Genomic DNA, 72,089 nt, shown 5'->3' on the forward strand with positions numbered 1-72,089 from the left:
ACTTGCCAAGGTAAAGATCTTTACTACTCTAGATGCAAAGGATGGTTACTGGCAAGTGAAGCTGGATGAAAGCAGCAGCTTCTAAGTACATTCTAGATGCCATTCAGGAGATGAGGATGCTTGTGCATGCCGTTTGACATTTCCACAGCTCCAGAACAGCATCAATGCAGACAGCATGAGATTGTCAGTGAGCTTCGCCATAGTGAAAGCCATAGTGGATGAATTACTAGTCCACAGATGTTGAGGCACAATGGAAGAAGCCATAGCTGATTGTGATCAGAATTTAATATGATGGCTAGGGAGAGCTTGCCAGATGAAGCTGAACCTGAAAAAGAGTTGAAGTTGCTTGGAGTCAAGTGCATAGTTTATGTACTGACACCAAAAGGCCTTCGCCCAGATCCTGACAAGGTGAAAGCTGTAGCAGTGATGCAGCAACCAACAGATGTGAGAGCAGTGCAATGATTTGCTGGATTTGTGAACTACACAGCAGAGTGTTTGCCTAATTTGTCTTTAGAGTGTGAACCATTATGCCAGTTCACTGCCAAGGAGGTGCAGTGGTATTAGGGCACAGAACAAGAAGCAGCGTTCACGAAAATCAAACAACTAGTGACAACAACGCCAGGGCTGAAGTACTATGAATTCAATGATGAAGTCACCTTGCAGTGTGACACCAGCGAGTTAGGTCTTGGAGCAACCATAATGCAGCAATGGCAACCAGTCACATTTGCATCTGGGGCATTAACGCAAACTGAATGACACTGCGCTCAGATCAAGAAAGTGTGCCTGGCTCTTGTTTTTGCTTGTGAGCAGTTTCATCCATACCTGCTTGGGAGAGTCAAGTAACTGTGGAGTCTGACCACAAACCATTTCAAAGCATTTTTCTTTAACCACTACTATCTGCTCCAAAGCATCTGCAAAGAATGTTACTTCATTTACAAAGATATCATCTGGATGTGGTATACAAACAAAGGAAACAGACGTACATTGCTGACATGCTGCTGAGAACATGTTGAAGTTGAAGAAAGTTGAGGATGCTACACCAGAATATGAAATCTTCCAGATTTAACCTGAAGCAGCAGCTCAACACGGCCTGGAAGCTATCGACGCAACAGAGACATTGAATCTGACAGGCAAGCGCCTTGCTCAAATCAAGCAAACTCCCCAGCAAGATGCAACTCTCCAAGAAGCGCTACAAGATGTAGTGATGAACAGATAGCCTGAAAGCATCAAGGGCACACCTGTGGTCACAAAAGCATGTTGGGCATACCAAGATGAATTGACGACCCAAGATGGCATCTCGTACAAAGTAAACAGAGGCATCAGACCTGAGGAGATGGGAGGAGCTGAAGCACATCCATGTGACAAATCAAGGAATTTAATCAAGCCTGTGAAAGACAAGAGAAGTGCTCTACTGGCCAAACATGAGCAATAAAATTAAAGACCACATCAGCCAGTGCAGTGCTTGTAATGAGTAACAAGCTAAACAAGCTAGAGAGCCATTGATGACACATAACATCCCAGACAGACCATGGATGAAGCTGGGAGTACACCTCCTCACTTTGGCAGGAAGTGATTATCTTGTCACTGTAGACTACTGTTCCGGTGACTGGGGGATAGACCAGCTGACTTCAACGATGACAGGAAAAATAGTAGAATACTTGAAAGCACACTTCAGTCATTACGGCATTCCAGACATTGTGATGAGTGACAATGGCCCTCAGTTTACGAGTGAAGAATTCATCTACTTCACAAAGGATTGGGAAATTCAACACGATTCATCATCTCCACACTATCCCCGGTCAAATGGAAAAGCTGAGGTGACTGTAAAAACTGGCAAAGGAATTATCAAGAAATTGAGCAAATCTAGCACAGATGTACACAAGGCAATCCTCGAGTGGAGAAACACACCAACTAAAGGCATGGAAAGTAGCCCAGTTCAAAATCTAATATCACGTCACAGCCAAACTACTCTTCCAAAAGCAAAAAAGCTACTCAAGCCAGAAGAAGTAACAAGCGTCAATGAAAAAATCAAGGTAAAATGGCAGAAAGCCAAATTTCATTTTGACAGGACTGCCAAACCATTGCAAGACTTGAGCATTGGAGAGGCAGGCAGGGTACAAACCTTCAATGCTCTTAACAGGAGTCAGCATCACAGAATCACAGAATCTCACAGTGCAGAAGAGGCCCTTCGGCCCATCGAGTCTGCACCGACACGTGAGAAACACCTGACCTACCTACCTAATCCCATTTACCAGCACTTGGCCCATAGCCTTGAATGTTATAATGTGCCAAGTGCTCATCCAGGTACTTTTTAAAGGATGTGAGGCAACCCGCCTCCGCCACCCTCCCAGGCAGCGCATTCCAGACTGTCACCACCCTCCAGGTAAAAAAGTTTTCTTCATGTCCCCCCTAAACCCCCTCGTGACTGACCCTTCAACTAAGGGGAACAGCTGCTCCCTATCCATCCTGTCCATGCCCCTCATAATCTTGTACACCTCGATCAGGTCGCCCCTCAATCTTCTCTGCTCCAATGAAAACAACCCAAGTCTATCCAACCTCTCTTCATAACTTAAATGTTTCATCCCAGGCAACATCCTGGTGAATCTCCTCTGCACCCCCTCCAGTGCAATCACATCCTTTCTATAATGTGGTGAACAGAACTGCACACAGTACTCCAGCTGTGGCCTCACCAAGGATCTATACAACTCCAACATGACCTGCCTACTTTTGTAATCTATGCCATGATTGATAAAGGCATGTGTCCCATATGCCTTTTTCACCACCCCACTAGCATGCCCCTCTGCCTTCAGAGATCTATGGACACACACACCAAGGTCCCTTTGTTCCTCAGAACTTCCTAGTGTCATGCCGCTCATTGAATACTACCTTGACAAATTACTCCTTCCAAAGTGTATCACCTTTTCAGGGTTAAATTCTATCTGCCACTTATCTGCCCATTTGACCATCCCATCTATATCTTCCTGTAGCCCAAGACACTCAACCTCACTGTTAACCACCCGGCCAATCTTTGTGTCATCCGCAAACTTACTAATCCTACCCTCTACATAGTCATCTATGTTGTTTATATAAATGATGAATAATAGAGGACCCAGCACAGATCCCTGTGTGGTATGTCACCGGACACTGGCTTCCAGTCACTAAAGCATCCTTCTCTTATCACCCTCTGTCTCCTACAACTAAGCCAATTTTGAATCCACCTTTTCAAATTACCTTGTATCCCATGTGCATTTGCCTTCTTTATAAGTCTCCCATGTGGGACATTGTCAAAGGCATTGCTGAAATCCATATAAACTACACCAACTACACTACCCTCATCTACACACCTGGTCACCTCCCCAAAAAATTCGATCAAATTTGCTCAGCATGACCTCCCCCTGACAAAGCCATGCTGACTATCCCTGATCAAACCTTGCCTCTCCAAGTGGACATAGATACTCTCCTTCAGAATTTTCTCCAATAGTTTCCCTACAACTGATGTGAGCCTCACAGGACTGTAGTTCCCTGGCTAATCTCTACTAACCCTTCTTAAATAGCGCAACCACGTTAGCTGTTCTCCAGTCCTCTGGCACCTCCCCCGTGCCCAGAGAGGAATTAAAAATTTGAGTCAGAGCCCCTGCGATCTCCTCCCTTGCCTCCCTCAGCAGTCTGGGACACAAATCATCCGGACCTGGAGATTTGTCCACTTTTAAGCCTGCCAACACCTCCAATACCTTGTCACTCCCTATATCAATTTGCTCAAGAACCCAGCAGTATCTCTCCCTGAGTTCCATACCTTCATCCTTATTCTCTTGGGTGAAGATGGATGTGAAGTATTCGTTCAACACTCAACTGATGTCCTCTGGCTCCACCCATAGTTTGCCCCCTTGGTCCCTAATGGGCCCTACTCTTTCTCTGGTTGTCCTCTTCCCATTGTTATAATTTTCCCTACTTTTCCCAGCCAGAGCTTTCTCATATCCCCTCTTTGCTCTTTGAATTGCTTTCTTAAGCTCCACCCTGCACTTTCTGTACTCCACTAATGCCTCCGCTAATTTGCTTTCCTTGTACCTGCTAAAAGCCTCTCTTTTCTTTCTCATTGTATCCTGAATATCTTTGGTCATCCATGGTTCTCTGGGCTTGTTACTCCTTCCTATCACCCGAGAGGGAACATGTTGACCCTGTACCCTCCCCATTTCCTTTTTGAACACCCCCCACTGCTCCTCTGTAGATTTCCCCACAGCTAGCTGTTCCCAGTCTACCCTGGCCAGATCCTGCCTTATTTTACTAAAAGACGCTTTCCCTCAATCCAAAACATTTTTTTGCAACTTGTCTATTTCTTTATCCATGCCAAGATTAAATTGTACCATGTTGTGGTCGCTATCACTAAAATGCTCCCCCACCATCACCTCAGCCACCTGTCCGGCTTCATTCCCCAGAATTAGATCCAGCACTGCGCCGTCCCTTGTTGGACCCTTTACATATTGACCTGAAAAGTTCTCCTGTATACATTTTAAGAAATCCACTCCATCCAAGCCCTTAGCACTGTGTCTACCCCAATTAATGTTGGGAAAGTTGAAATCACCTAATATAATTACCCTATTGTTATTGTTTTTACACACCTCCACAAATTGTGCTCATATTTGCTCCTCAATTTCCCGCTGACTGTTTGGGGATCTATAATAAACACCTAACAATGTGGCTATCTTTTTTTTATTCCTAAGCTCTACCCACAAAGCTTCATTCGATGCCCCCTCCAAGATATCATCTCTCCTTACTGCAGTAACTGACTCCTTAACTAATAATGCAACACCTCCTCCTCTTTTACCCCCTTCCCTGTCTCGTCTGAAGATTCTATATCCCAGAATGTTGAACAGCCTATCCTGCCCCTCCCTCCACCACATCTCTGTGATGGCTACTATATCACAATTCCACATGTAAATCCTCACCCTTAACTCATCCGTTTTACTTGTAATATTTCTGGCATTAATGTAGAGGCCATCCAGCCTTGCCTTACTCCCTTGAAACTTAATGCAGCTGTATCCCCTCTGACGTGACTGTTTTACTGTATTATGATGTGTCCCTATTCTGCTAACATTCTGTATCCCCTCCCCCTGCCGAATTAGTTTAAACTCCTCCCAACAGCACCAGCAAACCCGCCCGCAAGGATGTTAGATAAAAACAAAAAGCTAAAAGCTACTGCGGATGCTGGAAATCCAAAACAAAATAAAAACAGAATTACCTGGAAAAACTCAGCAAGTCTGGCAGCATCGGTGGAGAAGAAATCAGTCAACGTTTCGAGCCCTCATGGCCCTTCAGCAGAACTGAAGCATAGTTTCAACAAGGGAGAAATATAAATTGGTTTAAGGTGGGTGGGGGGCGGGGAAGAGACACATTGAGGGTGTGGTGTGAGCAGATAATCAAAAGATGTCAGAGACAAAAGGGTCAAAGAGGTGTTGAAGGTGGTGGTCTTTGTCTGAGAAAAGTGCTAATTAAGAATGCAAGACAGGATATTCAAAGTACAGCTCTAGTGGGGGTGGGGTGGAAAGACTAAAGGTTTTAGTTTTAGATTTAAAAATAATGGAAATAGGTGGGGAAAGAAGAATCTATATAAATTATTGAAAAAAAAGGCGGGTGGGGGGGGGGAAAGAAACGGGGTGGGGATGGGGGGAGGGGGAGTTTAAGATCTAAAGTTGTTGAATTCAATATTCAGCCCAGAAGGCTGTAAAGTGCCTAGTCGGAAGATGAGGTGCTGTTCCTCCAGTTTGCGTTGGGCTTCACTGGAACAATGCAGCAAGCCAAGGACAGACATGTGGGCAAGAGAGCAGGGTGGTGTGTTAAAATGGCAAGCGACAGGGCAAAGTACAGCTCTAGTGGGGGTGGGGTGGAAAGACTAAAGGTTTTAGTTTTAGATTTAAAAATAATGGAAATAGGTGGGGAAAGAAGAATCTATATAAATTATTGAAAAAAAAGGCGGGTGGGGGGGGGGAAAGAAACGGGGTGGGGATGGGGGGAGGGGGAGTTTAAGATCTAAAGTTGTTGAATTCAATATTCAGCCCAGAAGGCTGTAAAGTGCCTAGTCGGAAGATGAGGTGCTGTTCCTCCAGTTTGCGTTGGGCTTCACTGGAACAATGCAGCAAGCCAAGGACAGACATGTGGGCAAGAGAGCAGGGTGGTGTGTTAAAATGGCAAGCGACAGGGCAAAGTACAGCTCTAGTGGGGGTGGGGTGGAAAGACTAAAGGTTTTAGTTTTAGATTTAAAAATAATGGAAATAGGTGGGGAAAGAAGAATCTATATAAATTATTGAAAAAAAAGGCGGGTGGGGGGGGGGAAAGAAACGGGGTGGGGATGGGGGGAGGGGGAGTTTAAGATCTAAAGTTGTTGAATTCAATATTCAGCCCAGAAGGCTGTAAAGTGCCTAGTCGGAAGATGAGGTGCTGTTCCTCCAGTTTGCGTTGGGCTTCACTGGAACAATGCAGCAAGCCAAGGACAGACATGTGGGCAAGAGAGCAGGGTGGTGTGTTAAAATGGCAAGCGACAGGGCAAAGTACAGCTCTAGTGGGGGTGGGGTGGAAAGACTAAAGGTTTTAGTTTTAGATTTAAAAATAATGGAAATAGGTGGGGAAAGAAGAATCTATATAAATTATTGAAAAAAAAGGCGGGTGGCGGGGGGGAAAGAAACGGGGTGGGGATGGGGGGAGGGGGAGTTTAAGATCTAAAGTTGTTGAATTCAATATTCAGCCCAGAAGGCTGTAAAGTGCCTAGTCGGAAGATGAGGTGCTGTTCCTCCAGTTTGCGTTGGGCTTCACTGGAACAATGCAGCAAGCCAAGGACAGACATGTGGGCAAGAGAGCAGGGTGGTGTGTTAAAATGGCAAGCGACAGGGCAAAGTACAGCTCTAGTGGGGGTGGGGTGGAAAGACTAAAGGTTTTAGTTTTAGATTTAAAAATAATGGAAATAGGTGGGGAAAGAAGAATCTATATAAATTATTGAAAAAAAAGGCGGGTGGGGGGGGGGAAAGAAACGGGGTGGGGATGGGGGGAGGGGGAGTTTAAGATCTAAAGTTGTTGAATTCAATATTCAGCCCAGAAGGCTGTAAAGTGCCTAGTCGGAAGATGAGGTGCTGTTCCTCCAGTTTGCGTTGGGCTTCACTGGAACAATGCAGCAAGCCAAGGACAGACATGTGGGCAAGAGAGCAGGGTGGTGTGTTAAAATGGCAAGCGACAGGGCAAAGTACAGCTCTAGTGGGGGTGGGGTGGAAAGACTAAAGGTTTTAGTTTTAGATTTAAAAATAATGGAAATAGGTGGGGAAAGAAGAATCTATATAAATTATTGAAAAAAAAGGCGGGTGGGGGGGGGGAAAGAAACGGGGTGGGGATGGGGGGAGGGGGAGTTTAAGATCTAAAGTTGTTGAATTCAATATTCAGCCCAGAAGGCTGTAAAGTGCCTAGTCGGAAGATGAGGTGCTGTTCCTCCAGTTTGCGTTGGGCTTCACTGGAACAATGCAGCAAGCCAAGGACAGACATGTGGGCAAGAGAGCAGGGTGGTGTGTTAAAATGGCAAGCGACAGGGCAAAGTACAGCTCTAGTGGGGGTGGGGTGGAAAGACTAAAGGTTTTAGTTTTAGATTTAAAAATAATGGAAATAGGTGGGGAAAGAAGAATCTATATAAATTATTGAAAAAAAAGGCGGGTGGGGGGGGGGAAAGAAACGGGGTGGGGATGGGGGGAGGGGGAGTTTAAGATCTAAAGTTGTTGAATTCAATATTCAGCCCAGAAGGCTGTAAAGTGCCTAGTCGGAAGATGAGGTGCTGTTCCTCCAGTTTGCGTTGGGCTTCACTGGAACAATGCAGCAAGCCAAGGACAGACATGTGGGCAAGAGAGCAGGGTGGTGTGTTAAAATGGCAAGCGACAGGGCAAAGTACAGCTCTAGTGGGGGTGGGGTGGAAAGACTAAAGGTTTTAGTTTTAGATTTAAAAATAATGGAAATAGGTGGGGAAAGAAGAATCTATATAAATTATTGAAAAAAAAGGCGGGTGGGGGGGGGGAAAGAAACGGGGTGGGGATGGGGGGAGGGGGAGTTTAAGATCTAAAGTTGTTGAATTCAATATTCAGCCCAGAAGGCTGTAAAGTGCCTAGTCGGAAGATGAGGTGCTGTTCCTCCAGTTTGCGTTGGGCTTCACTGGAACAATGCAGCAAGCCAAGGACAGACATGTGGGCAAGAGAGCAGGGTGGTGTGTTAAAATGGCAAGCGACAGGGCAAAGTACAGCTCTAGTGGGGGTGGGGTGGAAAGACTAAAGGTTTTAGTTTTAGATTTAAAAATAATGGAAATAGGTGGGGAAAGAAGAATCTATATAAATTATTGAAAAAAAAGGCGGGTGGGGGGGGGGAAAGAAACGGGGTGGGGATGGGGGGAGGGGGAGTTTAAGATCTAAAGTTGTTGAATTCAATATTCAGCCCAGAAGGCTGTAAAGTGCCTAGTCGGAAGATGAGGTGCTGTTCCTCCAGTTTGCGTTGGGCTTCACTGGAACAATGCAGCAAGCCAAGGACAGACATGTGGGCAAGAGAGCAGGGTGGTGTGTTAAAATGGCAAGCGACAGGGCAAAGTACAGCTCTAGTGGGGGTGGGGTGGAAAGACTAAAGGTTTTAGTTTTAGATTTAAAAATAATGGAAATAGGTGGGGAAAGAAGAATCTATATAAATTATTGAAAAAAAAGGCGGGTGGGGGGGGGGAAAGAAACGGGGTGGGGATGGGGGGAGGGGGAGTTTAAGATCTAAAGTTGTTGAATTCAATATTCAGCCCAGAAGGCTGTAAAGTGCCTAGTCGGAAGATGAGGTGCTGTTCCTCCAGTTTGCGTTGGGCTTCACTGGAACAATGCAGCAAGCCAAGGACAGACATGTGGGCAAGAGAGCAGGGTGGTGTGTTAAAATGGCAAGCGACAGGGCAAAGTACAGCTCTAGTGGGGGTGGGGTGGAAAGACTAAAGGTTTTAGTTTTAGATTTAAAAATAATGGAAATAGGTGGGGAAAGAAGAATCTATATAAATTATTGAAAAAAAAGGCGGGTGGGGGGGGGGAAAGAAACGGGGTGGGGATGGGGGGAGGGGGAGTTTAAGATCTAAAGTTGTTGAATTCAATATTCAGCCCAGAAGGCTGTAAAGTGCCTAGTCGGAAGATGAGGTGCTGTTCCTCCAGTTTGCGTTGGGCTTCACTGGAACAATGCAGCAAGCCAAGGACAGACATGTGGGCAAGAGAGCAGGGTGGTGTGTTAAAATGGCAAGCGACAGGGCAAAGTTCAACACAGCTCTAGCCCAACGCAAACTGGAGGAACAGCACCTCATCTTCCGACTAGGCACTTTACAGCCTTCTGGGCTGAATATTGAATTCAACAACTTTAGATCTTAAACTCCCCCTCCCCCCATCCCCACCCCGTTTCTTTCCCCCCCCCCACCCGCCTTTTTTTTCAATAATTTATATAGATTCTTCTTTCCCCACCTATTTCCATTATTTTTAAATCTAAAACTAAAACCTTTAGTCTTTCCACCCCACCCCCACTAGAGCTGTACTTTGAATATCCTGTCTTGCATTCTTAATTAGCACTTTTCTCAGACAAAGACCACCACCTTCAACACCTCTTTGACCCTTTTGTCTCTGACATCTTTTGATTATCTGCTCACACCACACCCTCAATGTGTCTCTTCCCCGCCCCCCACCCACCTTAAACCAATTTATATTTCTCCCTTGTTGAAACTATGCTTCAGTTCTGCTGAAGGGCCATGAGGGCTCGAAACGTTGACTGATTTCTTCTCCACCGATGCTGCCAGACTTGCTGAGTTTTTCCAGGTAATTCTGTTTTTATTTCGCAAGGATGTTAGTCCCGCTCTGGTTCAGATGTAGGCCGTCCCGCTTGTACAGGTCCCACCTCCCCCAGAAATGATCCCAGTGATCCAGGAATCTTAAACCCTTCCCCCTGCACCAACTCTTAAGCCACATATTCATCTGCACTATTCTCCTATTTCTGAGCTCGTTAGCATGTGGCATTGGGAGTAATCCAGAGATTACAACCCAAGAGGTCCTGCTTTTTAGTCTACTGCCTAACTCCCTGAATTCTTGATGCAAGACTTCATTCCTCTTTCTACATATGTCATTGGTACCAACATGTACCATGACCTCTGCCTTATCACCCTCCCCCTTCAGGATGCCCTGTAGCCATTCAGTGACATCCCGGACCCTAGCACCAGGGAGGAAACACAGCATCCTGGAGTCACGTTGACAGCCACAGTAGCGCCTATCTATTCCCCTGACTATAGGATCCCCTATTACTATTGCTCTTCCTCTCTTCCTCCCCTCCTGTACAGACAGGCTGCTTGTGGTGCCAGAAGCTTGGCTCTGTCTGCACTTCCTGGAGGAACCAGCGCCCTTATCAGCCTCTGAAATGGAATACCGATTAGCGAGCGGGACCCCAGGGGACTCCTGAACTACCTGCCTGTTTCTCTTGGACTGCCTGGTGGTCACCCATTCCCTTCCTTCCTCAGGTCCCTTCATCTGCAGTGTGACCACCTCTCTAAACATGCTATCCACAATGCTCTCAGAATCGCGGATGCTCCACAATGTCCCCAGCCGCCGTTCCAGCTCTGAAACCTGAGCTTCCAGGAGCTGCAACTGGACAGACTTCCTGCACACACGCTGGTCCTGGGCACTGGAAATGTTCCCTGCTGCCCACATGGAGCACGAGGAGCACACCATGGTTTTGAGCTCTCCTGCCATGACTTAGCCCTTTAAATTAAACCTTTTAAATCAATTACTCTAGGGCCCTTCTTTCCTGATCCTCATTACTATAGAATATACAAACTATAAACCACAAAAATACCTTAAACTATAAGCTATAAAAGTAGTAAATACTTACCCTACCCTACCCATTACTTACCAATCATTCCTCTCCCTTGTAGCCTCTACTGCTGCAACAGGGTAAGACCACGCTCTAAAGATTTAAGAAGTTGGATAGCAAAGACAAAATGCAAAGAGCACCTCTTCCCCTCTTCACCGAATTCCCACTGTGCACCAAATTGCCAATACCCACACTCACTCTGGCTGTGTCTCACTCAGGGTGAGATCTCTCCCCTGCTCGTGTGCAAGCACACTGATGGTGTGCTTCTAATAGTCCCTTTCTTAAATAGAGCATGTGGCCACATGTGTCAGCCCATGTGGCAACTTGATACATGCACAGAGCTGTTGTCACCTCGATTGTATGTAGTGGAAGCGAATGACCAAATATACTGGTACAACCACAGGCATATACAAACAACTAAAGAAGTTGTTACTTCACTTCAGGTGGCCAAACAGGAAGATGGGATCTCACCAGCTGCACAGAGTACAGAACAACCATCACTCCCAGAGGTCCACCGGTCCCCAACGATGGAAATGGAACAACGACAACAGTTACCACTTCAACAACAAGTGCAACGGGAACGACACTCCCTGGAGAAGGAACATCATCCAGATGAACAGCCAATGATAAAGTGCACTCGTACCATCAAAAGACCTCCACGATTTAACAACTATGTATGTAATGCATTTTCAGAGACTAACAAGAATAACAAAGTTTGTTAATGCATGAGAACAGTTGTGGTATAGTGGGTAACTTGGGTAACTCACAGCTATACATGATATTGCATGCATAGTTGCCTGTTGTTCGTTATGGAAAAGGGGATGTTTGGATTTTGACATGCAATCATTACTACATGTCCTACCTGGCTTGCCATAGTCATGTGACCACTGCCTTGAGGGAATGTCTGGGGCAGCCATCTTATACTCAGTTCAATAAAGACAATACATTAGACATACTGTAGTCCGTGAACTTGTGGCAATTTTATTGAAACACAATATTTTGAGTGGGCTTGACAGGGTAGGTGCTGAGAGGATGTTTCTCCTCATGGGGGATTCTGGAACAAGAGGAAGTGTTTCAAAATAAGGAGTCCTCCATTTAAGGTGGAGATGAGGAGGAATTTCTTCTCTCAGAAGGTAGATATTCACTACACCAGAGCACAGTGAAGACTGGGCCATTGAACATATTCAAGGCTGAGTTAGACAGATTTTTGATCTACATGGGAATCAAAGGTTATTGGGGGAAGACAGGAAAGTGGAGTTAAGGCCACAATCAGATCAGCCATGATCTTATTGAATGGTAGAGCAGGTTGAGGGGCCTGCTCCTGTTCCTATTTCTTATATGCTCTTACAATCTACCTGCCTCACTGGAGGGGGTTTCCTGCATGTAGCCAATGGCTCTGAATTTAAAGGCAGAAGTCAGCGTCTTGCAGCTGGTTTCCTGACATGCTGTCGATTTATGTTTGTTTAACCAGCCATTCGCTCCCAAACCCACCCACTTTTTCAGGTTAAAAATTGTTTACCTACCTGGGTTTTACAAGGGATATTGTGAAAATTAGTTCTATAATGCATCTTTAATAGAAAAACCAAGGGCAGAGATAAAAGGCTTTACTGAATGCTTCTTTCCAGTTTATTTATGAATGGGTAAGAGCGTGGAAAAAGGAACATCATGTAGAGAACTGTGAAGTTATCTGCTTTGGTAGGAAAAATAGAAAAAAAACAGAATACTTTTAAAATGGTCAGTGTCTGAGAAATGTTGGTTTTCAGGGGGACCTGGGTGTCCTTGTACATGAATTACAGAAAGATGACATGTAGATACAGCAAGCAATTAAGAAAACAATTGGTATTTTAGCTTTTATTACAATATGGATTGGAGTATAAGAGTAAATAAGTCGTACTGCAATTATATAGGGCTCTGATGAGATAACACCTGGACTACTATACAGTTTTGGTTATATTACCTAAAGAAGGACATACTTGCCTTTGAGGGCGCACAACAAAATATTCACTAGACTGATTTCCTGTGATATGGGAATTGACCCATGAAGAGAGATTGAGTAAACCATGCCCTAAATTCTCTAGAGAAGTGATCTCATTGAAGCAAGTGGGTGGCTGGTTAAACAAGCTCAAATCGATGGCATGTCAGGAAACCAGCTGCAAGGCGCTGACTTCTGCCTTTAAACTCAGAGCCATTGGCTACATGCAGGAAGCACTCTCCAGTGAGGCAGGTAGATCGTTAGTACATATAAGAAATAGGAGCAGGAGCAGGCTATTTGGCCCCTCAGCCTGCTCTGCCATTCAATAAGGTCATGGCTGATCTGATTGTGGCCTTAACTCCACTTTCTTGCCTTCCCCAAAATAGCATTTGATTCCCATGAAGATCAAACATCTGTCTAGCTCAGCCTTGAATATATTCAATGACCCAGCCTCCACTGTGCTCTGGGGTGTTTCTACACTCTGGGGTAGTGAATATCTACCTTCTGAGAGAAGAAATTGCCCCTCATCTCTATCTTAAAATTCTTCAGGACTTGATAGGGTAGATGCTGGAAGGATGTTTTCCCTGGCTGGGGAGTCCAGAGCTAGGAGTCACAATCTCAGAATATGGGGTCAGTCATTTGGACTGAGATGAAGAAACATTTATACACTCAAAGAATTGTAAATCTTTTGAATTCTCTGCTCCAGAAAGCTATAGATGCTCAGTCATGGAGTGCATTCAAAACAGCGATTGATAGATTTTTTTGGACTCTAAGGGAATCAAGAATATGGGATAATGCAGAAAGGTGGAGTTGCTGTAGAAGATCAACCATAATTTTACTGACTAGCTGAGTGGCCTGCTCCTGCACCTATTCCTTGTGTTCTTTTATTCTAAGTCTATTTGCAGAATAAGCACTTACACTTTCACTCGTGTTTTTGCCAAACTAGCAGAGCTAGAAACTCTGATGGGATTAATGTTTTGCATGAAGAGTTATTTCACAGTCTTAACAGCATTCTGAGATTTTCTATTGGACTGCAGGTTGCAAGGTAATGATATCATGAGTTTAAATCCCCATCCCTTGGCAAACACTGCAAACTCCGTGGGTGGTAATCGTGGACTGTTATTCAATATTAGGAAGTTTGGTATCCTACTTCTCATAAAGTTGAAGAGCTTTTTTCATGAGATTGCATGTGGAGTGAAGCTGGTTACTTTGATAAAGTTACCAGAATAGTCCTATGCAACGATTAGGGTATGACCATACAGCACCAACTGTTGACCGAGGGCTAACCACAATCTCACGCTGAAGTAATAGTTCTTTACATGGAGAACTCCCATGAGCCAAACTGATATCACATTGTAAAATGTATTATTGAAGCTCTGTTGACAACCTGGGCTAAGAGATTGACAGGAACTCTATAGATACAAGCTTCTATGCCAATGTGTGTTGAATGTGCCAATGACATGAATTCCTTCTGCAATGTATCTGGCACCACAACTTACTGTCCAATCAGTTCATTGCAAAAGCCAAAGTGAGGGTGAAGTTATTCAGGTACCTCCTACTTATCCCAGGCTGGCTTTGCTAAATAATAACACTGAACTGGATCATCCATGCAAGATGATTAAGCTGTTACCAGTGTGAATCTCCAACTGGCAGTGATTCATAGTGATTAATTTCCTCCAGCTCATGTGTAAAATCACAGTGCTAACATTTAGCTTAACTCAGCGTGTCTGCCAGGATTATCTTCTTCCCTTTCTTATCAGATACTTTTAGACAAAGGATTAGAACTTCCCATCAGTGGCGAATGGAGGTGTACAATACTGACCTTGTCTGAAAATGCGTTGGTACCTTTTCATGTTGGAACAGCTGGGACTTCCTCTCTTGGCCACAGCATTGGCACTCATGGAAGGAATTTGGGGAAGTTAGCAGTAAGGTGTAGATGCACCAAAACCCTTGAGGTCATGAGAGGAAGTCATGCCCCTTGAGGTATGGCACTGCTTAGTGTTCCAATACATGCTGTGTTTAAATGTTTGGAGGTGGTTGCAGGGATTTTCAAAGGTACCTTAATTCAACATTTAATTCCAGCTATCCCCACCACCCCAGCACTGCTCACCACAACCCCATCTCGGCTCAAACCACCATTCTCCACCCATGTCCCAACAACCCTGACTCTGCTCACCACTCCTCCCCATCACTCCCCCACTCCTCTGCCCCACTGGAACTGAGCCTGGGGTGCCATGGTGGTGAGGGTGAGCAGAGTCAGGGGTGCCAAGTGGGGCCAGTGGGGTAGCAGAGCTGGGGGTGCTATGAGCAGCCCTAAATAAATCAGCCTAAACAGCTTGGCAAATACTGGGCACACACGAGATCATCAGGGCGGTGGGGGGCTGGCGGGGCTCCCATGGAGCCATATAATGAGCAGCAAGTATCAGTTTGAACATAAGTTAGTTCCCTGGAATTTCCACTGCCATTGCAGCTCTCAATAACAGCAAATGTCTCAATGTTTGCCATTATTGGAACCAGAGGATCTGGGTCTATATTTTTGAAGCGAAAACAGTATTCTTAGAAATATCTTCAGCACATTGTATAACGACCTGCAGACAGTTGATTTTCACGTACGGTGCTGATCTGTTTTGATATTTATCAGTTTCCGGCCATAGTTGATGTTGTTTTTGTGTCCAAGTACAGTATTTTGGGCTGCTAATCTACACTCCATGGGAATGCGGGTTCACTAATGTAACCCTCACCAGGGGCTCGACAAACAGGGTAAACAAAAGGAAAGATAAGGAGAAACATTGCCTAGTGACTTATGGATTCTCCAGTAAGGATGGGTTAGAGGCTGCCTTTGTGGGAGGTAGCAGCGAGGGGCTTAGTGGTGGCTAATCAGCAGTCGTCTCATGGTAGTATTTTATCTAGATGTGCTGAGATTTCTTTGTTTTGGTAAGACTTTAAATAAGTGAGGGAGACATTAGTGGTGTCTTTGGCTGGAGACAGAGAGCACTCTTACTGGTGCTTCTATCAACAGACTCACTGCATTCTTTCATGTTAGCTGAAAGTCAGCTATACTAATTAGTGATCTTGCTAACTGATAAGGGCTTCAAATATTTTCTCACTTATAGATACCAGTGGAACTAGGAGGCTGCAGTTCTCAATGGCTTGATCCCAGTCCGAGGCTGGAATTCTCTTATCCCGCCCGCAGCTTGGTTCGTGGTGGGTGAGAGCGGAGAATCCAGCTGCAGGCAAAAAGTCAAAAATCCGCCATCGTAAAAACAAGTCACAATTCTCCCTACGGTGTTTTCATGGCGGGTCGGTTATTCCGCCAGCTTGTGGCATGAATGACATTTGCATTCATTAGCATGTCATGAACGCTCACTAAAACAGCTGCTTGCTGCAATCTTGCTACGCCTTCCAACCTTCCGTCATGCCAGTGGGAAATCACGTCTACCTCAAATCCATTTGAAAAAGGGTGGCCTGCACAAGTTGGGCCTCAGTTCACTGCTAACTTCGAGGTGAGTGGAACATATCTGCCATAGCTTTGCACTGGTCTTGTTGTGATGAACATCACTCTGTTGGGGCTGCAGGGTTGGACTGCTCCTTCTCTTTGCTTTCATTGTCCTGAGGAATACCACTGTGCTGTGGTACTCATGCAAGCCTCCACTGTCAGAGGCTAACACTTCAACCGGGGGTGGGCTGTGAGGCAAGGGTCAGGTTGACAAACACGATGGGGGCAACGAGGAGGGAAGGCTGTAGAATGGCAGTGAGAAGGAAGGGTGAACACAAGTGGGGCAAAGGGGAGGGAATGGCAATGAGAGGGAAAGGTGAACATGATGGAGGCCTTTCTGGGGTCACCCTCTGGCCTCTTGTTGCCGCAGGACCTCCTCTGGTCTGTGCTCTCTCGCGCCTGTTGTGCACCAGCTTGGTCTGTATGAAGAAGAAAGAAAGACAGATGATGAGAAGAGATGGAGCAGGGGTTGAGTGAGGTGCATGTCCCCTGTGTGTGGTGCGCCCTCCTCAGAAGGGCCAGAGGATGGAGTGTGAGCAACATGATAGATGGGATGATGGTGATGTGAAAGTCTCGGTGGGAGAATGAGTGTTGATATGTCTCCCCGGCTAAAGGTTGTGTGAGATCCCTGAAGACAGTAGCCATTTGAGCGCATGATGAGAGTTTGGTATTGGAAGGTGTTGAAGGATGATTTACCCTGGCAGAGCGGATGAGATCATTCATCCTCTTCCTGCACTGGGTGGCACTTTGGGCACGGGTGCCAACTGCATTGGTCTGCTCTGTGACGGTCCCCCAGGCCGGAGAGGTGAGGCTGCTGTGCTTGCTGTAGCCATCCCTGGGATAGAGCACTTGCCTGTGCTCCTGCACTCCTCTGATCAAGGCCTAGAGGGTCTGATGAGTGAAGTGGGTTTCTACCTTAATCTTCAGACTCTCGGCCTTCCTCTTCTGTCTGCCAGACATCTCTGGTGGGCTGGAGAGAGTGAGATTGTGTGTTGAACTGGCCTTTAAAAATGGCGTGCATACCTTTGAACCCAGCAGCTGTCGGCGGCCGCACGAATCAACTCCTGACCTGCCTGGTGATTCAGACTAATACGCGCCTTTGCATAATTAATGAGGCCCCAAGCGCAGAATTGGGTGCGAGTTGCCGCCATTCCAGTCGGCAGGATAGGCACTGCCAAAACCGCCCGTAACCGCACTTAGTCTCATTTATGGAAAATTCTGCCCCAAGAGTGCATTTGGACTCTTGACTCCAATTTGGGTAAAGAAAGTAAGAAGCAGTTCCATTTATTTTTAAAATACATTTTCAGTGTGTGGATATCATTATCAAGACCAGCATTAAATATCCAAGCCTATTTGCCCTTGAGAAGGTAATGGTGACTACCTTTGTTAATGGCTGCAGTCCATGTGTGATGGTACCCACACTGCTTTAGGTAGGGTGATACAGGTTTTTGATCCAGTGGTGATGAAGAACTGATGACATACGTCAAAATGGGAATGGCATGTGACTTGCTACAGAGCCTGGAGTTGATGGTGCTTCCATGCATCTGCTACCCTTGGTCTAGGTAGTGGAGGGTACAGGTTTGGGAGGTGCTGGTAAATGCTGTGCATCCTGTAGATGGTAGACACTGCAGCCATGGTGCATCATTGGTGGAGAAGGTCAATGTGTATGACAGTATCTACAAACTCAGGACACTCAAGGATGCTTCAGAGCCAATGGATTATATTTTATTTTTAAGCTAGTAAAGTAGACTTACTGTATATGGTTGATTGATGGATGATTGTAGTTGGATGGAGTCCTTGCTCATATTTTCATGGGCATGGCATTACCACAAGTAACTGGGCATAGATGCTGTATTCAGAATTTCAGACAAAGTTACTAGAACTTGCAAGAAATGACATGCCAAAAAAGGCTTCAGTGAAGTTCTCCCATGTTGTGTGCCAGAATATGTTCATGACCTTTCCATATGCTTTTTTTTATTTGTGGATTTTACCAAACATTTATCAGGCTGAATGGATTTTTCTAGATACCTTTCTAGGCAAGAATGCTGCTTTAAAATGCTCCCAATCCAATAAAGATGTTTAGATCGTTAGAGAGTTTTAGTGTGGAAAGTTTGGCCATTGCTCATTGAAGTGTGATATTCACTGCAACAAAGGTAGACACAGCCTGAGGAAAATATAACGCTCAATATCTAAATGGTTGCAATCATCATGAGTCATTCATTAAGAGAAAATTGAAGGACAGAATAATGGCTGAAGCACCAATGATATCATTAATTTAATTTTACATGGAGACTATGTCCTAATCTTGCCTGACATGGTACTTTTAAGAAGATGTTTTTGTTTAAATTCAAAGATTATCAAATCAGCTACTATTCAAATTTTATTAACATTGACTTACATTATAAACTTGTCCCTTGCAAAGAGAAAGATTCTGCTGCTTTGGAAGGTTGCCAAGGTTAAACCATTCTAGATATTGGATTCCAATTCAGTTTTGAACACTACACACATTCGCTTCTGTTCCTTTCAGTCTGTAAAAGTAGTTTGCCAAATAAAGTTTACAAATAGCAAACTACAAGTGACCTTCTCAAGCATAGACACCAACCTAGAGAATTATAAATAGTCAACTAATTATTCCATAAAAATTGACAGAGTCCTCAAAAATTGGCACTCAGTTATAGCCCGAAACAGGCATATATCATGTTGTTATACTAAAAGTGTGTGCGGGGGCTCGGGGATTGGGGGCTGGGGGAGTGTTGGTGGTGGTGGCACAGGCTTATCAGAATGTAAATTGCATGGATACCCAATATTTCATTACTGATATAGCAGAAGTAATACTAAAATGCATTAAAGCTTCAAGGAAATTGTGAATGTGAATGTTTTCAGACTTCGGCCAGTCATTGGTGGGAAAGGTTCAGGGTGCAGTGGTGAGTGGCTTAGTGAGTTAAATATGGGGAGTGCAACCTCAACGAAGCACTTGTGGGGTGTCTATGTGTCCCACCATGGAGAGACAGGGCACTTAATTAACACATTTAAATGTAGCTCCCACAGTGCATTGGGAGCTCAATTTAAAATGTAATCCTTTTCTCAGAGACTGAGAGTTCTGGCAGCAGTAGAGAGGCTGGAGCCGCCAGCTCCACAAGGTAATTACCTCTTTCAGCACTCCTTGTTGGCCAGGAGGAGCAAGAATGATTCCTGTCCACCCAAACCCACATTCCCTTGAGACAATCTTCAGTCTCCTCCCTCCAGATCTCCAGTTGGTCCAACATACCAATTTCATGAGACTATCTTCAAGGGTCCCTGGCTGCATTGTCCTGCCACTGAATTTCCCCCTTTCCTGCCAGCCAGTTTGTTCAGCTGGCTAGTGGCGCAGGTGGGAAATGGAGCCAAAAAAATTTTAATGAAGTCCTTCCATACATTTGACAAGACAGCCACATCTCTGACTTTGCCAGATTCTTTGGCTATTTTGCCCCAGTGCTTTGCAGTTCCACCCACCTTTCCATAAATTTTCGGGCCATTATTTTTCAAGATGGATCTAGGGGATTGATTGTCAGAATATTTGACTTTTGATATGTTATTTAGTGCATGTTTCAGTATTTTGAAAGATACTGTGGATCACAGAAACTTCTAAAATTCCTTCCAAAAACGGGGGTCATCTCAGATGCTGAGTATAAAATGTGAATGACTGGTGTTACTGTAGGTGGTCACCATTTTGAAAGGTGAAAAAAAATTACAGCAGTAATTCAAATTAAATCAATGTGTAACATTTTATTTAATAAAATAATTCTACAAGGATAATTTGAACCACAATCATAACGCTTTAAAAACTATCAAATTCATTGTCTTTGGCATCCAATGCAGGGTCCATCAAATTCATCCTGAATCACTTTGGCTACAGCTTCATCATGACGATCCCACTCTGGATCAGAAGTGGCCCTTTCAGTTTTATAATCATCCCTCCACAACAAATCATCTTCCTCTCCATCCACTAAATTGGATATTCTGCAGTTTTGAACAATCTGATAACTTACAAGGCAAGTACAACCCTAAACATGTATTTTTGAGCTGAAAAATTGAGGCTGGCTCCGAATACAAGTATAGCCCTTAGCATGTGCTTATTAGCTGAAAAATGGGGGATTGACTTATATGTCAAGGATAGGCCTAAACATGCATTTTGGAACTGAGAAAATGGGGTTGTCTCATACGCCGTGATCTGATTCTGCCTTCCAAGCTAAAAATGTATTTATCTCAGCACTCATCTGGTCCTTGTGCCTCATCAACTTTAAGTACAAACAACCTATCCAATACCTCCTCTTTACCAATTTTAAACCCTTCAAGTGCCTGAACTACCTCCTCTTTCACCATAGCCTGCACAGCATCTTCTTCCTTGGTAAAAACAGATGCAAAGTATTCATTTAACACCTCAGCTAGGCACTCTGCCACCATGCATAAATACCCTTTTGGTTTCTAATCAGGCCCATTCCCTCCTTTTCCCACCTTTTTATTATTTATATGCTTATATAGGACTTTTGGATTCCCTTTTATGTTAGCAGCTAGTCTCTTCTCATACTCTCTCTTTGCTTTTATTTGTTTTTTTCAATTTCCCTCAGAACCTTCTATGTTCAGTCTGTTTCTCAGTTGTATTCTCCACCTAACATCTGTCATAAGCAGACTTTTTCTTCTTCATCTTAATTCCTATGTATTTTGTCATCCTGGAAGCTCTGGACTTGTTTTCCTTACCTTTCCACTTTGTGGGAATATACCTTTATTGTGCCCGAACTATCTCTTCTTTGAAGGCAGGCCATTGTTCAGTTACAATCTTCCCAGACAACCTTTGATTCCTATTTATCTGGGCCAGAACCATTCTTACCCCATTGAAGTTGGCTTTCCCCCAGATAATTTTTCTTACTCTGGATTGTTCCTTATTTTTTCCATAGCCAATCTAAAATTTATGATACAATGATCACTGTGCCCTAAGTGTTTCCCAACTGACACTTGATCCATTTGGCCCACCTCTTTTCTGAGAACTAAGGCTAGCAATTCCTCTTTCTCATTGGGCTGGAAACATATTGCTGTGGGAAATTCTCTGGAACAAACTCTAGGAACTCTTGCCCCTCTCTTCCCTTTACACTATAACTACCCCAGTCTATACTTGGATAATTAAAGTCTCCCATTATAACTACTTATAATTGTTGCCACTCTCCGTAATTTCCTTGCAAATTTGTTCCTCTACATCCTTCCCACTAGTTTGTCGCCTATATACTACCACACCAAGCAATGCAATTGCACTTTTTTTGTTCCTTAGCTCTAGCCAAATGTTTCTGTCCTTTACCCCTCTGGGGTATCTCTCTCCAGCATGGCGATGTTCTCTTTAATCAATGGTGCCACCCCTCCTCCTGTCCTATCTTTCCTGTATACCTTGTATCCAGGAATACTTCAAACTCAGTCCTGTTTTTCTTTGCGCTGGGTTTTCCTTATTGCCACAACATCATATTTCCATGTAGCTATCTGCGCCTGCAACTCATCAATATAATTTACCACACCCCCGCACATTCACATACATGCACAGTAACCCTAATTTAGACTTAACTTCCCCCATACACTGAATTGACCTGATTCTTTACTATTTGCTACTCTGGTGCTATCTGTCTTTCCTAGAATTCTGTGCACCTTGGTGTTCCTCTCTAGTATTACTTCCTGGTTCCCACACCCCTGCTAAGTTAGTTTAAATCTCTCCCCAATAGCAGTAGCAAATTGCCCACATGGAAATTGGCCCTGACTCTGTACAGATGCAGCCCGTCCAGGCTGTACAGGTCCCATCTCCCCTAGAACTGGTTCCAATGTCCCAGGAACCTAAAGCCCTCCCTCCTGCACCATCTTTCCAGCCATGCATTCATCTGTTTTATCCTCCTTATTATTCTCATGTGTGGTATTGGGAGTAATCCAGAGGTTACTAATTTGGTGGTCCTGCTTGCTAATTTCCTACTTATCTCCCTAAATTTTAACTGCAGGTCCACATCCCTTTTTCTCCTTAAGTCATTAGTACTAATGTGGACTATTACTGCTGTTCACCCTCCCTCTTCATGTGCTCTGCAGCTGTTCAGTGACACCCTTGAACCTGGCACCAGGAAGGCAACAATCCACCCTGGATTCACATCTGTGGCTGCAAAAACACCTGTCTGTTCCCTTACCTATTGAATCACCAATCACTATTGCTCTTCCGATCTTCTTCAGGCTCACGTGTACAGCTGAGCCAGCTGTGGCGCCATGGACTTGGATCTGGCTGCACTCGTCAAATGAATAACCATTTTCTCCAGCAGTCAGAACTGAATATTGATTGGGAAGTGCGATGCATTCAGGGGACTCCTGCACTACCTGCTTGCTGCTTCTTGACTGTCTGGTGGTCACCCATTCCCTCTCTCTTTGCATTCTCTTAAGCTGCGGGGTGACCACAGCTGTAAACATGATAACCATGAAGCTCCCAACCTCATGATATGCCACAGTCATGTCAGCTGTCGCTTAAGCTCTGAAGCCCAGAGCTCAAGCTGAGACTTCCTGCACATATGGTTACCGAGGACATGTGGAGCACCCTGAACTACCCACATGACATAGGGTGTGCACTCAAAAGGTTTGAGCTACCCTGCCAATTATCTATCTATGAGGTAATAAAACTTATTACTTAAAAAATAAGTAATCACTCATTCCCCTTCTGATTACATCTCTTAAATATAGGGAAGATAATTGAAATGTATTACTTAATCTTGATTATCTAAAAAAAATTATTTAAATTTCCTAGTGCCTTATAATAAATCCCTAGCTTTGGAGAAAGAGAAACAGAGAAGCAAAACTACAATATTCACCAGGCAATCAATTCCTGGCCTTCCTGTTATGTCACAGTTTGCTTTTATTTCTCTCAATTTTCCAAAGAGTCCACAAGGAAAGTCTAAAGTCAGGTTTTCACTTTGGGATGAGGAAACAGGAGCCGGGATTATTTCCTGGTCCTAAACCTGATGCTGGGGAAGTGGTCACTGACCTGGGATTTTCACAGAGGCATCCCCCCGCCACCCCTTTAATTGGCATGAAGGCAGGTTCTCCATCCAGTCAAGGGTGGGTGGATAGGCTATTGGAACTGCAGGGCCAATCAGAGGCCTTCCAGCTTGAGAGGGACACCAGCCTCCAATAAATTCTAAGTAACTGAGATAGCATTGCAATATGGAGAAAAAACAGCTTGGCCACCATAGTGGAATTGGAGGGCTGGGGGTGGGAGTGGTGGGGTGGAGTAGCAGATGGAGGGGGGAAGAGGGAGTCAGTGTTGGGACCTGCACCCAGGCAGGCAGGCAGGACCTCTAGTCTTGCCTGCAGCACTGTTCCCCAGCTGGCACTTGGTGCCCGCCTCTAAGCAGTTAAACTGCCCCACGTTGGGATGGGAAACTGGGAGCCGACTGAAAAATCCCAGTCAGCCTTCTTTAAGTGTATTTAAGAAGGCTCTTAATTAGCCTAATTGGCTACCTGCATTATGGGGACAGGTAGCCCTGCTGGCCCTGAGCTCACCTTCACCAAAATGGCCAGAACCAGGAGTGGCATCAGGAAATTGGCACATCGGATGGTGCCAAAATTTTCATGCCTCATTGCCTCCATACACAACCGTGGCCCAAAAGTTCAGTCCTAGGCCTCTGCTGTCCCTGCTGCCTCACTTTGTACCCTCAAAATCCTGCTAAAGGCCAAGACAACTTACCTGACTACCAGCATGAAGCCGTTCAGCCACTCAATCTTCCAATTGTCAGCAGCTGGTCAACTTCCTTTTTCCACACATTTTGAGTGGGCTGCTTGCTGGTAGAATGCAAGTGGAAGCTGGGCATTAAAGTAACTTGGGGTTTGATATTCACCTCACTCCACCCACATGAAACTGGCTGCTTAAAATTCCCCATCCTTTCTAATAATATATACTTTCTCTGCAGTGTGATAGGAATAAGCATTGGATTCCCAGTGGCATTCAACCAAATAAACTCTTGTGCATTAATAAACATCTTGGCCTCCAGCCTTTGTACTTTTGTATGTACAGAAGCCATTTATACCTTATACACTCTGGGAACCTTACCTTTATTAATCACATAGGGGAGGATTTTTCCCTCATTGGGCAGGCTCAGCGGGGGTGGGTGGGGACGGCCGGAAAGATGACCACCACCCGCGATCGGGGCCGGACCGCAATTTCACGCTGGCGAGCCAATTAAGGCCCGCCCAGCATGAAACTCTGGTGGCAGCGTGTGTAGGGTGAGGGGGGTGGTGGGGTGGGAAGAGGAGGCGAGCACGAACTTCGCACATGTGCACGGGTGTGTGCTGGAAAAGCTTCCTGAGCTACGTCAAGGAGATGAACAGTTTAAAACATTAAAACTAAAGATTTCTAGAATGTTGTAAAACATGTCCCCTCATGTGACTCTGCTATTAACTAAATTTTAAAACTTTAATTTTATTTTTATTTGCTGCTGGAAACCTCATCTTGCCCTTGGATGCAATTTCTTAAAAATTGCAAAGGTCGCTTGGCCTTTTCGCCTCCCCGCCAGCCACAAGTTTGGCCGGGCAGCGAAAAATTTCATTCAATTACCCTTTGAATGGACTTAATAGGCCTTTTAATTGTTAGTGGGCGCACTGCCGACTTCGGCGCATGCCCGCCAGCCAAACTATCATGCGTCATTTTACGCTCGGTCGGGTCAAGCGCGTGCCCGCTGGACGAGCAGAAAATTCTCCCCTTGGCTTAGAAACACGAAATACCACATTTGTCAGTTAGAACAATTCCCCCATTACACCAATGTAAAATAATCCAAATGATGGTGCATTGGAAATATTAGAATTAAACAATCATAATTTTTAAGACTTAACTATTTCAAAGGAGGCCCATTTATAGCTCTGTCTAACAACGGGGCCACCATTCTGTATTGCATTTATTCAATTTAATATATTGCTTCATAGAAGTTAAGTTACTTAGGACAGGCCTATTTAATATATAGGAAGGCACACATGGCTGTTAGAAAAAGTATAAGGTACTTTGGTGCATGTAGAGATTGAATGCTCCAAACATAGGTCTAAAATGGAGAGCAATTTACTTCAATGTTTAGCACATGTTTTCACTCAGACCCTAGCTGCCTGTCCAGGGGGACATTTCTTGTTGAAGTATGCCCTTTTAGCGAAGCTAGAGGCTACTGCTGATTTTACTGACCATAACTAAATGGATTATTAATTCTTTGGCACCAGATTTCTGAAAAAGAAATCCAGACCTTCCGATAACATCTGAAATGAGGGATTCATTGCTGAGATCTTGAGAAGTTGACATATTTAAACTATGACAACACATGTCTGCTTCTAAAAGTGACAGGTTAAAACATGAAAGTATTTTAATCCTGGACTTCACTTTTATCTTAATCCCTCAGAATGGTGGCCCTGTTGTTAGATACAGCAAAGTGTGACTGAGCTTGGTGCAGGTCTAATGGGTTTATGCATATATATGAATCTGTTGAGTTCAATGCTGATTATTTCACTTTAGTTTTTTTTCTTATAAATTATTGGAGAATAACTAGGAATTTTTAGCAGATGCACTTTTAATCTCCATACATGTTGATTTAAATAAACTTGAAATCTGTTAAAATGCCATTAAGATATCAAGTGCAAATATGCCTTGATAATATCAACTCTGTTCTACTAAAATAGCTATTAAAAGCCAAATAAAAATGTAATCTTGAATATAAACTAATTCTGCTCTTATCTTTTCCCAACGTCACTTATCCTCCTCTCTCAAATCATTCACTTAATGTTACTATTACTCAATTTCCACTATATCCTACTCTAATTTTTAAAGTACCCTTTCTTTTTTAAACATTTAATTGCTTTACTTACCTGTTTTTCTAAGCCTCTTTCTGAAAGTAGAACTTATGTCATCTGAGACCAGTCTTTTATTGGCTAAAAACCAACTGCAGAGGCTGGTCTTTCCAATAAATTGAGGCTCCAGACTTCAAAATCGACTAAGTTGCTCAGCAGATATGAGCAGGTTAACTTTTGATGTGTTTTAAAGGTCAGTCTATTACTATCACTCAAGAAATCATGTCTTCAATTGCTCTAGCTGTACGATTACTCCCCAGCAGCAACCTACATTGTTAATATACATATGAAAACAGTCTTGTCATGTGCAGTTTTTTTTAGAAAAAATCCTGTTGTGTAGATTGTCATTTCACTTTTATTAAATGTGTTAGTGTTCTATGTAATCATAGCTTGGAAACAAACATGTTGTTTAGCCTACCCAAAATGTACTGGGAATAGCAATAAAGTTAACAATAATTAATCCCCATAGTACATGACTCACAGCAAATTTATAGTTAATAGAGAGTAAGTGGAGTATTACCCAACTACATTTTTTTAACAGAGTGGGAAGTGTCAATCCTTACTTGAAACATAATTCACAGAACAAATTTTAAACATTCTTCTGCCCCCATCCACACATTAATTGGAGGGTAGTAGTTGCGTTTAGGATGAGAAGGTTTGATGTAATACTTGACATTTTGTCATTGGGTTGTTATGATGAGGTGAGGAAGGGTCAAATGGTTCCCATCTTTTCCTTCTCCTTTGACCACAACAGGTTTTTTTGTTTGAAAAGGATATACTTGTCAATCAGTGAGTACTTAACTGTTTGTGTGCTGTGATCATAAAATAACCAATAGGACAGGTTTTCTTGAGTTTAACAAAGAAAGAGGTTAGCTTTATTATACTTAAACTGATCTAGTAAAAGAATAAAACACATACCAACTTTCTTTCTCTCTCTCTCTCTCTCACACACACACACATACACACAAAACACTCTCTCTCAAAGTTCACACACAACAAATACAGATTACAGAATGGGGAAGGATATGTTGGCCAAATTAGAGTCCATAAAAAAAGTTAAAACGCATACAGTCTGTAATTTGGTTTAGCTGGCTTTAGGCTGAATTTGATGAACTTGATGCTGCCGGTTCAAAGATGTAGACAGCTGAGTTGGTTGTTCTTCGAGAGACAGTAAGTGCTGGGTTGGATTCTTTTAAGAGATCTCTGCAGCAGGGTGTCTCTGGTTGATCACAGTCAGCAAACAGGGCTCAAAGTTTATCGGGTGGGTTGGTGAAAAAAGGAGGCAGGTGGGGCCCCACTTAATTCTTCTCCCTAAGCTCAATTCTGCTGAGAAAATATGTGCTTGAAACATACAAAGAGTTGGCTTGTCATGTGACCTTCTTTCTCCAACTGCCAGGGGAATTAAAAAAAAAGACATTGGGCTGAATTTTACGTGCCCCTGGCATGCTGCATGTAAAATAGGGCAGGCATCCATCCCACCACCTTCTTGCCTACCCCAAGCTCACCCCCACAATACTGGTGGCCACTGGGCGCCGAAATCTGCATCCCATCCGCCACATTAAAGTGAATAATTAAGGGTCAGTTAGGCTTATTATCAAGCCAGTTGGCCTTGATAGTACACTGCCGATGCCATGAAACACATTGCTCCTTGGGACTGCCCTTTGCCAATCATGGGCTGGGTCTCTTAGGTCAAAACCCCCCATTCTTCCTACCTGCTCCCTCCCTTAACCACCCCTCCCTTCCACGCCCCACCCCTCTCCCTGCCTTATAAAAAACCTCCCGGTCCAAGACCCTGGACTTACCTGCTCCAGAGATCCATGGGCTTTGATATTTTTCTTCTGCAGTCCCAGCAGCTGCCACTGACGCCTTCCCGATATTTTGGCTCCATGCCAACATTGTTTCCAGGGGAAGGGGGAGCGTGCAAGCTGCACCCCAACCCCCTCATATTTTTCAGGCCATTGTCTGTGTGTTCCAAAGGTGACTTGATTAGCTCATATCTGGAAGCTAACTTAGCCAGGGCCTCATTGTCAAGCGATTAGTCTTAATGGTCCATTTCCAACAGCTGAGAACCTCAGATGATTCCTATAGTTGCCTTGCTAATGAGACAGAGATGTGCATCCTTCACACTTTCCTGAAGTCAATGCCTTTGATGGGTTTTACAGACAGACTCACTCCACTCCAATGAATTGGAATGTGGAATGTATAGTAATGCAAATTGGGGTTAGCCATCCTGGGTTACGAGTTTAAATCACATTAGTCTCTCTGTTTTTAAGAAGTCTGTTTTTAAAAGTTCGATTCAGGTTTCCAGCTGTTGAATTAAAATCATTATGTGGCATAAAGCGCATCTTCATGACATCTTCATACCATACAAAATGAAATGTGATGATAGGAACATTTCATTATAAATTTAAAAAAAAACATACACACATTCATGCTCAAACATTCACATCTCAACCTTGCACTGTTATAGCTTTATTCTATTTAAATTTTCATAACATGGTGGTTTTGTGCTGAGTTGAACTCTTGATAAAGCACCAGCTATGACGTTGTTTTTCCCTGCAATGTGGGTAATCTTTAGGTGGTAAGGTTATAAAATCAGCTCCATCAGAATAACCTTGCATTCTGGGTTTTGAATTTCAAATGTCAAGGGGTTGTTATCTGTATAAACTAAGGTCTTTCAATATCAAATTTGAACATATACTTCAAAGTGTTGAGAACCAGTAATAGTCCCAAAGTTTCCTTTTCCACTGTGGACTACCTCTTTTGGGGCCTGTTTAACATTTTAGAAAAATACCCAACTGGTCTTTTGATGCCTGATCCATCATTTGGAACGAGATGTTACCTACCCCTAGGTCACTAGCATCGGTGGTCACTTTAAATATGCTGTTAAAGTCTGGAGCAGCTACCACTAGTTAGTTGGTTAATATGGATTTCAGCCTCTCAAAAGCTGTTTGGCACCTCCCTGATCACACTACCTTCGCCTTTCCTGTATCAAATCTGTCAGAGGGGCAACTATAGTATTGAAGTTTGGGACAAACTTGCAGTAGAACCCACACAACCCAAAAGTCACGTTATTTCCCGTTTAGCCATGGGAACAGGGAAATCAATCAATGACTACTACCCAATTCCGCACCTGGAAGACTGTATCGATAGAGTAGGAAACACCACTTACATAACAAAAATAGAGCTGTTTAAAGGAGATGCATTAGGCAACACCTGCCCTTGACCCATAACATGCCCTAGGTAGTTTACCAGAGCTTTAGTGAATTCACACTTTGTGAGATGTACTACCAAATCAGCTGACTGTAATCTTCAGAAGAGGGCTTCTAACTGGTTTGGTGGTTCCTCCACTGTATACTAGCAGGGGTCACTGTGTCCTAGTAGGGGTCACTGTGAGCTAGCAGGTCATCCAGGTACACTACACAGTTCATTATGCCAGCCACTACCTGGTTCCTCAGCTGTTGGAAGGTGCCTGGGGCATTTCTTAATCTAAATGCCATAACTCAGCACTGGAATAAGCCATCTGGGGTGACGGAATCCTAGGTCTCCTTGGCTCAGGTGGTTAAGGGAACCTGCATCTCCTTTAAACAGCTCTATTTTTGTTATGTAAGTGGTGTTTCCTACTCTATCGATACAGTCTTCCAGGTGCGGAATTGGGTAGGAGTCAGCTCTGGTCACTGCATTTACCTTTCTGTAATCAATGCAGAGCCTTGTTGAGCCGTTAGGCTTCAGCACAAGCACACCTGCGGAACTCCATCTGCTCTGTCTGGGCTCAGTCAGGTTATGCTCCAGCATCAACTGAATTTCTTCCCGAACCTGGGCCAGTTTATTAGGACCTAGGAGATAGGGATTTTACTCTATGGGAGGGGTCTGTCCTACATCCACATCATGCAGGGCTAGGGTTGTGCACCCTGGTTTGTCCCTACTAAGCTCTTTAAATATTGTGAGCAGCCTTGTCAGGTCACAAGAATTGCTCTGAAGAAGAGTCACAAGGACTCGAAATGTTAACTCTGTTTTTCTGTCCACAGATGCTTTTAGACCTGCTGAGTTTTTCCAGCATTCTCTGTTTTTGCCAGGTCACCTCCCTGTTTTGTATTTAAATAGGAAAGCACATTGTCTAACATTTCAGCTAACTGGACAAGGCAGCTCAATTTTGAAATTGTCCAGTCCTCCCTCTAACTTGTCCTCAGTGTCCCTTTTGGCCTCCTCTGTCCTGATTGCCTGACAGACCTATACTAGTTTGTCCTCTTCCCAGCTGTGATACTCCTTCAAAATGTTGATGTGACACAGCCTTTGCTTATTCCGATGCTCTGGCGTTTCAATTAACTAATCCACCTTGCCAATTCTCTTTACCAGTCTGTATGGGCCACCGAACTGGGTTTTCAGTGGTTCACCCTGTGTTGGCAGTAGCATGAATACATGGGGCAGGATATTTGGGTTGTCAGGCGGGCACGGGGGGGCGGGCCTGGGAGTGGCCGGGTAAAGGCCCACCACCCGTGATTGGCCCCCGACCTTAACCTCATGCTCGCTGGCCGATTAATGGCCAGCCAGCGTGAAAAACGCGCTGAGAACCTCAGCGCCGTTGGAGTGGAGGCGGGAAAAGGGTGAGCGCTGGTGTCTGCGCATGCCCGGGGGAGCGCGCACTGAAACCTTCCTGAGGCAGAGAGAGCTGCCTCAGGGAACTGAAGTATTTTAAACCAATGAGTAAAGTTTTTAAAATTCTGGAAATAAATTCCACACAGCAGACATGTAGATTTGAAAAATTCTGCCCAAAAATGTTTATTTTTAAAAAATTTAATTACAGAAATCCCATCCCGCCCATGAATGAGGTTTCCTCAAAAATCCAAAGGTCGCGTGGCTGATTTTCCCACCTGCCAACCGTAACGTTGGACGGGCAGCTAAAAATACAGGTTAATTAATTGATTAACGGCCTTAATAGACCTCTTAATTGTTGGCGGGCATGCTGCCGACTCTTGCGTGCGCCTGGCGACCAAGATATCAGGTGAGCGCGCGAGGACGTCAGGACGCTCGCCCAACGTCACTGCACGCTATTTCATGCTCGAGTGTGTCAGGCGCATGCCCGCGTGCCGAGCAGACAGTTCTCCTCATGGTCTCTTGGCTGAAATGATCTGGCCTTAGCATGTTTATCTGCCTGCCTTTTTCATAGATGTCTGGAAAGTTTTAAGGTGCTCCTGAGCCACAGCACAAGCTATCGTGGGCTGCTCCCAGAACATGGGCCTGAACTTTTCAGTCGGCAAGCTGGCTCAGCCGGAGCGGGAGGGGGCAGTCGCAGAGCTGACCACCGCCTGCGATCGGCTCCGCTCTGCCATTTTACATGGGCGGGCCAATTAAGGCCTGCCCAGCGTAAGGGGCGAGCGGTAGCACTCAGCACTACTTGCGCAGGCGGGGGGAGGAGGGAGAGTTGGGGCCAGCGCTCTTTCGTGCATGCGCGCCAAAGAGCGCTTCAATCTCCCTGAGACACGGAGCTGCCTCAGGGAGATTGAAGATCTTTTAAAATAAATAAATAAATAAATAAATAAATTAATTGAACATGTCCCCTCATGTGACCATCTCACATGAGATGGGACATATTTTTATATTTCAGAAAAGATTTTTATTTAATTCACAAAAGCTTTAGGAAACCTCACACCACTTGTGGATGAGGTTTCCTAAAAAACGTGAAGGCCGCTTGGCCTTTTCACCTGCCCACCAACCCTAAGGTTGGATGGGCAGCGTAGACAATAACTTTAACTACTTACTGGCCTTAATAGGCCGTTTAAATATTGGCGGATGCGCAGCTGACACCGGCAAGTGTCCGCCGAATGAAACATCACGATACAGCACGATGACATCGGGATGCACGCCTGACATCATCGCGCATCATTTTATGCGCTGGCACGTCGGGCCTGCCCCTGCACGCCGACTGAAAAATTTAGGCCATAGTCTAACAAGGAAGTCTCTACCCCTTTCTCAAAAACTTTTCCTTGATTAGTTTAAGAGAACTCTCACCTCGTGCCCATAAACTACTTAAAAGGGGCTAAAGCTAATAAACTCATTGGGTGAGTCCAAGGTGGCAACCGGGAGAAATCGCAGCCCTTTGTCCCAGTCATGGGTGTATCATAGCAGCATTCCCTGATCATTTTACTTAAGCCTGTTTGTACTGTTCTAAAGCCCCTGGAACTGTGGATGATGGTCCGAGGATTTAGCTGGGTTACACCCAGATTAGCCGTGATCTTTTGAAAAATACTGGACATAGAATTTGTACCCTGATTCAACTGGATCTTGGTAGTGCTGTAGTATAAAGGTGAGACCACTCACAAGTCTGTGAATTTTCTAGTAACCAAAGGTTTTATTTAAGCATATGCTGGGAGAGATCTTCTTGGTTGCTTTTTGAAGGATCTCTGACAATACAAGATCTGTGTAGCATAGTTATATTTTTAAGTTATCATATTTCATGATACTGCCTAGTACAACTTCTAGTTACATGCACAATGGGCAGAATTATTCAGGGTGCAGAAGTTTCTTTATCTTACTGGGAGGCTGGGAAATGCCTCGGTTCTAACGCCTCCCAGCCCGTGCTCTTATCACTCTAACATTTGTTTACCCATCCTGTGAAGGTCATTAAGTTTTATGACTTGTGACTGTTAGTTGGGTTCCCATAGTACCATACCTATCATGCCTTTGTGTTGGCTATATTTCCCATCATGCTTAGAAAGAGCTCTCACTACACTTAAATCTATTAATGCCAATAGCTACATCTGTCTACTTTTAAAGCTGTTAATGCACATCTTAATATCAGTTTTAATATCAAATCATTTAATTGCCCCACTTCAGTAGGCAGGCCGTATGGGGTAAAGAATAGCGTTAGCCTACCTACTTTGGCAGAGGTAGCTCCTCGGGGAATGGCTTCTGGAAATTGGGTAGCCACATCCATAATAGTGAGAAGATACTGGTAACCCCCTTTTGTTTTTGGCAGAGGCCCCACACAATCTACCAGCACACTGCTGAAGGGTTCCCCAAAAGCTGGTATGGGAATTAGAGGTGCAGGTTTGGGGCTTCACCACAACCGGACATGTGTGGCAAGTTTTACAGAACTCCACCACAGCTTGTGGAAGTTTGGGCAATAAAAATGCAGAAGAGATTGGGTGGCCCCTGTATCCCTAAATATAACTATAGGCTTACTTGCCTCACTCGAGGGGTATGGGGCCACATTTCCTTTAGACACAAAATCCTTGTACCTCTCAGGGATTTTTTAAAACTCTCCTGCACTCACAGCAGTACGTTTATAGTGACATACAGCCCTACTTAGTGGCACAGCCTTATTTGCTGTGCTTTCCATCAGGGCCCCTTTTTCTGCACTGGTCTGATGTATCCTGACAAATCCTACAGATTTTCCCTGTTACTTCCAGCAGTCAGCTCAAAGGTGACTTGCCTTGTTGCAATAGAAATGCACAGATTTGCAGGCTTCACTCCTAATCTCATGACCATCCTTTTCAGTCTCAGGAAGGCTCCATGTTTCCAACTTTTCCTTTTCACACATGGCTGTTCATCCTCCTATCACCCTCCCACCTTGTTTTTGGGTGTGACTAGAGCAGTGTTTCCCTTAGGGCAAGGCCTTGTGGACAAACTCATAACCATCAGTCAAAGTTGCTGCCTGCCTAACTCTTGAAACTTTGGGCAGAATTTTGCCATCGGTGAGCAGGGGGCAGGGCCCACTCGCCAGCACGTAAAATGATGCGGGATGACGTCAGGCGGAACCCCAACGTCATCCCGCCCCATTTAAATTTTCAGGAAGGCGGGGGCACAGCAAAATCAGCCGACCTGTCAATGGCCAATTGAGGCCATTGACAGGGTCATTTAAGCAATTAAAGGACCTGCCCGTCCAACCTTAAGGAGCCCCGGCGGCAAATAGAGAAAACATGAAACCTCATCCGCCGGCGGGATGAGGTTTCATGTAGTGTTCTAAAAAGTTTAATAAAGTTTTACTGTAATTTATGAACATGTCCCATCTCATGTGACATTGTCACATGAGGGGACATATTAGGGATTTTTTTTTCTATTTTTAATCTCAAAGTGTCAGCGATCTCCCTGAAGCAGCACTTTGCCTCAGGGAGATGTGTGCTCTTTCATGAGCATGCATGAAAGAGCGCACTTTCATTTTTGGGGAATCCCCCCACCCCCTGACCACACAGGAAGCGCATAGCGCATAGTGCTTCCTGCCGGACTTCACACTGGGTGGGCCTTAATTGGCCTGCCCATGTAAAATGGCGGTGGGGCCCGCCTCTCTGGCGGGAATCGGCTCCACGCCCACCGGAGATTGGGTTGGGCCTGCCCGCCCGACAGGCAGAAAATTCTGCCCTTTTTGTTCCTCTGTTAATACTGAGCAGTTGGTAACGCTGAGTTATTTAAAAATCCCAGAGGGAAACATTAAACAGCTGTCATAATCTATATTTTAAAGTGTTATGTTTGAGATGCAGCTCTAAATCCAGGAATCATACCATCAGTTCTCGAGAGGTTCTATATTAAGCTAAATGAAACATTTTATTAATTTACACAAGTTAAATATATACACATGGCTACAAATTACAATAATCATAACTTATAACAAATTCCCAAACTAATCTCCGTTAAGGCAACAGCAACCCTTAGGCCTAACCAGGCACCAGGCAAAGCATTTTCACCTTACGAATTCAAAATGAGGTTCTTTTCACTTTGGTTCCTTGCAGACACATTGGTAGGTTTACAGCTACTTTGATCTTACATTCCCTCTGCTCTGCACACACAAAACTGCCGAAATTATACCTAGCACAGCTCATTGAATGTAAATTCTCATTGTATCACCAGCCTCTTCTAACAATAAAATCCCTTTCATGGTACCAATTTTATTAGCAATATAAACATATTTCTTGGTCTCTGCTAGCTGGGTGCCATAATTCACCCCACTTCTTGAATGCTCTATTCAAAAAAATGCAAATGCACTCTATCTCTCTTACATCTCAAAACTAATACACATCAAAGTACCCAGGCTAGCTGGCTTTAATCCAATTAAGACATACCGACAGACTAAACCTCTTTTAAAAGAAAAGTATTTTCCAATAATATGATATACATTAATAGATTCATGATATCCTCCTACTTATCGGAAAATGAACCGTCATAATTCTAAAAGACGGCTTCATTTTAATAACCCATCTCACACTATCTCCTATACTTATTACAGTATTACATTACCAGATGCGTGCATTAACATAACAATATATATACACAAGCCCTTGGCATCAACAGAAATCACTCCAGTTCAGTGTCCAGGATTTTAAAAAAATGTCCCATTTTCCTTTAAACTTCAAACTTTTGATCACACATTTGCAAACAGATTCTCTTTTCCAGCAATATGTATAATATGTAGATTAAATTGTTGTAATAATAGGCTCCATCTGAAAAGCCTTGCACTTTTTCATGAAATTTGCCCAAAAACTTCAAAGGGTTATGGTCTGTATAATCAAATGTTTCTGATGAGTTGTTTGCAACATAAATTTCAAACTGTTGCAATGCTAAAACCAAACTTTTTTGATTGTTGAATATCTTCTCTGCTGTACATTCAGCTTCCGTGAAAATACCCTATTGGTTTTTCAATTCCAGTGTCATCTTCTTGTAACAGTATTGCCCCAATGCTTATAACGCTTGTGTCAATGGCCAATTTGAATTGCTTGGCATAATTGGGTACTGCCAACACAGTTAATACAGTTTTCAAACTATCAAATGACTTCTCACACTCCAGTGACCATTGAAACTTCTTGTTCCTTTTTAATAGTTCAGTCAGTGGAGCAACCACTAGCTTCAAATTTGGAACAAATTTCCAGTAAAACCCACTCATGCCCAGAAATCTCAAAATTTTAATTTTGTTGTAGGCACTGGGAAATCCACGATAGCCTTGACTTTTGCATCTCTTGGAGCCACCTTATCATGTCCAATGGTATGGCCTAGATCTTAATTTGCGCTTTTGCAAATTCACTTTTAGCCAAGTTCTTCATCAAATTAGCTATTTGTAGTTGAATAAATAATTCTTCCAGATGCTGTAAATGCTTCTCCAACGTCTGACTCAAAATGATTAGATCATCAATATAAACCAATTGCTTAGACCTGCAATTACTTTTTTTTTTCAGTCTTTGAAATGTCACAGGTGCATGCTTCATACCAAACGGCATGACTTTAAACTGATATAGTCTGCTTGGCGTTATAAAAACTGATATCTCCTTTGCTCTCTCTGACAATAGTACCTGCCAATATCCTTCTAGCAAGACAATCTCTGTGATAAATTTCAATTGTCCCACTTTCTCAATGCAATCTTCCAGCCGTGGTATGGGATATGAATCTGCTTTTGTCTCTGCATTCACCTTTCATTAGTCCACACAAAGTCTTTGTGTTCCACCAGTTTTGGTATCAGTACAATAGGCAAACTCCAATTGCTGCAACTAGACTCAATGGGCAGAATACTGCTGTCAGTGGTGGGCCCGACACGCTGACGTGTAAAGTGATGCAAGATGATGTCAGGCGTGCGGTGTCATCAAGTGTCATTTCGATATTGCGTTTGGCGGGAGGCGGCTGCGCACCCCCCGAATTGTCAATGGCCTATTAAGGCCATTAACAACGCTGCCCGTCCAACCTTAAGGTTGGCAGGCAGGAGACGAGCAAAAGCGGCCTTCGCATTTTCCAGGAAACCTCATGCATGGGCAGGATGAGGTTTCCTGAAGGTTTTATAAAATTAATAAATACATTTTGTAAACTTCACAAACATATCTCAGCTCATGTGACACTGTCACATGAGGGGACATGTTTAAATAATTTTTTATTTTATTTTTATTATTTTAATAAAAACTTTTATTATCTACTTAATCTACATTAGGCAGCTCCATGCCTCAGGGAGATTGCTGCACTCTTTCGCGCACAGGTGCGATTCCTATATCTCAATCCTGTGCATAATCATGACAGAATGCTCTTATCATAGTTTTTAAAGTTTGATGCTATCTTTCCAAAGCTCCTTGTGACTCCAGATGATAAGCTGTTGACTTAAACTGTTTTATCCCCAAACTGTTCATTACTTCCTTAAACAGCTGTTACATGAAATTTGACCCCTGTTTGATCTGATTGTATTTCTTTAGGTAAACCATATCTTGTAAAAAATTTCATTAACTCCTCCACAATCTTCTTAGTTGTAATGTTTCTTAAAAGTATCGCTTCAGGAAACCTGGTAGACACATCCATATTGTCAATAAGGACTGATTTCCACTTTTAATCTTAGGGAGGGGTCCTACACAATAAATCATGACCATGGTAAAAGGTTCTTCAAATACTGGTATTGGGATTAAAGGCACCGGTTTAATCACTGCTTGTAGTTTTCCTGTTATTTGACACGTGGGACAGGTTCTACAGAAATTGACTACATCCCTATGCAATCCTGGCTAAAAAAATACCGCTGTCTCGTTTCCTGTGTTTTCCTAATTCCTAAAGGTCCCTCATTGGAATTTCATGAGCAGTCTTCAGAATCTCATTTCTATACCCTAATCTGATGCACCTCCCTCCAGCTTTCATTTGCCGAGGCATAATCTGACCTCCATTTTCTGATCAGAATACCTACCTGAAGATAATAACATACTGGAATACATTTTGCTTCGGTTTCTGAATAAGCTTTCAGATATAACTGTTTTAGCTTTTTTGACCACATCATAATTCACCGTCATTTCTTCTGAGAGCGAAGCATATACATCAAGCACACTACCTACCAATTTAGACTGTAATAATAAGGTCCAGTTTTCCTGTGGCCATTTCATCTGTTTAGCTAGCTTCTCAAATGAAATAAAGAATGTTTTAATATCTTTTCCCTCAAACTTTCTTTTCACGTTGGATCTTGTGGAGATAGTCAGAGGCTTATAGCTGCTTTTGATCTCACATTGCCTCTGCTCTGCACACACAAAACTATTGAAATTATACCTAGCACAGCCCTTTGAATGTAAATTCTCATTGTATTACCAACCTCTGAACTAAGCCTCTCCAACAATAAAACCCTTTTCATAGTACCAATTTTATTAGTAATATAAACATATTGCTTGGTGTCTGTTAGATAGGTGTCAGTTTTCACCCCACTTCTTGAATGCTCTATTCAAAGAATGCAAATGCACTCTACCTCTCTGTTTACATCTCAAAACTAGTACGCATCAAAGTACCCAGGCTAGCTGATTTAATCCAATTAAGACACACCCACAGACTAAACCTCTATTTTAAAAGAAAAATATTTTCCAAAAATATTATATACATTAATAGCTTCATGACATCCTCCATGTGGATTTTTATAGAAAGTGGAAATTACTTCTTGAACTCCTCGAGAGGGTCACTTCTCTGAGGCTTTCATAAGTGGACTCTATTTTAAGTGCCCATATCTACTGACTGAAAGCAAGTTGCTTAACCCTTTCAAACTCAATATAAGTTTGGTCAGGCCGTTTCTGAAGAGTTTGGAATTTTTGGCAGTATGTTTCCAGTACCAGCTCGTATGCATCCAGGATAGCATTTTCGGTCATCCCAGACTTTGCTGAAATCTTGTCGGACAACAGGAAATAAACCTTATGAGCCTTTCCTGTTAATTTGCCATGCAGTAGCAGGGCCCAGCCCTCACTGCTGGCCACTTTAGCTGTTTTGCAAGCTTCTCAAATGAGAAGAACAATGCATCCAAGTTTCCCTAATCAAACTTTGCTATCAACTGAGAGAACTTTAAAGAGCTCAGCCCTCTGTCCTGAACCTTGAGTGGGAGATTTGTTGGGGGGAGGGGGGGATTTCCTTACAAGTGATGCATTAACTGGGTGCAATGGGTCTTTCCTAACTCAGTTTGAGCGGCTTAACTTCCTTTCTTGTTCCTCTTTTCCCTTTCCTCTTTTTAGAATTCTCTTTCTTCCTTATTCCTTCTCATCTGTCTCCCTCTTTCCTCTCTCCGTTCTTGTCTCTTCCTTTCTTCTTTTTTTCTTTTCTCTCTCTCTTTGGTCTCTTTCTTGGAATTCCAGCCCCAGTCTCCACTGTTCCGGCCGTATCCTTGTGAATGCGCGTTGTTCTGTTTCAGATTCTATGCCTGTTTCGGGTTCTCCAAGTTCTATTTTAGAATGGTTAGCCACAAGTTTTAGGGTTTTGAGTTTCTGAGCTTTTGGAGGGATATCTCTCCCTAAATGCCTAGCTATATTCCTTAAATCTTCAATGGATAGAGTTTTAACCTATCCCAAGTTACCTCACACTGTTCTAGGAAGGTACTGGTTTCAGATACGGACATTTTCTGTGCATTAGCACTGCAAACCACAAGAAAGCTTGTATCGAAATTTTTATATTATGTCTAAGGATCAAATTGGTTCCCCGTTTTCAGTTTCTCATTTGTCTGTGGGTTGGTCATGGACACAGCCCCCAAATTTCCATTATGACCAGGTGAGAACTGCAACTGTTTATTTTTTAAAGGTATATTCCCTTGAAGGGGAAAGGTAAGACAAATAAATCCAGAGCCCCCTGGATGATGAGTGAGATAGAGGTAAAGATGTGAAGATGTGAAGGATGAAGTGCATGTACATCAGATGTCAGGTAGAAAATATAATGGAGAATCAGGCTGAATAAAGAAGGACCAGCGTGGAAGTGAAGAAACTAATAAGAAAACCTAGGAGAGAGCATGAAAAGAGTCTGGCTGTGAACAGAAAAGGGAATCTCAAGGTCTTCTATAAGCATATAAATAATTAAAAGTGGTAAAAAAAAGAATTGGGCTGATTAGGGACAAAGAAGGGGACTTGCACGTGGAGGCTGGAGAAGTAGCGGAGATGTTGAATGAGTACTTTGCATCTGTCTTTACAAAGGAAGAACTTGCTACCCAGGCCAAGGTGAGAGAGGAGGTAACTAGTTCACCAGAAGAACTTACAATTGAGAGGATGGAGTTGTTGGAAAGGTTAACTTTACTTAAAATAGATAAGGTACCAGGACCAGATAGGATGCATCCAAGGGTACTAAAGGAAGTGAGGGTGGAAATTGCAGAGGCACTAGTGATAATCTTCCAGCCTACCTTAGACATAGGGGAGGTGCCAGAGGACTGAAGAACTGCGAATATCAAACCCTTGTTCAAAAAGGGGTGCAAGGATAAAGCTGGTAACTACAGGCCAGTCAGTTTGACCTCAGTGGTAGGGAAACGTCTGGAAACTATAGTACAGGGTAAAATCAATAATCACTTAGACAAGTGCAGGATAATTAAAGAAAGACAACATGGATTCAGGCAGGGAAAATCATGTTCAGCTAACCTTCTGCAGCCTTTTGAGAAGGTAACAGAGAAATTTGATAAAGAAAACACTATTGATGTGGTGTATATGGATTTTCAAAAAGCATTTGATACAGTGCCGCACAACAGACTTGTGAGCAAAATTCTAGGTCATGGAATAAAAGAGAAAGTAGGCACTTGGATAAGAAATTGGCTGAGTGACAGGAAACAGAGAGTAGTGATAAATGGTTGTTTTTCAGATCGGAGGAAGGTTTGTAGTGGAGTTCCTCAGAGGTCAGTGTTGGGACCCTTGCTCTTCTTAATATATATTAATGACCTAAACAATGGTGTGCAGGGTTTGATTTCAAAATTTGCAGATGATATGAAGATTGCAAAAGTTGTCAACTGTGCTGGGGATAGTCTTGAACTTCAAAGGGACATAGACATGTTGATGGATTGGGCAGGCAAGTGGCAGATGAAATTCAATGCCGATAAGTGTGAGGTGATTCATTTTGGCAGGAAAGATATGGTGATACAGTATAAAATAAAGGAAAGGCCTCTAAAGGAGGTGCAGGAACAGAGGGACCTTGGTGTATATGTACATAGGCCTTTGAAGATGGCAGAGCATGTTGCGAGAGCAGTTAATAAAGCATATGTTATCTTAGGCTTTATTAATAGGGGCATTGAGTACAAGAATAAGGAGGTCATGTTGAACGTGTATAAGTTAGGCCTCATCTCGAGTAATGCATCTAGTTCTGGGTGCCATATTTGAGGAAGGATGTGAAGTCATTTGTGAGGGTACAGAGGAGATTTACAAGAATGATTCCCAGAATGAAGAACTGTAGCTATGAGGATAGATTGGAGTGGTTGGGACTGTTTTCCTTGGAGAAAAGAAGGCTGAGAGGAGACTTGATAGAGGTATTCAAGACTCTGAGGAGTATGGACAGGCTAAATAGTGATAAACTGTTCCCACTCAAGAGAACATCAAGAACTCGAGGGCACAGATTCAAAATAATTGGCAAAAGGAATAAATCTGATGTGAGTAAAACTTTTTTCACTCAGAGTGCGGTTGGAGTCTGGAACAAACTTCCTGAAAGGGTGGTGGGGGCAGGTTCGATCGAGGTATTTAAAAGGGAATTGGATTGCCAGCTGAAAAGAGAGAATGTGCAAGGTTATGGGATAAGGCAGGGGAGTGGAACTAGGTGGTATGCTCTTTCATCGAGCCAGTGCAGACTCAAGGAGGCCAAATGCCTCCTTCTGCACTGTATAGATACTGTGATCGGATATACTTGCCAATAAAGTGAGTACTTAACTGTTTACAAGCTGAGATCATAAAAGACCCAATAGGGCAGATTTTCTTGAGTTTAACAAAGAAAAAGATTAGCTTTATTATACTTAAACTAATCTAAGTAAAATAATAAAAGATGCATTGACTTTTGCATACACGCACACACACACATAAATACAGACTACAGAATGGGGAAGGATAGGTTAGACAAGTTAGGGTCCATAAGAAAAGGTAAAAGAATATACAGTCTGTAGTTTGATAACTCGGCTGGTTTCAAGCTGAATCCGATGGTCTTGATCCTTCCGCTTGAAAATAACTGAGTTGTTTGTTCTTTGGGAGCCAATAGATATTTCTTTAAAAAATCCAAACCAGTAACTATCTACAGCAGGGCGTCCTTGCATGATCATGGTCAGCAAACAGGGCTTGAAGCTTACCAAGTGGGTTGGAGAAAAAAGGAGGCAGGAGGGACCCCACTTAGGTTTTCTCCTTAAGCTGCTGTTCCTCAGTTCTGCTGAGAAAACATGTGCTTAAAAATATACAAAAGGTTGGCTTGTCATGTAACCTTCCTTCTCCAACTGCCATTGGGATTCAAAAAAAAAGACATTCCAAAGGTGACTTGATTAGCTCATGTCTGGAAGTTAACTTAGCCAGGGTCCCATTGTCTAGGCAATTAGTCTTAATGGCCCATCCTCAACATTTGAATGTGATTACCATAGATATCTTACTAATGAAACAGGAGATGTGAGTCCTTTACATTCCCCTGAAGGCATTGTCTTTGATGGGTTTTGCAGACAGATTGACTCCACTCCAATGAAGTGGATGTGGAATGTGTTACAACTGGTGAGGATATGTGTCAAGAATCCATCTTTCTTTCCTATGCCTCGCTGATCTTTTAACAGGGTTTTTGCTAATTCAGTCTCTGTATTTAATTGTTTACATGCTGATTGCAAAGGACTCAGTCTGACAGGCTTTTTTGAGTTTAAACACAAAGGGGTTAGTTTTTGTTGTGCTAAAAACCCACCCAACTAAAGATATAAAGATATTTATAAAGGTAAACACATGTTCCGACCTTCGCAAGACACACGTAAGCATGCAAAATTACAAGTTGTCCATTATAGGGGGTTAACTTTGGCTAAACTAAGATACAGTTTTAAAAGATAAAAATAGAAAGTTCACCGTTTGAGTCCATCGCTGTTGCTGTTGGCTGAGGCAGATTTATTTTTCACAGTGGTCTTAAAATTTCAGTGGGATTGAGGCTGACTGCAATTTCTGGGGATGGACTCTTTTAAACTGTAATATGTATTTTCCAAAAGTTGATGCTATTGCACCGGAGGTTCCTTTTGATATAAATTCTTTATCTCTGTGGTGGATTCCAAAATGTATCAGAGATAGGGTCTTGAACTTGAGAACAGCTGGGAGAGAGAGAGATGATGTTATTGCTCTATTAGGCTTCTTCTGGACTGCCCAAAAACAACCAGGGTATTGTAATAAAATACATTTCAAAGCAGTGATTCTGGTAACATGACCTCTCTTGCCCATAATGAGTCGAGTAATCCATAGAATGTAATTGATCAGCTCATGTCTGGACAAACCTTGGCTATTGTGTTATGGCCTAGGTGATTAGTTTCTTTAATGTCCCAGCCATCACTTCTTAATGGACCATTCTTCCCTGTAGTGAGCCAGGAAGAACACATCAACATCTACTATATAGCCAACTTGCAGTTGGCTATATAGAACTTATAACTATATATATAACTAGAACTTGCAGTTCTGTTGAAGGGTCGTGTTGGACTCAAAACGTCAACTCTTTTCTTCTCCACCGATGCTGCCAGACCTGCTGAGTTTTTCCAGGTAATTCTGTTTTTGTTTTGGATTTCCAGCATCCGCAGTAGCTTTTAGCTTTTTGTTTTTATCTATTATATAGCCATTGTCCTTGTAGACTTCCTGTCTCTGCATGAAAGGTAGGTTTATAGAAATGCAAATGGTGAGAGCCAATAACAAGTTTCAGTTCATCTTTGAAGTAACTCGTGACATCAGCAGGTGTGAAATTCCATAGGAGGTTTGCCTTGACATCTCCTAATTGTAATCTACATTGAAAGCTTCCAGAAACTGACCAACCTGTAATACCAGATATGTCAGGTGACCTATCTTAAGTCAGTGCCTTTTTTTAAAGTCCTTTTGAAGGAGTTAAATATATATTTGACCAGCCAATTAAATTAAAGATTAATATTGCACATGTACACATCATAGCTGGGAAAATGTGAACTTGTTAATTTTGACAGGAAGAATAAAAGAGAATCATATTATCTAAATGGTGAGAGATTGCAGAGCTCTGAGGTGCAGAGGGATCTGGATGTCCTATTTCATGAATCACAAAAGGTTAGTATGCAAGTACAGCAGGTAATTTGAAAAGTAAATAGAATATTATCATTTATTGTGAGGGGAATTGAATACAAAGGTAGGGAGGTTATGCATCAGTTGTACAGGGCATTGGTAAGACCACATTTGGAGTACTGTGTACAATATTGGTCACCTAATTTAAGAAAGAATATAAACATGTTTGAAGCAGTTCAGAGAAGGTTTACCACTAATACTTGGAGTGGGTGGGTTGTCTTATGATGAAAGGTTAGACAGGCTCGGCTTGTACCTGCTGGAGTTTAAAAGAGTAAGAGGCGACTTGATTGAAACATAAAACCCTGAGTGGTCTTGACAGAGTGAATGTGGAGAGGATGTTTCCTCTTGTGGGAGAATCTCAACCTCGGGGGTCACTGATTAAAAGTAAGGGGTCGTCAATTTAAAACAGGGATGAGTCAAAACATTTTCACTCAGAGGGTCATGAGTCTTTGGAACTCTCTTCCTGAAAAGGCAGTGGAAGCAGAGTCTTTTAATATTTTTAAAGCAGAGGTAGATAGATTCTTGATAAGCAAGGGGATAATAGGTTATCGGCAGTAGGTGGGATGCAGATTTCAGGTTACTATCAGATCAGCCATGATCTTATTAAATGGCAGGCTCAAGGGGCTCAATGGCCTACTCTTGATCCTTGTTCATATGTTTGTGTGACAAATGTATAGTAATGTAAATTGGGGTTAGACATCTAGGGCTGTGAGTTCAAATAATATTAGTCTCTGTTTCTAAAAGTTCAATCCAGGTTTCCAGCCCGTGGATTAAAAATGATTATGTAGCAGAAAGCACACGGTAATCTATTACAGCTAATTTTACAGTGTCATTATTGTAATACTTTGCCTACATAATGCCTCCAAAAGTTATTATTGGATTGCTCATTATATAAGAGCAAGTCCTTTCTGCATTCTTTTACCTTTTATCGATGGGAAACAGTTTGAAATGTGGGTCAAATGTGGGAAAATCAATAATATAACTTAGGCGCCAAGTAGGAAATGTGATTTCCATGTACATGAAGCCAGGAATTGCAAGTCCTCAGCAGCTGGGCCTTTTTGAAAAAAAGTAAAACTCCAACCTGTTGTGATAAAAGAGCCTAACTAATCTATTGTACCTTCTAAGGACATTTTAAAGTCATTATGAAATATTATCATGTTAGATAAGAAGGGATGTTTTGTGCACATGCTAAAAATAAAAAATACCTACTTATAGTTAGGAGTTTAATTAATGCTAAACTCAACATAAACTGCAGCTGATGTTAAAACTTGGAAAAAGGAATAGAGAGTTACATATCTAAGTTTGTAGATAACGTTAAGTTAGGAGAAACAGTACGTTGAAAACTGGGAGCAAGAAGTTGCCAACGGACATGAACAGATTAAGTGAGTAAAGAAAATGGTAAGCAGTTGGACTTCAATGTAGGAAAATGTGAGGTCATTCACTTTTAATTGAAGCATGATATATCAGAATATTTTCTGAATGGGGAGAAACTGGAAGCTGTGAAGAAGCAACTGGATTTAGGTTGAAGGGTCATGAGGACTCGAAACGTCAACTCTTTTCTTCTCCGCCGATGCTGCCAGACCTGCTGAGTTTTTCCAGGTAATTCTCTTCTTGTTTTGGATTTAGGTGTTCATGTACACAAATCACTAAAAGGTACAAAACATAATCAAAGAGGGTATTGGAATGTTGACCTTTATTTCAAGGGGACTGGAATACAAAGGGGAGCGAGCATTATGCTTCATTTACAGAGATCCTTGGTTAGTTTTGTGCACAGCACCAGGGAAGTCATATTTTTGCCTTGGAGGGGATACAGCAGATTTGCCAGAGTGATACTGGGCTCAGAGGCTTACATTACGAGTTTAGAAGGTGAGGGGCAATCTAATCGAGGTGCTTAAAATGTTAAGGGGATGCAAGCGGATAGATACAAGAGGAACTATTTCCTTTGGTGGGGGAAACCAGAGAACAAACAAAATAAGAACAAGGTATTTTTAGGAGTGAAATCAGGAAGCACTTTTTCATATTATGGATAGTGGAAATCTAGAACTCTTCCCTCCCTCCCCACCCCCCACCCCCCAAAAGGCTGTGGCAGCTTGGTCAACTGAAGTGTTGAATACAGAGGTTGATAGATATTAGTTATCAAAAGAATCAAACGTAGGTAAATGGAGTTGAGTTCATGATTGAATGGTGGCACAGGCTCAAGGGATTCTATGGTCTGCTCCTATATGTATGTCCCAATATAAATGGGAGTCCACTTCTGATCATTGTACAATGCTGATGCCAGTCTGATACCAGTATAATACAGTTTAATGGAAATCTTGATTGCATAATAAAAGCAAAATACTGCAGATGCTGGAGATCTGAAGTAAAAACAAAAAGTGCTAGAAAAACTCAGCAAGTCAGGCAGCATCTGTGGAACTGTAGTCTACTGTATTTGCTTCTAACAAAGTGGTCCCACTGTACATTGGGGAGACCGAATAGATTATTTTTTAATTCATTCACGGAATGTGGGCATCGCTGGCTAGGCTAGCATTTGTTGCCCATCCCTAATTGCCCTCGAGAAGGTGGTGGTGAGATGCCTTCTTGAACTATTGCAGTCTATGTGGTGTAGGTACACCCAGAATGCTGCTAAGAGTGTTGTTAGCAGGGAGTTCCAGGATTTTGACCCAGTGACAGTGAAGGAACGACAATATATTTCCAAGTCAGGATGGTGAGTGGCTTAGAGGGGAACTTCCAGGTGGTGGTGGTCCCATGTGTCTGCTGCCCTTGTCCTTCTAGATGGTAGAGATGGTAACCATTTTGCAGAGCACCTTTGTTCAATCTGCACGCATGACTCCAACCTTCCGATCACTTGCCATCTCAACTCACCATCTTGCTCTCATGCTTATATTTCTGTCTTTGGCCTGCTGATATGTCCCAGTGAAGCCAAATGCACGCTTGAGGAACAGTACCTCATCTTCTGATTAAGCACTTTACAGCTTTCTGAGCTCAACATTGTGTTCAACAACTTCAGACTATGAACTTTCTCCTCCATTTTGTATGTTTTCACCAGTGCCAGTCTGTACCTTATTCTCATGTTTTGCTTTCAGATGGCACTGACCTTTATTCTGCTATTAACACGTTCTGCTATTTTGCTTTCAGACAGCACTGGCCTTTATTCTGTTAATAACAACCTACTCTTCACTAATGCTTTTTTCCTTTACTACCACTATTCCCACTCTCTTTGCTTTTTGTTCTATGACATCTTTGTAATTTAATCTCGCCCTCCCTCTAACCTATTCCTGACCTTCCCTTTTTGCTCCACCTGACCCTCCCCCTTTTTCGACAGCATGAAACCCGTCACATTTCTGCCTCTCGTCAGTTCTGAAGAAGAGTCATATTGGACCTGAAAAGTTAACTCTGTTGCTCTCTCCGCAGGTGCTGTGTGACCTGCTGAGTTTTTCCAGCACTTTTTGTTTTTATTCCTTGATTGCATGTTGAAATTACATACCTATGGTAATTACCATTAGTATTGCACTACAGTAAGTGGTAATTGATGGTTATGCTCGATAAAAGTGTATCACTGCAACTGCACACGTGATGATTCTAGCAAATAGCGACTTTTCTTGAAAGTTACTTTGGTATTCTGTTGCTATTTAACAGGAGCAAATATGAGAATCCCAGAGGTACTCAACCAAACACATTTCTGTGCATTAATAAACACCTTGGCCTCTAGCCTTTGTGCTTTTGTGTGTATGAGCCATTTATTGCCTTGTACACTCGGGGATTCTTAGGCTTATTAATTAATCACAATGCTAATAAACATGAAAGACCACATTTGCCAGTTAGAGCAATTCCCAATTCTCAGATCCCTGCAGGACGCCATTGCAAAATAGTCCAAATGATTATGCATTGCAAACCTAAAATTTAACAATTCTACAATCATTATTTTTATTACTCAGATATTTGAAGGAAGGAGAGATTGTGGATAGAGAAGGTTTGTTTCATTTAATATTTCACTTAGGATGTACTCGGTCCCAAAAAAAATACATAGAAGCATTTGACAGGGCTATTCTATGTGTTGCTGATGCACCTAGAATAAAATTGAATACTTACATAAAGTGTTTAATATTTGATTTCCAGCTAGATTCTAAGCATCCTGGCCTGATGGACTTGGCACGTCACAGTCTGTTCTTCCAAGGAAAGCTGGAGGCACAAACTGATTTTTCTGGAGATAAGTATTGAGGTAAGAACTTGCATTTATATAGTGCCTTTCGTGATCTCAAGACATCCCAAAGCACTTTACAGTCAATTTGCACGTACAACAATGTGACAAATGAGCAGATAATCTGATTTTGTGATGTTGAATGAACAATATATATTGGGCATGACACAGAGAAAAAGCTTTTCTCCTACTCTTGGAAATAGTGTCTTTTACATTCATCTGAGAGGATAGACAAGGCCTTGATTTAAAGGCTCAGTCAAAAAACAACACCTCCGACAGTACAGCACTCCCTCAGTAGTGCAGTGGAATGTCAGCTGAGATTTGATCGCTTGAGCAGGCCTTGAGCCTACAAACCTCTGGCTGACAGATGAGAGTTGTCCATGGAATGGTGGTTGATACTTTACATTAAATACCTAGGAAGTGATTGGTGATCTGGATTTCTCCTTTGAATTTATCGGTGAATTTTTCAATGCAAGGAATTTCTCTTCCAGGATGAATGTAAAAGCCTTCCTGGAAAAGGAATCACGCTGTCAGAGAGTGAAATTTTCCCTAGGCCCTTAGAGGCAGGTGTGGATGGGGAACAAGGAGGAAGAGTCAGGGAAAAAAGACAGCAGATTGGTTATCCAATGCCCTCCTGCTTTTCCCAGAGGCGACTTGTGAATAACATCAGCAATCTGCCTGGTTGCGGCAGGAAGCCAACTGAATTTGTTAACCAGCCTTTTTCCCAGGACAATGGGATTTTACTAGTGGCACTTGGGACCCATGGTGTGTCTATGATCTGTCAACTCATAGGGGCGAGTGCACAGCAAGTGCCCAATTCAAGCAAAACGCAGTTTGAGCTTGAAACGTGGAAGAAAGTAAGCCTGAGGTCTTCCAGAGCAGTAGATTCTCATTGACGCTCTTGTCACTGTTAGCACTCAGGTGAAGAAATGCCTGCTGGTTCCTTCAGCCTCAATTCACATCCGTTACGCTCTGCCCTCTGCCATTCAGCTCTGCAGCTACAGTGAGGACTGCCAGCCACCCTTTAGATCGATGACACTGATCTACACTGACTCACGCTCCCGCCTCCTCAGCCTGCACGCTGTCCCTAATTTAATGGCGATCCTGGAGATTGAACACCCTTCTAGCAGATTGAACCGGAAGGAGCAGCAACCTCACCTCCAGGTTACCGACCCAGGAATGAAGCCGCCTTCCACTTTAAAAACTATGGTGGCAAAATTTAGTCCAGAAAATCTGAGATCCAAAGCAGAGGTTTTGGAAGCCAGGTCCCTTAACTCATTGTGACAGACCTCTGCTTCTGACAGTGACAAATTAAAATGTGAATATATTTTACTCCAGGGCCAGAATTTTATGTCCCACAGGCGGGCACATGCCCGACCCGAACGGATGTGAAATAGCGTGAGATGATGTCGGGCGAGCGTCCCTATGTCATCGCGCAATTGCGTAATATTTCATTCAGCAGGCACGCATGGCAGTCAGAAGCGTGCCTGACCACATTTATGGTTGGCGGACAGGCCACTCTCCCAGGCAGCATTCACATTTTTGCTCAAACCTTGATCCAGGCCGAGGTGAAATCTCCGTCTTGAAATAAAATAATGAGATATCTAGGGACTGCTTTTTTAATGAGGTATGCTTTCAGTTGCTTGATTGTGCTGCATGGACATATTTTGCAGCATCTTTGTCATTTCCTTTATTCTGTGGTGGTCTGCAGCTCCCTGGGGCAGCTGCCTGCCTTCAGGGAGCTCACTAGAAGCTCTCATCTGCACCCTCAGTTAGGTCGGCACCTGCCCTCCTCCAGTACCCATCCTGGAAACGCTGAGCATTTCTCAGTGCCTGTTTCATGCTGGCTGGCAGTTCATTGGTCAGCCAGTGTGAAATTGCTGTCGGGGGCCAATCGCGGCCAAAGGCCCATTTCCCAACCGCTTGCAGGCCTGCCGATTGTGCGCACCCAACAAACGAAAAATTCAAGCACAATCTCCACTTTATCTTATTCCCCCAGAATGCTGACCCTGTTGTTGGACAGAACAAAGTGTGATTGAAAACAAAAATAAAAATACCTGGAAAAACTCAGCAGGTCTGGCAGCATCTGCGGAGAGGAACACAGTTAATGTTTCAAGTCCATATGACTCTTCAACAGAACTAAGTAAAAATAGAAAAGAGGTGAAACATAAGCTGGTTTAAGGGGACGGGGGGTTGGGGTAGAGCTGGATAGAGGGCCAGTGATAGGTGGAGATAGCCTAAAGTGTGATTGAGCTTGGTGCAGTCTAATTGGTTTATGCATATACATGAATCTATTGAGTTTTATGACAATTAAGTACAAACAATAGCAAGCAAGATGATTACTGAGGAATGACTGGGAATGTTTAATAGATATCATTAATCTAACAATCAGCTCTTTTACCATGAAGATAATATAATTCATTTCTGCATAAAAGTAAACATGAACATCCCAATGGCATTCAGCCAAACAAACTCTTGAATCGGATCTTAATCACCATCAATTTATTGAAGATTGAATTGATGGATGGATTTTGTATTCATGTTAAAATCAGCCTAAGATCTTTTGACTTTGCATCAAAAAATTGTTTAAAATCTGTTATGATCATAGTATGGAGCAGTAACTTTAAAAAAAATCTTTTTTAGAATCTGGAAACCCGTGTATTTGCTAAAAGAATGAAGCCACAATGTTCACGATTTAAATCAAGAGAATTTTATTACACAAAAATCAAAGAACATGAATACTAATAAATACACTGTATCTTAAATAGTCAGTTTGTTAAAGATAATAAAAGTATAATAACCTCAGTTTCTCATAATATAAACCAAATTCTTTAAATCATATTGCCTCTACACCCATTAGACTTACACCACCAATAAACTCAAGCCAGATACTTGTCAAAATTTGGAAGATTAACTGCCTGGTGTAAATACTGCTTTCAAGATTTGTATAAGAGTTGATATTTCTTGGGCTTCTGCTTAACTCTGGCAAGGTTTTCCCTTAAAATCTCCCCTGATTGTCCTACAGTTGCAAACTCTTTATCCAACACAGGCATCACTAGTGTCTTAAGTGTAGCCATCTAAGCTCAGAACTCTCTCTCTCTCTCTGCCTCTCTGTCTCTCTCTACTCTTTTACCCAACGTACAAGATTTCAACTGAACCCGATTTGAGAGATGGTTTCTCTTCTGTGGCCAGGTTATTCTTATACCTAATGCCTAAACTGCTTGAACACAGAATCACACCCATATAATTAACTCATGTTGACCTTTTTTCCCCCTCCGTCATTTATCTCCCAGGGAAGCTGGTCACATGATCATTACTGGGAGCCAGGTGCTTTTTCCTTCTTCTTGAGCTCTCTGCCTGAAGGCAGGTCCAACCCACAGGACCATGACCTCCAGGTAGGGCAACAAGGCAGGTCTTGAATCTACCCCCAGCTGAAACAGGGATTGAACTCCATGTTGTTGGCACCAATCTGACCCACACCAGCCATCCAGCTAACCTAGCTGATTGGCTCCCCTAAGGAGTCTGACTTGCTGTGGCAGCATACACTTTTACATGCATGCTGTGGCCTGGAGCTATGGATAGTGATCGTAGAGGCTCCAATGTCTTTCCATCACTTGGCTGACCAGCAATCTCTTCCTCTCTTATTACCTGCCAATGGCATGTGTTGTAAAGGTTTACAAGTTGATACTCAACCTGTTTGTCATGTTCTTATAAATCATTCAGCTTAGTGCCACATAAACATTAAGGCACATAAGAGATTAGTTAATACATTACTTGTAAATTCATTTGTTAAGTGTCAGAAGATGATAGCAGTCTTATATTGTTGCAGAGCTCGGAAACACATCTGAGTTGTTGTTTGCTTATTGCATACATACTAAGACTGAATGACATAATACATTGCATCATTTCCCGTCTAGTGATGTATACAGATACATATCCATACAGATATATCACAATATTATTTGTCCGTATTATAAATGCGCCTTCCTTGGCCATCAAGTCCAAGTGTGGGATTTGAACTCTCAGCTTCTGTCTCTGAGGCAGGGTACTGCACCACAAAAGCTCCTTCTAGGTGCTTTGCCAGAAATCATATCCTAGAAAAACCAAGTGATTAAAGGGACCATCACCCCAACACAAAATGTAGACTTTTTTTCTCTCAAAAGCAAATGGGCCATCGCAAACATGGGGTAATTATCACTTGGGCAGTGAATTGGTGGAACTGTTAAAGAATCTGCCTGATTTTCATCCCTATGTAAATAAAAATCAGGCCAACTCAATAATGGATGGGTATTCCTCTCCAGCAGTTTACAGCTAAACAGCAACAATGTACATTGTTAGGTAGGAACATTTGCATGCAAAGGACCAGAAAAGACCATTGCAATCAGTCAAGCTGGTCCCCATGTCAAGGATATTTCACAACCTTTGACAGCTCCCATACCACTGATACAAATTTCCTTTTCATGCACTTATTTAACTCTTGAACTCCCTGATGTAACAAGCCTCCACTAATTCTTTTAACAGTTTCTTCCCTACATTCAGCACCTTTTGAATAAAGTATTTAAATCTGAACAATCTTTTCATCTTCCACCTTCTACATTTGAGGCTCTGCCATTTTGTACAGTATGTGACAATGTTAGGCATATAGACATTTATCTTTTCAATACCATTTAGGTTTTTCAATACTTTCAAAATATCTCCTCTGAACCTTCTCTTATTCAAAGCATGTAAACATAAAGTGCTGAGAACTGTGCAATGTTCTTAAAATATGTGGTAAAAAACGTTAGCAACAAGAAGGCCATTTGTCCCAACACATTCATCCCTCCAGTTCCCTAACTCTTCATTGCAGTGTACGAAGGATTGAATTAGAAAATCCATCGGTAAAGTTGGATTGGGATATACCATTTACATCTTGTGTTTTACATGAGATATTGTTTAGTTTGAGAGTTGTTCTATGTCAATCAATGCATTTGAAGAATCTATGGCAGCTAGTGATTAACAAAAGTATAATTCAGTCCCATAAATTTTTACTATTAACTTTTGCCACCATTGGAAGTTGTCAAGGATGTGGAGCATAATTCAAAGTACTATTATCAATAATTCATTTAACTCCATCTATAACACTAGAATTATCACCATTATAAAATTCAATCTCAAACATCATACTAATACTTACTGATGAGTCACACAGCCAAAAGGTTCTGTTTTGGACAGTGGCGCAGCCTTTCTGATATTTAATAAAAATATTTAAATCCAAGTTTCAAACTTACAAAATGTATTTATAAAAAATTCAAAGCTCCACTTGACATCAGTACTCTTTCAGATTTAAATCTCTAACTTGTATTTTTAATTGTAAAAAGTGTCAGGGTGGACTTCTCTCATTGTTGTATGAGGTGATTTTGCCCCACCACACTGCCCCAAGATTTCTTGGGGTTTCTTCACTGAGTGACACTGACCCAATGTAAGGGTACTAACAAGATGGTGTCCTTGCCCTTGCACATCACTTTTCCTGCCTGCTCATTGGGTGCGCAAATGGAGATCACCCCAAAAATGCTGGTGGTGGGGCTTGTGTGGGTATCTTCTGCTGACCCAAGGACTTGTGGGGCGGGCACACCTTGTAATTATAAGGAAGCACCACATATGTCCCAATCCCAATTCTCCAGCAGCATTGAGAAAATCCCAGTGCCAATGGCCAGGAGTGCAGCTGCAGTCCTGTCAGACATTTGTGTTTCTACACCTGATCGCATCAGAAAGCCCAGCCAAGGAAAATTCACTGGACACCTCCTTTCAAGGATGCAGTGCACCTCTGGTATACTGCACTTGCCTGGCAACAACAGGGACTGGTGAAAAAAATCAGTTCTATAATGTTTTTATAGCAGTAGCAGATTTACTGAAGTTTTGGTCACTGGTTTCAATGATTCACATTGTCACATAATCTTCTTGCTCAGCAATTGTATGATTGTTCTTTGGTTTCTCCTGAAAATATTCTTTACCTCAAAGCCTTCTAAAGTTTAGAGTTACCTGGACGCTTTTTATCAGGAGGCGGTCACACCCGGTAGATTAAGTACCTCAAGTCCGGTCAGTGGTCAGGGTCAGCAGGGTGTGACTGCAAGTGAGGCAGGTAGAGGGATCCTGTGTTCAGGAACAGAGGAGCCTCAGCTCTTGACCTTGTCCAAAAAGGTACGAGGTACTTGCTCCCTGTGTGGATGAGGAAGAGGGCTGTAGGGAGGATGAGCCAGCTGACCATGCCACTGTGGCACAGGAGGCCATTCAAGAGGGGGGAGCATAAAGACAAGTGGTAGTTGTAGGGGATTCTATAATTAGGGGAATTGATAGCTTCCTTTGTAAGCAGGATCGAGGGTCCCGCTTGGTATGTTGCCTGCCCGGTGCCAGGGTGAGGGACATCTCTGACCGGCTTGAAAGGATATTGGAGAGGAAGGGGGAGGATCCAGTTGTTGTGGTCCACGTCGGGACAAATAACATAGGCAAGACTAGGAAAGAGGACCTGTTTGGGGATTATCAGGAACGAGGAACTAAATTAAAGAACAGATCCTCAAGGGTTATAAACTCCGGATTACTACCCGAGCCACGTGCAAATTGGCATAGGGACGCGAGAATAAGGGAAGTAAACACGTGGCTAAAGGAGTGGTGCGGGAAAGAGGGGTTCCATTTCGTGGGGCACTGGCATCAGTATTGGAACAGGAGGGATCTGTACCATTGGGACAGTCTCCACCTGAACCGATCTGGGACCAATGTTCTAGCGAAAAGGCTAAGTAGGGTGGTCAACAGGACTTTAAACTAGAAAGTGGGGGTGGGCGGGAAAGGTAAAACTCCAAGCAGTATAACTAATGGGAAACAAAGCAGCAGGTTAGCGTGTCAGGGGGTGGATTCAACTTCATGGGAAATTATGAAAAAACTGAAAAGAAAGGAGAGCCCAGGAGAGGCTATTAAAGTCTCCAGAACACAAAATAGGACAGAGTGTTTGGAAAGGGCTAGGAATCTAACTTCAAGCACATCAGATAAAGGGACGACAACGAGAAAGGGGACGGGAAATACAGGACTGAAGGTGTTGTATCTGAATGCACGCAGTATACGAAATAAGGTAAATGAGCTTGTAGTGCAGATTGAAATTGGCAGGTATGATGTGGTGGGCATTACGGAGACATGGCTGCAAGGGGATCAGGACTGGGAGATAAATATCCAAGGTTATACATCCTATCAAAAAGATAGGCAGGTTGGCAGAGGGGTGGGGTTGCTTTGTTAGTAAGAAATGAAATGAAATCGATAGCAAGGAATGATGTCAGGTCAGATGATGTAGAATCTGTGTGGGTAGAGTTGAGGAACCGCAAAGGTAAAAAAACCATAATGGGAGTTATGTACAGGCCTCCGAACAGTAGTCAGGATGTGGGGCACAAGATACACCAGGAGATAGAAAAGGTGTGCAGGTGTTACAGTGATCATGGAGGATTTCAATATGCAGGTAGACTGGGAAATTCAGGTTGGTAGTGGATCCCAAGAAAAGAAATTTGTGGAATGTCTACAAGATGGCTTTTTGGAGCAGCTTGTGGTGGAGCCCACTAGGGAACAGGCAATTCTAGATTTAGTGATGAGGCAGATTTGATAAGGGAGCTTAAGGTGAAGGAGCCCTTAGGAGGAAGTGACCATAATATTATAGAATTTACCCTGCAATTTGAGAGGAAATAGTTGAAATCAGATGTAACGGTATTACAGTTGAATAAAGGCAACTACAGAGGCATGAGGGAGGAGCTGGCCAGAATTGACTGGGAGATGAGCCTAGCAGGAAAGACAGTGGAACAGCAATGGCAGGAGTTTCTGGGAGTAATTTGGGAGACACAGCAAAAATTCATCCCTAGGAAGAAGAAGCATACTAAAGGGAGGACGAGGCAACCATGGCTGACAAGGGAAGTCAGGGATAGCATAAAAGCTAAAGAGAAAGCATACAATGCGGCGAAGAGCAGTGGGAAACCAGGGGATTGGGAAGTCTACAAAGACCAACAGAGGACAACTAAAAATAAATAAGGAGGGAGAAGATTAAATATGAGGGTAAACTAGCCAGTAATATAAAAGAAGATTGCAAGAGTTTTTTTTAGATATATAAAGGGTAAGAGAGAGGCAAAAGTGGACATTGGGCCGCTGGAAAATGACGCTGGAGAAGTAGTAGTGGGGAACAAAGAAATGGCGGAGGAACTGAATAGGTACTTTGCGTCACAGTGGAAGACACGAGTGACATCCCCAAAGTTCAAGAGAGTCGGGGGGCAGAGGTGAGTATGGTGGCCATTACCAAGGAGAAGGTGCTAGGAAAACTGAAAAGTCTGAAGGTGGATAAATCACCTGGACCAGATGGATTACACCCCAGAGTTCTGAAGGAAATAGCTAAAGAGATAGTGGAGGCGTTAGTGGTGATCTTTCAGGAATCACTGGAGTCAGGGAGGGTCCCAGAGGACTGGAAAATCGCTAATGTAACCCCCCTGTTTAAGAAGGGAGTGAGGCAAAAGACGGGAGATTACAGGCCGATTAGCCTGACCTCGGTCGTTGGTAAGATTTTAGAGTCCATTATTAAGGATAAGATTTCAAAATACTTGGAAGTGCATGGGAAAATCAGGCAAAGTCAGCATGGTTTCATCAAGGGGAGGTCATGCCTGACAAATCTGTTAGAATTCTTTGAGGAGGTAATGAGTAGGTTAGACAAAGGAGAGCCAATGGATGTTATCTACTTTGACTTCCAGAAGGCCTTTGACAAGGTGCCGCACAGGAGGTTACTCAGTAAGATAAGAGCCCATGGTGTTAGAGGCAAGGTATTAGCATGGATAGAAGATTGGCTGTCTGGCAGGAGGCAGAAAGTGGGGATAAGGGGGGTCCTTCTCAGGATGGCGGCCAGTGACTAGTGGAGTTCCGCAGGCGTCAGTGTTGGGACCACAACTTTTCACTTTATACATTAATGATCTAGATGAAGGAACTGAGGGCACCCTGGCTAAGTTTGCAGAAGATACAAAGATAGGTGGAGGGACAGGTAGTATTGAGGAGACGAGGAGGCTGCAGAAGGATTTGGACAGGTTAGGAGAATGGGCAAAGAAGTGGCAGATGGAATACAACGTGGGGAAGTGTGAGGTCATGCCCTTTGGTAGGAAGAATAGAGGCATAGACTATTTTCTAAATGGGGAGAGAATTCAGAAATCTGGAGTGCAAAGGGTCTTGGGAGTCCTAGTCCAGGATTCTCTTAAGGTTAACTTGCAGGTTGAGTCGGTTATTAGGAAGGCAAATGCAATGTTGGCATTAATTTTGAGAGGACTAGAATATAAAAGCAGGGATGTGCTGCTGAGGCTTTATAAGGCTCTGGTCAGACCACATTTAGAATATTGTGAGCAATTTTGGGCCCCATATCTCAGGAAGGATGTGCTGGCCGTGGAGAGGGTCCAGAGGAGGCTCACGAGAATGATCCCAGGAATGAAAGGCTTAACATATGAGGAACATTTGAGGCCTCTGGGTCTATACTCGATGGAGTTTAGATGGATGAGGGGGGATCTGATTGAGACTTACAGAATACTGAAAGGCCTGGATAGAGTGGACGTGAGGAAGATGTTTCCATTAGTAGGAGAGACTAGGACCCAAGGGTACAGCCTCAGAGTAAAGGGAAGACCTTTTAGAACAGAGATGAAGAGAAACTTCTTTAGCCAGAGAGTGGTGAATCTATGGAATTCATTGCCACAGAAGGCTGTGGAGGCCAGGTCATTGAGTGTAATTAAGACCGAGATAGATAGGTTCTTGATTGGTAAGGGGATCAAAGTTTATGGGGAGAAGGTGGGAGAATGGGGTTGAGAAACTTATCAGCCATGATTAGTCGATGGGCTGAATGGCCTAATTTCTGCTCCTATGTCTTATGGTCTTATGGAACGATCTTTGACCTTAAATATCCTTAACCTACAACAGTCTTAACATGACTTCAGGTAATGGGACTAATCAGAACAAATGAATCCATTGTCATCAATTCACAAGAGATGATTTAGTTCAAAAATACACATCTGTAAAGGTTGTGGATGCCAAAGTAATTGGATAAGCTCAACTTTACTGATTATTTTGTTTAGCTTCAAGGATGCACTGCATCATATTATCAACCGTAAGATTGCAGAAAATAATCCTTTTGTTTGTCTTCCATTGAGCGAGACAAATATAGAAATATCATGCATGTCAAATTAACGTTTAAATAAATTTCAGTATTGCTTCCCATAAGCCTTAAGAGAGCAAATCTCATTTTCTTTGAGTAAGGCAGATAAGTTCTGAGAACCTCAACCATAATGCTTACTTTATCATATTCACCCATATAATTGTAATTTATCAGTCACAAGATTAACTAAAACTAAACAAATTTGCTCATTCATCATTCTCAATCATATTTCTGTATGGTCTGCACTGCAAAACTGAGATCACTTGAAATGCATTCAGAATTGTCCAGCAAGTCCATCCCAATCGTGGAATCACATCTAAAAGTAGATGTTTTGTTTTGGGTTTTGCAAGCCTGGCCTCATTGAGTGGGCAGCACTTGCTGAACAATCCTGAGTGCACTAATAGCCACAATAGCAACCAAATTAAGAACATCAGTCAACCTTGTAACATGGTTCATTTGATAGAAGTGACATACATTAATTTGAATGAACCTGTTACCTGCAAAAAAAAGGAATATGTTCAGGCCTTCCACATTTTTTGAATTACCTGGGAGCTTGAGAACCATATAGTTCCCAGTTTATTTCTCTATGGCAACACCTCGGCCAATCAGAGTTGACTTGCCAACCAATTAGCACCTTGTTCTCCTGAAGTATGAATTGTTGTGATTGTTTGAAATTTGATATTCTTGTGATTGTCCTAATGAGTGCAAGACAAAAATGTTCAGTAACATGTCTCTCTTTTCTGTTCTGTACAATCAAATGACTGTTTGTTTTAAATAATTAACCCTTAATTAACCTGCAATTTAGGATTATCCTATAGTGTGGAAAATGTGCCATTTTACTCAAGGAATGTTGCTTCTCCCACAGTTGAAGCTTTATTTCAAAGGCCTGAATGTTGCACCAGTATTTGATTTATATTTCATTGAACCCCTTTATTCTTCTGTTCGGGTGTTCCATAATATCCACCACGAAAACAAGGTCTTGAAGCTACTCATTGGCCCATAAGTCAGTAACAGTTGGATCTTGACATGCATTGTAAATCGTGTTTCAAAACAGGTCCCTGCTTAGCTACTGAACTGCATTGTGATATGGCAATCCACAGTGAATGTCACATTCTTTCGACAGTTGGCTGAACTGCTGACAGTTGAGAGCTGAACTCAAATAAAGTTTATAGGTTTACAGCCACATATATAACATGATTCATTTTCAAAATTTTAGTACAAAGAGATTCCTGATGTAAAATGCAGTGAAAACTACTCAACTGATGGAGTGGGTTGATACTTTGTAATTGGGCCTTCGATTTTGACACAGCTCTAGCTTTCTGGCCCAATCTATGGTACACTCACATTCTCCTGTCCTGTCCTGTCCACTTCCAGGCTGTCCAGAACTTCCAGCAAGTTGTTGAAGGATCTATTGTTGTTGTTGTTGCCTCTCTCATTGGCATCAATTCCACAAACTCTGCTGTTCTACACGTGCTCTCATCAAACTGGATGAAGGAATACTCCATGTCAATTTTAACAGTGCTTTTGTCAGTTGCAATGGAAAAAGGAGAAAAAAAATTTGCTTTTTGCAAATTGGAGTTTACTGTATAATTCTCAGCTAAACTATCAACTCCCTCTTGAGATGCAGATATTTGCAAAAGCTTTACATTGATGGCGAGACATTCGGGGGAAAACTCTGTTGAATAAAACCTGTTTCTGGGCGTACTCAAATATCCCTAGGGATTCAAAATAGCACCCTCAGTATGTTACACACTCCTGATGTCAATCAGGCAGGGTGCAAACGCGTGCAGTTAGTGTATCCTGGAAGTATGCAGAATAGGGGGATCATGATGTTAGTCAGTGTGAAATGCTGAATTGTTGCTAGAGCTTCCAGTTTGGAGCACAGCACTCCAACTAATATCATCTCTTAATCAAACATGACTGAATGTGGGTATAGCAGCAGGAAGGCCCTTTCCACCCCTCTACCAGTGCTATTTAAAGGAATCATTTACTACTTAAAGTTTAGTGCTAATTGATTTCTACTGGCTGTTGCTACAATTGTACAAATCTTTTTCAAGTTTTTTAAAGTTGCTAAAGGGTCCAGGACCAGGTGATGAAAGGCTTGCCTGTGACTTCAAGGCTCCTGTACAAACCACTAGCAACAGGCAATGGGTGGTATGAGTAGGCATTTTACTTGGAATACAGCATTACTGGGAGAATGATCAGAGCAATGGACAGCAGAGCAAGTTGCTAGAAGAGGGAAGGAATGAGGGCGAGAAGGGCTTTCAGCAGGAAGCCATATCCATCCATGGTGCTCATGGAACAATTCTCCTACATGAACCTCAGTAAGTGCAGTGGCAAACACCATTGCTTCACTGTTGATTACAAAATCTAGTCCATTATTTGCCTTAACAGCAGCATCACATTCATGGTGAGCTTTAATAGATATTAATTGCTGCCCCATCAATGATTGTGCTGGAAGGGCAAGAGCAGTGGGTGCATGGGAACTCCAACCTGTTTAAGTTTCCCTCCTAGTCAAATACTGTCCTGACTTGGACATATATCACAGGTCATTCATCGTAGCTGCTTCAAAATCCTGGAACTCTCTCCCTAACAACATTGTGGGAACACTTACATTACATGGTTGGCAGCAACTCAAGAAGGCTCACCACCACCATTTCAAGGGCAACTAAGGATGGACAATAAATGCTGGCTTTGCCATCTACATCTTTTTCCTATAACATCCCCGTGAATTTATCTTATTTTTCACCATGGCTTGCTTCATCGTGTCTTCAAATGTTACATTCTTTCAGCACGGCTATCTAAGCTATCATTGCTTCTAAACCAAACACGCAGGGTTTCCATTCATGTTCACACAAAAAAAAACAAAATTCTCCATTTGTCTTGAAACACAACATACCCTTGACCTTAGTCTGCCAAGCAAGATTTTAGCAACCTCTATTAATCATGTCCTTATCTTCATTTTTGCATCTAGTCCTGACTGAATCTACACACAGCTTGGAACAAATTGGGCTTGGTTTCATGGTAAATGTATGCTGCATGTTGCAGTGAAGCATTCCAAGGTAAGTCTTACCTCTTCTATGTACTGCAATGGTTGTCTCATTGCAGACTGCACTGGGATTTAAATTGAAAAGTGACTTTATATTTCAGTGATAAATCAAAATAATTGAGTCCATTGAATGAGTTCATTAACAAAGAGGGTGGGGAGGAAAATTGGAATTTGTAAAGAATAATCAGTGGAAATTTGGAACAATGACAACTGGAATTTCCTTATTCAGTGAAGCAGTGGCTTTTTTTGAAAAAGCTATTTCAGCAAAAGGGAAAGATAGTGATTGACAGTATTTGTGGAAGTAAATGAAAGCAAGCAACAAGGATGTTGATTTGACGGAAGCAGCAAGCTTTAATTGTGAGGGGGTGATTAAACTTATTTGAAGTTAAAAAGTTAAGAACTTCTTGGCTCCCTTCAGCAGCAATGAATGACTGAAACCATTTGCTAACTATGACTTATTTTCCCAATTATCTTCAAGGTTGGAAAAATACTAAATTAAAATTTGAATGGGTAATCAATTGTACTTTAAATGACCGAGAAGGCATAAGTAAGGCAAAGGACGGAGAAAGTAAATTATTTTTATTACAACAATTAAGAATCAGAGGAGGCAGTGGTGAATTGCCTTCTTGAACCACTGCAGTCCATGTGGTGTAGGTACACCTACAGTGCTGTTAGGGAGGGAGTTCCAGGATTTTGACCCAGCGACAGTGAAGGAATGGCGATATATTTCCAAGTCAGGATGGTGAGTGACTTGGAGGGGAACTTCCAGGTGGTGGTGTTCACATTTATCTGCTGCCCTTGCCTTCTAGATGGTAGTGGTCTTGGATTTGGAAGGTGCTATTGAAGGAACCTTGGTGAATTCCTGCAGTGCATCTTGTAGATGGTACACACTGTGCGTTGGTGGTGGAGTGAGTGAATGTTTGTGGATGTGGTGCCAATCAAGTGGGCTGCTTTGTCCTGGATGTTGTCAAGCTTCTTGAGTGTTGTGGGAGCTGCACTCATCCAAGAAAGTGGTTGACTGCAGCTCACTCATGACTTGTGTCTTGTAGATGGTGGACAGGCTTTAGGGAGTCAGGAGGTGGGTTCTCTTTGCACGATTCCGAGCCTCTGACCTGTTGTTGTAGCCACAGTATTTATATGGTTAGCCCAGTTCAGTTTCTGGTCAATGGTTACCCCCAGGATGTTTCAGTGTTGGTAATGTCATTGAACATCAAGGGGCAATGGTTGGATTCCCTCTTGTTGGAGATGGTCTTTACCTGACACTTGTGTGGCATGAATGTTACTTTTGCCACTTGTCAGCCCAAGCCTGGATATTGTCCAGGCCTTGCTGTATCTGGACATGGATTGCTTCAGTATCTGAGGAGTCACAAATGATGCTGAACATTGTGCAATCATCAGCGAACATCCACACTTCTGACCTTATAATGGAAGGAATGTCATTGATGAAGCAGCTGAAGATAGTTAGGCCCAGGGCACTATACTGAGGAACTCCTGCGGTGATGTCCTGGAGCTGCGATGACTCCAACCAGCGGAGAGTTTTCCCCCTGGTTCCCATTGACTCCAGTTTTGCTAGGGCCTCTTGATGCCACACTCTGTCAAATGCAGCCTTGCTGTCAAGGACAGTCACTCTTACTTCACCTCGGGAGTTCAGCTCTTTTGTCCATGTTTGAACCAAGGCTGTAATGAGGTCAGGAGCTGAGTGGCTCTGGTGGAACCTAAACTGGGCATCATTGAGCAGGTTATTGCTAAGCAAGTGCCGCTTGATAGCACTGTTGATGACCCCTTCCATTACATTACTGATGATCGAGTGTATACTGATGTGGCATTAATTGGCCAGGTTGGATTTATCCTGCTTTTTGTGTATGGGGCATACCTGGGCCATTTTCCACCTAGCCGGGTACATGCCAGTGTTGTAGCTGTACTGGAACTGCTTGGCTAGGGGCGTGGCAAGTTCTGGAGCACAAGTCTTTAGTACTATTGTCGGAATATTGTCAGGGCCCATAGCCTTTGCAGCATCCAGTGCCTTCAGCCGTTGCTTGATATCACGCGGAGTGAATCGAATTGGCTGAAGACTGTGATACTGGGGACCTCCGGAGGAGGCCAAGATGGATTATCCACTAGGCACTTCTGGCTGAAGATTGTAGCAAATGCTTCAGCCTTATCTTTTGCACTGATGTGCTGGGCTCCTCCATCATTGAGGATGGGGATATTTGTGGAGCCTCCTCCTCCAGTGAGTTGTTTAATTGTCCTCCACCATTCACGACTGGGTGTGGCAGGACTACAGAGCTTAGATCTGATCCGTTGGTTGTGGGATCACTTAGCCCTGTCTATCACTTGCTGCTTATGCTGTTTGGCATGCAAGTGGTCCTGTGTTATAGCTTAACGAGGTTGACACCTCATTTTTAGGCTGCTCCTCGCATGGCCTCCTGTACTCTTCATTGAACCAGGGTTGATCCCCTAGCTTGATGGTAATGGTAGAGTGGGGGATATGCTGGGTCATGAAGTTACAGATTGTGTTCGAGTACAATTCTGCTGCTGCTGATGGCCCACAGTGCCTCATGGATGCTCAATCTTGAGTTGCTAAATCTGTTCGAAATCTATCCCATTTAGCACGGTGGTAGTGCCACACAACACGCTGGCGGGTATCCTCAAAGTGAAGGCAGGACTCCGTCTCCACAATGACTGTGCAGTGGTCACACCTATACTGTCATGGACAGATGCGTCTGTGGCAGGCAGGTTAGTGAGGATGAGGTCAAGTGTGTTTTTTCCTCTTGTTTGGTTCCCTCACTACCTGCCACAGACCCAGTCTCCCTCCCTCAGCTGATGAATCAATGCTCCTCCATGTTGATCACCACTTGGAGGAAGCACTGAGGGGGGCAAGGGCGCAGAACGTACTCTGGGTGGGGGACTTCAATGTCCATCACCGAGAGTGGCTTGGTAGCACCACTACTGACTGAGCTGGCCAAGTCCTAAATGACATAGCTGAGGGAATCTAGCAGCTATGTCATTTAGGACTTGGCCAGCTCAGTCAGTAGTGGTGCTACCAAGCCACTCTTGGTGATGGACATTGAAGTCCCCCACCCAGAGTACGTTCTGCGCCCTTGCCACCCTCAGTGCTTCCTCCAAGTGGTGCTCAACATGGAGGAGCATTGATTCATCAGCTGAGGGAGGGCAGTATGTGGTAATCAGTAGGAGGTTTCCTTGCCCATTATAATGCTGTCTTATTGGGCAAAACCTTTCTGGGCCCCAGATGGCAGGCGGGGAGGTGGGCAGCCAATTGTCAAAATGTGAGGCTCAATCAAGGACCATTTTACAGCCCTGCTGGCATTTTGCCGATGGTGTTACAGCCCACCATCATGTGGGAAGGCCACCAGTTTCATGGAGGTGCTGTCCCTGCAGAACTCTATGGAGGGGTGGGGGGTCTGGAGGTGCCCAGAGGTCTCCTAGCTGCCTCAACAGCACCAACTCTCCCAGCAGTGCTGCTGAGTCTTCAGACCTGCTGGTCCTCTGATTGGACTGGCAACATCACGAGCCCACCCACCATTCTTAATTGGTAATATCGCTGAACCAGTCCAACTACGAGCAAACGTGGATTTACGAATCACTTTTCGGCTTAACATCGAGTTCTTGAAGACTGCTGTGTAATTTGGCCCAATTGTTTTAGGCTGTTCTTGCAATCTGACTGAAAACCTCCATAAAGTACTTGTTGAAAATTGGTCTATTATGCATATTTTGAACAGAGAGGCACTCTATGTGTTTATATTTTCAAAGCAAAAAAAAAATCAGCAAGTTCACTTATTAAAATCACTGCCCAAGTATACAAACAGCAAATTTACTGTTCAAAACATTTCAGAGAAATCAACAATATGTTAAAACCATATTTAAGTTCTATTCTATGCGCAACTCTTGGTCTAGCTATTGAATTGAATAACTCACCTCACTGTGTATCAGATTCTGAAAATCAATATAAAGTTCAGAAAAGTGATAATTTATGATAACACTTGCTAAGTTCGTGATGTTAGCATCAGTTTTGCTGGAGCTAAGACTTATTTGTTAGACTTGTTCATGGACGATTAGATTTGTAAACTTTTGCCCACAAAGTTGCTGGAATCATGAGCTGTTAATGGTGCAACAAAGGCAACTTGGGCATCTAGGACCTTGGGACATCTGCCCTAATATTTTGTTATGTGGTTTGGTGCCAAATTTTGTTTCATAGCCCCCTTGTGAAGAGTCTTGGGACATTTTACTGTTTTACTGCTTTCTAGCTCAGTGACTTCAAAATCAGAAAACAACTTTGCTTTCTGATAAATGCTGGAAATCTGAAACAAAAATAAAAATTGCTGGAAAAACTCAGCAGGTCTGACAGCATCTGTGGACTCTTCATACAGACTCAAAACGTTAACTCTGTCTTCCTCTCCACAGATGCTGTCAGACCTGGTGAATTTTTCCAGCTATTTTTGTTTTTGTTTGCTTTCTGACAGTCCTCTGTTACTGGTCTACAGCCTCTGGTGGGTTTTCTCTCTCTGTTTGTCTTAAAGCTGCTTCCAGGCTCTGATTGCCTGTTTCTATGAGAAAAACACAGATAAACAAAAACTTCCCTGCAATCTATCCCCGTGGCAACATGGCACACCTAGAATGTCCCAAACAGAGACTCAAACTAATTATCCCCAATTCCAAAACCTGTCCTTTGATTTGAAAAGTATTTGGATACTTTAAGAGCTTCCCTTATTTACCAGTTGCTTCCAACCTTTCTTTGACCTGGGAAACCATATGAATAATGTAAGCCCCCTATTGAGACAACCGTAGACATACCAACTTCACCACGAAATACAAAGTGTTAGCCCAGTGTTTCATGTTTTCACACTTCCAACTCTGACCTTATAAAATAAACACAGGCGACCCTCTGGTTTTCAATTATTCTCAATCTGTTTCCCAGCCTCTCAAGCCAGGAATTTTTATTTATCTTATATTTGAAAATATCAATCCCCAAATTAAAAAGGTATATTCCTAAAAAAATAAATAATGAAATCACATGTATATAGCAGAATTTAAAAATTGAAAATTTTAAAATCTCCTCAAGTAACTTATAGCCTTAAGGAATAAAGTTCTACAATTATAAATGTTCACTTTCTGGGCAAAAGAGATTGTTTGGTAGTCTTTAATATTCATCACATCATTAAAAGGGTACGTATGCTCTTAATTACTAGACCTAACTTCCTGTGGTGAGTTTAATGGGCAATTGTGCAAATGCAGCAGCTTTACTAACATTATGGGAAGGTTAAGATGAGATGCTATTTTAGCAAAGCTAAAATAGAGTGGCACAAATGAGTGGCACAAATTGCGTTTGATTAACTTGATTGAGATTTTTGATGAGGTAGCAGAGGATGAGGGTAGTGCATTTGATGTTGTGTATATGGGCCTTCATGAGGCGTTTGATGACTGTGTTTTGGACTGGAGGGTGTACAGTACGAGATTGTTTTCAATATACACTAGTGACTTTGACTGAGTGTACAGGGCACAATCATAAAATGTGTGGATATCATGAAACTTGGAATGTGTAACAGTAAGGGAGATAGCAATAGACTTCAAAAGAACAGAGGCAGGCTGGTGAATTGGGCAGAGATGGCAAATGAAATTCAACACAGGAATGTTCGAGATGATACATGTTGGTAGGAAGGATGAAGAGACAATTCATGCTAAATGGTAAAATTTTAAAGTGGATAAAAGAACAAATAAATGTGGGGGTGTTTGTGCACAAATGTTTGAAGGTGACTTGACAGGCTAAAAAAGCAGTTAATTAAGCAGATGGAATCTGCATCTTTATAGATGGACAGAAAGAGTGTGAAAGTCAGCAAGTTATGCTAAACCTATATAAAACAGTCATTTTCAATTCTGGACACCAAATGTTAGGAAGGATGTGTAGGATTTGGAAGGGGTACAGAAGATATTTACTGGAATGATTCCAGGGATTGGGGATTGTTTTTCTGTGGATAGATTAGAAAGGCTGGAGTCTCCTCAGAGCAGAGAAAGTTGAGAGGAGATTTCATAAAGATGGTTAAGATCATGAAGGGTTTAGATGGAGTAAATAAAAATAATCTGTTTAAATGGCTGATTGTCACAGGTTTAAGGCGACTGGCAAAGGAGGCGACAAGAGGAAAACATCGTTACAAGAGTGGTTCGGATTTGGAATGCATTGCCTGATACAGTGGTGAATACAGATTCAATAGGACCCTTCAAAAAGGAATTGGATAAATATAGTTGAAGGACAAAAAATCAGAGGGAAATGGGGAAAGAATGAGCGAGGGCTTTGAAAGAGCTAACACAGACTCGATGGGCTAAATGGGCCCTTTGTACTATTCTATGATTCTATGAAATTGTGCAACAACTTGTGCCAATTTGCAATTCATAGAGTATCTCTTTCTTTGTACAAGTTGCTGACCAATTTTCAAATTGATAGCAGTGTGCATCGGTAAAACACTGGTTACTTTGTCAGCAAAATCTGGATTATTGTTTTTATTATATTACATATAATCATTTTCACTTTATGTCCTTCCTACATTTTTCATAGATGGGAACAATGAAATAAGAACATGTTATCATGTACAATTTTGGTTAGTGGATGATTTACAGATGTGTGCGCGGAGTTTCCAATGGATTGTGTTCACATTTGTGTTTCTGCTACTAAAGAGCAGTTTACTTACCCATGCTTGCACATGCAAATACAAGCATGCACATAAGTGCAGGCAGACAGACACACACACACACACATACACGCCAACCAGCTCTTGTTACATCTGTAATTAATACAATGTGAGGAATTTCATTATTTTTACAAATCTATCCTAATAACATCACAAAATATGCAATATTCTTCTATTAATTATTAGGAAGAAGATGGTGACATAGTGGTAAAGTCACTTGATTAATGATCTAGAGGCCCAGGCTAATGCTCTGTGGCATGGGTTAAAATCCCAACATGGCAGCTGGTGGAATTAAAATATGGATAATGAAATCTGGAATCTAAATCTAGGGTAGAATTTTCCCAAATTTGCACTGTGCGGTATCGGGCGGGTAAAACAGCGTGCTGCAAGGCGATGGTGAATTTTCACGCCGTATCGTCCCAAGCCCGCCTCATTATTTATGCACTCCCGGGAAACATACCATTTCCATGGCGAACAAGCTCCTCATTCACCCACCCATCACCCTGCCGTTGCATCACGCCGGGTGCCATGCTTAAAGGCCAGCCGCAAGCGCAGTGCTCATTGCTTCCAGCTCACCATTGCTGCCCGGGTGACCTGGCTCTCAGAGGTAAAAATACTGCAGCCCCGTAGTTTAATAACCGATCCCTCGAGAGACTGTTGAATGCCATGGAGGCCCACCAGATGTCCTGTACCTCTGCTCTGGCCTCAGGATGGGCAGCAATGTACCAATCTGGCTTAGGAAGCAGTGGCAGCGGTGGTCAGTGCCAATGCCCTTCAGAAGAGGACAGCGACCCAGTACCACAAGAGGATGAATGACCTATGTTCTGCCAGGGTAAATCACTCTTTTCATTACTCTCAACTCACATACTCACAAACCCAGCACACATCCACAGGGCCCTCACTCACTGCCAGTTGAAGGGACATCACCATTCACTCTCTCACACTCACTGTCATTGTTCTCATCCCGTCCATGGGACCACTCACCAACCACACAGGCCAGGCATACTTAACATCTGGCCGAGCAGGCATCCTGCTTACACTTTCTCTATCTCTTTCCATGCAGGACAAGCTGGCACACAACAAGAGAGACGTCTCAGACCGGTGGCGGAATTCCCGAAATCAAGGTCCTCATAGACTTCGAAAACAGGACCATCCAGCTGGCCGGTGAGGATCTGGACCAGTCCTGTGCTGACGGTGAGGTCGGCACTGCTCTACCAAGTGAGGATCCAGCAGTGCAACATCCATCAACAATGCCGTGGGTGATGTGTCCTGTTTCACAGGCCACTCCCATGCACTAATTAACTCTCCTTGCTTTCGTAGGCACATCCGCCAAACAGCCAACAGAGTCCATGAGCCAGGGCCTCCACTCAAGCCCCGAAGAAACATCTGAAGAGGACCTGAAGGCACCCTCCCTGAAGACCCATCACAGTGCTCACCCACACCCTCCAACTGCGCAGAGGCACACACCTCAGTGGAACCTAGATTTAGAGTAGCCCCAGGATCACAATCTGGTGAGCACACCGCACTATCTGACCCACTGCAGGCAGTGGCAGGGATTTCCCAGGTGTCTGGCAGTCGAAGGACTGCTGGAGGTCAGAAATTTGATCAGTCGGAGTCAGATGATGAGCCTCTGGACTCAGTCATGTCACAGTTGCTGGAGCTGCAAAGGCAAGCTTGGGAACATTAGGAAGGGATGTCCGCTGCCATGGAATTCTCGGTTTAGGACGTCACTTCCTGCACTGCTGTGTGGGCTTAAATCCATCACTGATGCCATAGTTGGCCTCCAACAGTGTGAAAGCGAGAGGGATGCCGGGCAGCTCGATCTCACTCCAGCTACCCCAGCTCCTCAACGAGTCAGCCTGGGGCCCCTGGGCACCCATAGGGAGGAGGATCAACAGGTGCACACTCTGGGCCCATCCATCCAGGTGACTCTGAAAGCGTCTGGCCCATCCAACTCCCATTTTCCTGTGACCTTAGCAGCGCTAGCTCCATAGGCCGTGGAGGATGCCACTGCCACACAGCAGGTTCCTGAAAGCAGGCTGGGGCCTTTCAAGTCTCGGCCCTCCAGATGACGCCCGCCAAAGTCATCACAGATAGGGCGTCTCTGTCAGCAGGCTGCCTCCACCTCCACTGTGGATGTCCGGGGAGCACCAAGGCTTGGTGGCAATGTTAGAACAGTTAAAAATTAGTTGCGCAGCCTGGGCATGGCTATTAATTACTTGTACATACTGTTCACTATTGTCAATAAACTCCCAAGAATGTCTCCCTGCCTGTGGCTCCTTGTTCTGATGAGCAGTGTTCTTGTCACTCAGATGTGAAACCTTTCTGCACAAGATAAAGGCAGGTGCCTTAGTCCAGGGCCTCTTCCCTGTGCTCTGTGCAGCCTTCAGACTAAAGTGATGGTCCAACCTCACACTTCCTGGAGATATTACTGATGCCTGCACCTCGGTGGCGCTGGTCATTGCTGCCAGAATGTCGTGGGCAGGCACCACAGAGTTCTCTCATACTCCCTGTGTGCTCTCAGCACCTTTAAAGGAGGGGCTATTAGCTGTCCCCCATCTCTTCAGCATCCCTGACCACTGATGCTGTGCACCAGCTCCTGAAGGGCTCAGGTGCCGAAGGTGAAAAAAGCATCAGAATTTCTAAAGTTTCATGGATACACCTCTATGATATGACGCTGACCACGGAGTGTAAGCGAGCTGCCCTCAGCTAGACAAGAGTCAGACATTCTTAGAGGCTATGTGAAGATTTATGGAGTGTCCTCAATGTATGTCATCATCATCCTCCTGCAATCAAGCAACTATTAGGGCCTCCACCACCTCTCCATGACAGGAGCATTCTCACAGCAGGAATTTGCGCTGCCATTCGCCAGACTGGAGTCAAATGTTCACAAATGCAATGTGAGGAACTATGGGGTCACCTCACTGCATGTCGTCATCATCCTCCGCAAATCTAGCAGCTATGAGGGCCTCCCAAGCATGCCTGCCTCATCTAGCCAGTGTGAGGGCCTCATCCCCGTCATCGTTGCCTCCAAGGATCTCCTCACCCTCATTCCTGTCGACATCCTCCTCCTTGAACCATGGGGGAGACTGGTCCAAACCGGGATGCTGACATTGCAAGGGGCTCTGAGTGCCTTCAGGAGTGACTGCTACATGGCTAGCTTTAGCAAGGAGATTGTACAATGTGTGCAGTCCACTAAAGTGCTCATAAATTTGCTGTCTGTGCCGAGGCAGGGAACTCTAGAGAATCTGGTGGCAATTTGATGCCTCTGCATTGCTTGAGTGGGCAGATAAGCTAGGAGCCTGACTCCAATCACATCAATGTGGCTGCATCTGAGCTGTCTCAGTTGCAGAGGAATGGTCACTTTTTACAGGCTTCCTGAATGCATGGCCACTTTCCTCCAGACCCTACACCACACCCCGAATGCTTGTGGACTATATCACTTTGTTCAATGGCAGGGCTGCCCTTGCCCCCACCAGCCACCAGTTGCCTCAGAGGCAGGACTGCCCTTAACCACCAATCTTCCACCACCAGTCACCTCAAAGGCAAGCCTGCACTTGCCCCCAGCTCCTGCTCACTCTCACAAGTTGCCTCTATGGCAAGGCTGCACTTGCCCGCTGCTTCCCCTCACCCTCATAAGTCATCTCTGAGGCAGGGCGGCACTTGCCCCCCCACACTCCCTCATCCCCAAAAGTCGCCTCCAAGGCAGGGTGGCACTTAGGCCCAACCCCCCAGTGCCTCTGAAGCCTGCAAAGCAACAGGTGACTCTGGCGAGCTCTGCAGAACATTGCTGT

Source organism: Cetorhinus maximus, chromosome 13 (genome assembly GCF_964194155.1).
Source record: "Cetorhinus maximus chromosome 13, sCetMax3.hap1.1, whole genome shotgun sequence".
NCBI lineage: Eukaryota > Metazoa > Chordata > Chondrichthyes > Lamniformes > Cetorhinidae > Cetorhinus > Cetorhinus maximus.